The 72089-nt window shown below is 35.9% G+C and overlaps 1 protein-coding gene and 1 non-coding gene across 2 annotated transcripts; one reads left to right on the top strand and one right to left on the bottom strand.

Annotated features, from left to right (window-relative positions):
- Positions 1–18807: 18807 nt before the first annotated feature.
- On the bottom strand, positions 18808–19218 carry LOC102912194 (histone H3.3A-like). The gene has a single exon (XM_006972675.4). The coding sequence runs from the start codon at positions 19216–19218 to the stop codon at positions 18808–18810; it is 411 nt and encodes a 136-aa protein (XP_006972737.1).
- Positions 19219–27678: 8460 nt separating this feature from the next.
- Positions 27679–27866, top strand: LOC121830672 (U2 spliceosomal RNA). Its single transcript, XR_006073882.1, has one exon. It is a non-coding gene; the product is annotated as a U2 spliceosomal RNA (small nuclear RNA).
- The last annotated feature ends 44223 nt before the right edge of the window (positions 27867–72089 follow it).

Raw genomic sequence — 72089 nt, 5'->3', positions numbered from 1 at the left:
GGATTTGTTCCAGATTAAGATACATCAGGTTTCAACAGCCAAGACCCCCTAAAAGGTCTCCGATGACACCATGGCCCAGATGATCCAACATCCAGAGCGGTTTCAAGGCAACTGGTTCAAACAATACAGCCTCACGGACTACCCCATAGGTCTAAAATTTTCTTTGCATCCCCATAAGATACAGCGCCCCCCTCCAGCAGGAAATAGTAAGAGATGCTACGCCCAAATTCCCAAATATACCAAGCTGGCTTTAGAGGTGGAATTGGCTCACTCCCCCTCTAAACCCAGACATATTGCTTTAAAAAAAAAATGGTTAGGCAATTCTTGTGTCCCAAATCAGAAGAGCCCTCTGGTGTGGGACAGAGAAAACCAATATTTTTATTTAAAACAGATTGATTATAAATGTGATCTCTTTCTAAAAAAGAAAAGGGGATATAATATAGATATATAGGAGGATATAGAGATGATAAGATAAAAGGATAGATTAATTAACCTACTTTTAAAAAACAACTTGTTTAAAATGTTTTACATTGGTATAGATTTTAGTTTATGTTTAAAATGTTTTACATTGGTATGGATTTTAGTTTATTGATACAAACTTGAAGTTAATATTGTTATACTGTGTATATATATATTTCTATTCTTGTTTGAGGTATTATGTTTATGTAACTCATTTAAAATTGTAATAGATAATTAAAAATAGATTAATAATTAGTCATCTATGATAATCATATCTGTAGCCATGTTAGTTAAGTTTTCTAGGTATACATAGATATATTTCAGATAGATAGGTAATCTTCAAACACTTCATAGACCTAGAGAATATGGCATTTAAATAACTTAGAATTCTGTTGACATGAGACACAATTGCTCCTGGCTGCACCAATTTGATCCCGAGAGAATGTTGGGCTTCTAAGACATTTCCATTTGGAAGTTTGTCTTCTTGGCACAAAATGGCCTACTGGGCAAAGAACTGCCCTTGCCTTGATGGCTGACAGTACAAATGCAATGCTGTCCTTTCTGGACAAGCGGGACACAAGGAAAGTGACCACTGTACTCTGCCAAGACAGGGTAAGATGGTCTCTCAAAATTCCTGCTTCTGAAAATGGTCTGTCAGATATTCTAGGCCTGTAGCCAATCTGAATGCACCAACAATGCTGAGAAACATTAGGTGACTGTCCAGGCTGCCAGCTGTCTTGGTCTACTCTTGCAAGATTCCCAAAAGTTGCTTACATCCATCTACCATTTCTCAGGTACCATTATGTTCCTTCTCAGGTCTTTGATGTGGTTGAAAACTAGATAGTTATAATTTCCTCAGTTATGATAAAAGATAAGTTAGATATAAAACCTTAAACTCACAAATATAAGATAGATAGGACATCTTCTTTAATATTGTAACTATAATTCTTCCTCGGTAATTGTTTTGTTATATATAATTTTACCATGTTAAAGTTAAAACCTTCCTTTTTAAAAAAAAAAAAAAAGAAAAAAGGGCAAGTGCTGTGGATATTGTTCTATGTAAATAAAACACTGGTGGCCAGTGACGAGGCAGGAAGTAGGTGGGACAAGGAGAGAGGAGAATTCTGGGAAGCGGAAGGCTGAGGGGAGAGACACTGCAGCCACGGCCAGGAGAGGCAACCTGTAAAGACGCCGGTAAGCCACCAGCCACGTGGCAAGGTATAGATTTATAAAAATGGGTTAATTTAAGATAAAAGAACAGTTAGCAGAAAGCCTGCCACGGCCATACAGTTTATAAGTGATATAAGCGTCTGAGTGATTATTTTATATGTGGATTGTGGGACTGCGGGGCTTGGGGAACCTGGAGAGAAGCCCTCCAGCTACAACTTATCTTTGGTTCTGTCGGTTCATGTCCAGTGCCAGTTTGTTGTGTAACATTTTAAATTGACATAATTAATGTTTAAGTACTAGAAATATATCATTAACATAAGAATAAAGAAATGATTTTTACCTCAATTCAGCAAGGAGAATTAGTGAGAATAGCCATGGTTATTTACAAAATCATGGACAAAGAGTCACTTAAGGAGCATTGATGATTCAAAGCTTTCTGTAGAATTGAAAAGCCACCAGATCAGGTATGATGACTATAGAAAATACTATGACTGAAGTTCCCTGAAAAACTTGCAGGTAACTCTGTGAAATATTTCTTCTTACACCGCAAATGCTAATGGTGTTCTAAACCTCAAGGAGTTGAGGATTATGTATTGTTATGCATGTCAATTATAAGATATTTTGCATTTTAGAGACACTTACTAAATGCACACTGTAATTTGAGCTATAATTTTTAAAAGGCCAAGAATAAGACAAAATAAAAATTGTAAAAGGAAGAAAAAAGACAATCATAAAAATAAAATTAGAACTTCAAATAGATTTCTGAATTTCCTTCCTAAAAAATTTATAAACTGTGTACACAGAAAAATAAATAAATTATGAATGAGTCATTTTTATTAACAACAAAGCGTATAACTTTGTCTATAATGTCACTATAACTATAGAATATATGCTTAAACTTTTAATAATATCATTATGCTAAATGTTGAATCTGAGTCATGTAACTGTAGTGGTTTGAATGAAAAATTTCCCACGTAGGGACATTTATTTGATGAGGTTGGTCCTCTGTTGGTGGAGCTGTTTCATGAGGTTATGGAAACTTTATGAGGTATTGGCTTGCTAGTGAAACCTGCTTGTTTTATTCCCCCTCTCTGCCCTGTGTGTGTGTGTGTGTGTGTGTGTGTGTGTGTGTGTGTGTGTGTGTATGAGACATGATATCCCAGCATCCTGTTTCTACCACTATGCCTTCCCCAGTTTTGGTACACCTGGTCCTCCAGATCCATAAGACAAAACAAACAAACAAACAAAACTTTTTCCTTTCTTCTTTAAGCTGTTTTGGTTTGGATATTTTATCACAACAACAACCAAGTAAGTAATGCAGCAACTGTTTTCAAGTCACATTATTTGGTAGAAGAGAAAAGGATGGTTCCTCAGCAATTATTTGGTATGTATGTGTTTCAGTGAGACACATGATCACATTTTCACACATTAAGATTGGCGAAACACCTTCACCATCACCTTCAGTAAGGTATAGAGCTGAATTTAAGGTCCAATATTGGTGAATGATAAAAAAATTCCCACTTCATTAGACTGTTTGCTGTCTGTATGTACTGATATTTTCCTAACTGTTATGTGAGAAATTAAAGGTAAAATATCCTAGTGTGAATAATATTTCATATATGTATTAAAATTTACAACTATTAAGAAATATTCATGAAACCAATATATTTAGAGTACTCAAATCAGAAAGAGATGAAGTTTCATTTAACATGATTTTGTGTAACACTCGATTGTTTGATACAGTAAAGCATGATTACTCTTAGTTTTAACACAGAGACTATTTCATAAAGTTAACTATCTCCTTGATTGGCGTAGTGGATTATGCCTTTAACCCCAGACTTGGGGAGCTGAGGGCAGAACACAGCTTTTGTTAGAGCTGCTTGGATCACAGACTGAGGTACTTTCTAAAAAATTGCAAGCAAGCAAACAAAACCCATAAATACTTATTTATTGAATTAAAAAGAATAGTGTGATGCCAGATTTCTTACATACCATGTTGTCATTTGGAAAATAAAGGCAAAGTTATTAAAATTTTCCTATTTTAAAAGAAATGTCAGGGACTGGAATGAGAGCTCAGTGGTGAAAAACACATATTGCTCTTGCAGGGAAGTTAAGCTTGGTTCCCAGCACCCATGCTAAATAGCTTGTAACTGCCTGTGACGATTGTTCCAGAGGCTCCAACAATATTTTCTGAACTCCATTGGCACCTTCACACAGGTTTACACACACACACACACACACACACACACACACACATGCACACGCACACGCACACACACACGCACACGCACATGCACACACACTCACTTAAAAGTAATAAATATAAAATATAAAAAAAATATGCAATTTAAGTTGGTACATTGATGTAACATGGCAGCTTCATACTGAAATATCAAATACTGAGAAACATGGCAAATTGTGGCAATCTGTACTAGTAATATCTTAGCAGTATCTAAATTTATTTTAGTTTTTGCCTTAATCTATATTTCTCAGTCTCCTTTAATGTTCTATAAAATCCACAGGTGCCTATCCTAAAACTTATGATTGATTAAAATATGTTGCATTTGAATTTGTCAAATATGAAATAATAATTATTATCGTCATATTAATATGCAAAAGGCAGTGTGTATATAAAATTTTATTCATAAAATTATTTAATATTCATCTGCTATTTTAGGTATACCATATTTGTAAAATTCTGTTTGGAATATTATTCACCTTCTACCCTAGAAATGAAGGTATAGGCAGATTCTAAGTTTTACCTACCAAACACATCCAACAAGAAATATTTATACAGACACTGGACAGCTGATGAGATGCAGGAGTAGAACCAGTCAGTCAGAAGTCATTGTCATTCTCATCTCCACAGTTGGTTCTAGGCCAGTCTGAGCTACAGATGATTCTGTCTCCATGTACAAAAATTACCACCTCCAAAAACTGTAAATGCTATATATTGCTAACAGATATCTAAGGCAAACAAGAGAAATTTTCTAGGAGATATGCACATGTAAAACAAGCATGACATTATTTTATTATGGAAATAAAATCTTAGTATTCAGAGAAACATTGTCAGGTGGCTTTTCAGAACTGTGAAATTTCACTTCCCTCTTCAAGTGATGTATTTGTTGGGTGTAACGCTGATAGAAACAAGCACTGTCACTTTCCTGATGCCTTGGACGTTGCCTGGCTGGAGTCTGACTTTGTATCAGGGAATCCATCCTTACACCGGAGAAACAGGGACACTTCCTTCTCCTGTCTCTTGACACATGACTCCTTGTCTACACTTTTTATTGTGACAATGATCATTAATGGTCTCCATAGACTGGCAAGCTCTTTTCTTGGTACTGCCTTCAATTACACTTATCAATATTCATATCTAATCTCTAAAGTAACAAAATATTAATAAGAGGCAAAATCTGGTGCATTTCAGTTCAACTTTGGAAAAAGTTATCAAGACATGATCTACCAAACACAAAGGCACACCTGCTGTTCTCACACCTTTGAGATTAGCAATCAGCAAGTACACAGCTGGTGTTCACTCTGACAGCAGAACACAGAAGTAGTATTTGAACATGTATAAAAATATTACCCCATTACCTGCTTGCAAGTAGGGTCCTCTGAGGAACATCAGATGATGATTTGATTCTTATTCTAATTTAAGTGATGAGATTTTATTTTTTTAGTGTTACACAATACAGTCTTTTCCTTATGTTATTCTTCATAAAAATCTCAGGAAATATGGGCATATGTAGAACATTCCTATCACACACAGTGTTGATAAATTTCATATAAAAATGAATATATTACTTTTTCCTTAATCTACCCTTTTAAGTATACACACACACACATACATACATACATACACACACATACACTCACACACACCCATACACAGACATATGTACAGTATGTGTTTTATTGGTTTTTATTTTTAAGATATTATTCCTCAATTATTTTCAAATTATTTTTCCTCATCTCATTATAATGAAAAACTGTATACATTTTATTATAATCATGATTACACTCCTGGACTTCATTGATAAAAGTATGAATTCTTATCCTTTTCCTTTTAATTCTCTATGATCTCTAAATTCAAGTGCATGTGTTATAAGCAGAATATAGCTTGACCAATTTTAAAAATTTAATCCGCATTGCCAGTATAATTGTTCAGACTGAAGTATTCAGATAATTTTCATTCAAATTATTTACTTATAAAATACTATGTGGTGCATCCTCTTTATTTTTGTTTTTCTTTGTGTTTCTTTTGAAACTCATTGCTATTATGCTTTTCTTGTCTTTGTTAAAAAATTCAATATTGTTATAATAACACATTATGAATTTAAGATTTATAGAAACCACTTTATAAAGGTTTATGATGGTGTCTCTGGATGACATAATTTTTATATATTTATTTTATAAAGTTGAATCATTGATTCAAAATGACTTTCATTTGATTGCTGAGGCATTTCAATGATGTCTACTTTAAAATACACATACATTGTCTCAGAACAGTGCATACATTAAAATTTTGTGTTAACATTCCCTATGGTGGGTTACCTTGCTCAGCCTTTACACAGGGGTGGGAGTGGGGTTATTGGTCCTGTCTCTACTTAGAATGCCGGACTTTGTTGACTCCCCAAGGGAGGCCTTACCCTCTCTGAGGAGTGAATGGGGGTGAGATGAGGGGAGGTGGGGAGGCAGGCCTCTTTAGGGTCTGTCTCATATCCTCCATTACTAGGAGTCCTCACTAGGGTTGACCTCATTGGTTCCAGGAAACCTCTACGGCACTAGTTTTCCACATTGCCCTCAAATGCCCTCCAGTTCCAGGCCTCTCTCCCCGTATTCTCTTTCGTGTCCTTTCTTCCCCAATTGATCTCTCTTGTTCTTATCTCCACCTGCCTCCATTCTACCTGAAAAATTTACTTTATTTTCCCTTCCCAGGGAGGTTCGTGTGTCCCCCCAAAATGCTGGCAAGGTAGAACTCTGAATCTGAAAAGGGTAGTTCAGATCACCAACACACACACAAAAGTCTATTTGGTGCTGTGTGCCTATAATTCCTATACTGGGGAAAGCAGAGGCAAAATAGATTTTGGGACTTTGCTTCCCATACAGCCTTATTCAATCTGTTATTTTCAGGTTTAGTGAATGAACTTGTATCAAAAAAATAAGGTGGAAACTTCTCTGCTATTGGCTAAGTGAAGCACTGTTCATGGAATTCAGCTTAAACATACATTTTTGCATATAAATATGCATGCATCTACATATATATCTACACACATATATGTATATACACACACACATATATATACATTTACAAATCTAAAATCACAACCTTATTTGTTTAATATGCATTTAAAATTGCATATGTATTTACATATGAATGTGAATAACATAACATATATCTATAATTAGCACAATTAGGCACCATAAATAAATCCAGAGTGCAACAAAATCTAACAAAGGAGAAACTCACTTCTAAAAATTATAAAAACCATGTACCACTCCAGACTTAGCACCTGGAAATAAATGAGATAGAAAATATCTGATATTTTTTAGAAGTAGTATATAGATTGTAAATAAGGATTTTGAGTTCTCTGTCGTCAGAAACATATTTTAATGTCATCATTCCTGTGTACAACCTAACTAATGTTATTATGTGGAAGAAATAAGCATGATGTTATTACTGATATCAAATGATACAATATTAGTTATTTGCATGGAGTATATTAAAATATTGCCATCAAAATTAATTTATTGATATCTCTCAAAATGAATTCCTGTATTTCCCAAAGAATTTTTAAAAAATATGTTTAATCTATCTTATATGAAAAAATTATTAGACACTCAAATCTTCAGTTTTGAGTTTGTGCAAAATTTTAGCTTACAATTATGTAACATAAAGATAATTTTTGTTAGTGTTATGAGAATGTTGCAAGATTTAATTCCTCAAAAACACTAAATAATTATATATGTCATTTGAGAATTTCTCTTTTAATTTTCAATTTTTTTTCAGAATATTTTTCTTGATTATTTGGGAATTTCACATAAGGTACCTCAATCACTCCTACTTCCTAGCCCTCCCAACTATTCCCCCAAAACTTATGGCCTCCTCCAAAGATAAAGAAAACATGTCCAGTTTGTGTTGTTCATATAATCAGTGAAGCATGGTCAAACTCCTGGCGGATAGCTCCTTAAAGAAAAGTGAGTCCTCCACCCTTGTGTGTAGCCAGCTGTTGTAGAGAACTCACTTCAGTATTCCCACCACTAATTTTAAGACTTCTCTTTGATGAGTTGTCACTTTTTCAAAGTGTGGGGTGGGGATGTGGGTTGTTACAGAAGGTATCTCTCTCTCTCTCTCTCTCTCTCTCTCTCTCTCTCTCTCTCTCTCTCTCTCTCTCTCTCTCTGTGTGTGTGTGTGTCTCTCAACTGTGAGTCTGCAGTCATTAATACTACTGCAGAGGAAGCTTCCTTGTCCTTTAGAGTCAGCAGGAACCCAGGTCGTGGACTTCCACATGGTGACTGCATAGACCAAAGACATCAACCTGGTCTCCTGCATCTGCAAGTTCCATGGACCTTAGCATGGTATTGAGTGGCACCACAGGACTTGGACACAAACACAGTCCTTGGTGGTAGCCCTGCTCTAAGCCCCCAAGTTGGCTTCAGGTGGCCAGCATAGACCTCAGACAGCCCTCTGTGGCAACACAGGCTATGAACACCAACCCTGCCCCTGATAGCAAGAGGACTATGGACTTCAACATGGTCCTCAGTGGCAGCATGGACCATAGGCATTAGCATGCCCCTTTCCTGGCAGTGTGGCCTATGGATATCAACAAGGCTTCCAGTGACAGAACAGATCATGAATATCCCCATGTCCTTCAGTAGTAACATGGGCCAGGGACATCCACACAGCCCCTCATTGTAGCAGGATTACAGACCCATGGAGGGCCCTTGTTGGCAGCATGAACAGACATCAATATGTCCTCAAATGACAACACAGGCCACTAACACTCACATTTACATGGCCCCCAGCAGCATCAAGGCCCACAGACATCAACATGGCCTCCAGTGTCAGTACCTGCCATGGACTTCATCATGTTCTTAGGTGGCAGTACAGACCACCAGATCATGGACATAATACAACAACCTTCTGCTGCAGCACAGGCCTCAGACATAAATAGACTAGCAGGACCACAGACCCAGACATGGCCTCCAGCAGGAACATAGACCATGGACATCAAAATAGCCTCAATTGGCAGCATACATAATGGACATCAACATGGCTGTGGTGGTAGCTCAGGCCTTGGACATTGACATGGTTCTATCTCCACTGCATATGCATCATTTCTTTCATCCATCTTTCCTACCTCTCCACTGCAAATCATTTATCATAGTGGCATTAGAGACTTCAGTGTGTTACTCAGTATAGTTTTTACTCAAACAGCTTTACATGCAAATAGTCATTGCCACAAGCCATTAGTCTGGTTCAAGTTTACTGGTTTCTGAAGCACCATAAATACTGGACCATCAGTGAGACTTGTAGATGTAACCAATCGTATTATTAAAATAAGAAACACAGAGCCAAGGTAAAAGAGAAAAGCCGAGAGGTCAGAGCTCAGAGATAAAATCTTACCTCCTGCAGTGCTCCTAGCTTCCCCGAGAGAGGGAGGTACTTCCTGTGTCCCTGTTTAAATAATCTTTCTGTTCTGCCTTCTCATTGGTTGTAAACCCAACCACATGACTGCCTCATCACTGCCTGTAAATACCGCCCTCCAGGTCTTAAAGGCGTATGTCTCCAATACTGGCTGTATCCCTGAACACACAGAAATCTACCTTGCTCTTCTAACCACCACGCTCTTGCTATGGCTCTAATAGCTCTGACCCCAGGGCAACTTTATTTATTAACATAAAATTAAAATAACATTTCAGTACAAATAAAATATCACCACATTTCCCCTTTTCTATTTTAATAAAAAGAAAAAAGGCAAAAGGTTATAACTAACAAAAGAAAAACTATATACAAAAGTACAATAACTATATACAATATATACAAGTAACAAATACCTAAACGATGTCTAGTCCATTTGTATTTGAGAAATCAGAGAAAATAATTCCCTTATCTATCCTATTTTAGTAAGTCCAAAATGTATCTAATTCACTTTCTATCCTAATTAATCTTCAACTATAACTAACTAATCTTCAACTCCCTCAGAGACCCAAGAAGGAAATAATATTAGCTAACAAAAATAAAAACAGGAAGTGCACAAAAGCAACTTCCAAAAATTTTGTGAGTTGACAGAAACAGCCAGCTGCCTGGACAGTCACCTGAGGTTTCTCTGCAGTGTTGGGGCATCATCTTCAGCCTATAGGCTTAGGTATCTGACAGACTCATTTGTGAAGTAGGTTGTACACAAGGTCAACAGTTCAACCTCACATTGGGTGAGAGCAGTCCATGTACCAGAAACACCTGAATTCCACTAGTGTCATGTCATGATTCAGGATTTTAAATTCTGGAAATTGTTGATGGTTTTTGAATTCAGCTGTCCATTCTTCTTGGCTGTGTATATATGGCTTCATCTAAGCATGCCCTTCTCCACATCCCTCTATTAAATGCCAGTCTACTATTGAGAGGCGTGAGCTTTCAGTTGCTGTTCCATTGCACAACAGAAGCCATCGGCCCACTGCCTGTTCAGCTGCCTTCAAAGAAAAGGGCACTGTACCTTTTCCAGATTGTGAAGGTCACTTCAGGGATGGTGCCATATTGTCCTGGCCTCAGAAGATGCCGTCTGATAAAGCCATAACCACACTTGTTTTGGCAGGAATCGGTAGTCCTTTGTTTCGTGTTCTGTCTGTCCATTTTTTCTGTTGATTTGAGGATACTTTGTTGTCCAGTGGCTAACTTTTGCCACAATGAAAATTAACTCCATATGCAGTTTCTTCAATGCCCATATTTTCTCTGAAGTAGATTGGTACTGCCAGGAGCCGACATGTCTCAAAAAAGAAAAATTTCTAAGTTATTAAAACATTTTAAATGCCATATTCTGTAGATCTCTGAAGGGTTTGAAGATGACCTGTCTAAAATACATCTGCTCAATTTTTAAAACATATCTAATATGACTACAATTTCTATTGTAATGTCTAACTACTAACTTTCATTTCTTTATATCCTAATAGTTGGTAATAATGTAAAGTATTTAAAACTAGTAATTGTCTTTTTCTTTTCTTTTCTTTCTTTCTTTTTTTCTTTTTTTTAAAAAAAACAAGAACCTTAAATCTAATCTCCTTTGCTTAGCCTTTTTCCTAACCCTTGACAACTTGTAACCAACCCCCCTAAACAATGAAAATTATCCCAGACCCAAAACCCATTAAAAGAACCAAAAAACCACCCGCCCCACAGCACCTCTTTGGGAATGTGGGCGTCATTCTTAAAATTGCTTCCTGCTGGGTATGGGCGAAGTTATCTTTATCCTGAAAGAAAAATTTAGGTTAATTGTCAAATTCTAGGAACGGTAACTATATCCTTCATTATTATCCAGTCTGTGTATAATGCCAAAGTTCAGTGTTTATCTCAAGTCCTTATTCAAGTAGTCTTTGAGACTGGATCATCTCAGCTAGTCATCTCAAAATTGCTCTGAGCACCTTGTAGTTCAAAGCTGATCTGTAGATGATGTTTGTCAGTTTAGTGATATTATTATTGTCCACGTGGAATTGTTGTTGTTGTTGTTGTTGTTGTGGGGCCCCATCTTCTTTCCGGAGACTTCAGTTGATGTTAGGCCTGGCCATGATTTCCTGCAGAAAACTGATAAGAGACTCGAACACAAAGACATATATATGCAGCTAATTGAAGCCTTTTTTCTAGAATTAGTTAGTACTCTATATGACCATTCATATCTTAACAAAGTTTAAAATGTATATATATATATATATATATATATATATATATATCAATCTTGTAAATTTTGATATAAAATTTATACTTTAAGAAAAGTTTAAAGAATCAGAATAGAATCAAAGAGTTGAGATTAGTAATAGAATAGTCCCTTAATTAATTTGGCTTTTGTCCTGTCCCATAGCAGAAAATGGCTCTTTTATTCTGTCATGATACAGGGAGTTTGTATTTTCATTTTAACAACATGCTTGAGTTTAAAGAAGGAGAGAGCCATTCTCCAACTCCAAAGTCAGCTTTAAATTTTAATTGAACTGGGACTATTAGAAAACCAATAGTGTTAAATCTTTAGAGAAAAGCAGAAACAAACATTTAAGAAGACATAAAATTTTTTAGATAATATATACCCATATGCCATATACTCCCATATACTCTGTTTCCTGGGATAGATGATTTGTCCCTTTTCTTCAGTTGTCTCATTTGTCTTGTGTCCTTCAGATTCCTTAACCTTCATTCTCCTAAAAGACAAAAACAAAAACCTTCCCCCAAGACTAATTTTGGGGATGTTCCTTTTTGGCAAGTTATTATCTGATTAAATGAAAAGACATGTGTTACTGTACAAGTTAGTTTAAATTGGATGTTCATGCTGGTTGATGAACTATCATCTCCTCTAATTAAGAGGTTTCTCTTGTTCAAATCGAACCTTTATCAATTTTGATGGTACCCACAGCTTATCTTCTCCTGTAGAAACAAAAGCAAAACCTCGTCCCCAACGTAATACATACCCTGGCTTCCATTCTGAGGTCAGCACATCCTTAAAGTATATAGGCTGATTTAATTCTGTAGTTTTTTCTATTACCCAATGTCTCTCTGCAGCTGTTGTTCCTTTCTCATTGGCATTCAGAAAATTCAAAGTTAATAGAGCATTATGCAGTCTATTTCTGGGGGTTTTTGTTACTCCTTTCTGTTTATTTAGCATATCCTTTAGAGTTCTGTTTGACCTTTCTATAACTGCTTGACCTGTAGGATTATGTGGTATACCTGTAATATGCTTTATATTGTAATAAGCAAAAAACTGTTTCATTTTAACAGAGACATATGATGGAGCATTGTCAGTTTTAATTTGTGCAGGTATACCCATGATGGCCATAACTTCTAGCAAATGAGTGATTACAGAATCAGCTTTTTCAGAACTCAAAGCAGTTGCCCATTGAAATCCTGAATAAGTATCAATGGTGTGGTGTACATATTTCAATTTTCCAAATTCTGCAAAGTGAAACACATCCATCTGCCAGATTTCATTCCTCTGAGTACCCTTTGGGTTACATCCTGCTGGTAATGGTGTTTGATTATAGAAGGAACAAGTAGGACATTTCTTTACTATTTCTTTGGCTTGTTGCCAGGTTATGGGAAAATCCTTTTTTAAACCTTTACTATTGACGTGATGTTTTTTATGAAAGTCTGAGGCCTCCAGCACATTTCCTATCAATAATTTATCAATCTCATCATTGCCTTGTGCTAGAGGGCCTGGCAGACCAGTATGAGATCGGATGTGAGTTATATATAAAGGATGACTCCTTTTCCTGATTGTATCTTGTAATTGAATAAATAGTGAAGTTAATTCTGAAGCATCAGGGATAAATTCTGCAGTCTCAATATGTAATACCACTCTTTCAGCATACTGAGAGTCAGTTACTATGTTGAGAGGTTCTGAAAAATCCATTAATACCAACAGAATAGCATACAATTCTGATTTTTGCACTGAATTATAAGGACTTTGTACCACTTTACTTAAATTTTCTGATTTGTAACCTGCCTTTCCTTGTTTGTTGGCATCTGTATAAAATGTACGAACTCCAGATATGGGTTTTTGCCGTACAATTCGAGGCAAGATCCAATCAGCTCTCTTTATAAAATCAATTCTGTTGCTTTTGGGATATTTGCTGTTAATTTCTCCCAAAAAATTACTGCAAGCTCTTTGCCAAGGTTCACTTTCTGTCCATAATTTTTCAATGTCCTCCTTAGTTAAAGGTACGACAATTTCTGCTGGGTCTATTGCTGCTAATTGACGAAGTCTCAATTTTCCTTTCCAAATCAAGTCGGAGATTTTTTCCCCATAAGTTTTTAATTTTTTATTTGGTTTATTTGGTAAAAATATCCATTCCAATATAATATCTTCCCTCTGCATTAATATTCCAGTAGGGGAATGCCTAGAAGGTAAAATAACCAAAATGCAATCCAGCTTTGGATCAATACGATCCACATGCCCTTCATGTATTTTCTTTTCTACCAAGGCCAATTCTTTCTCAGCTTCAGGTGATAATTCTCTTGGACTATTTAAGTCCTTGTCACCTTCTAAGGTTTTGAACAAATTAGTCAGTTCATCATTTTTTACCCCAACAATAGTTCGTAGATGAGAAATATCTCCAAATAATCTTTGAAAGTCATTAAGAGTCTGTAGTCTATCTCTCCTAATTTGCACCTTTTGGGGTCTAATTTTTTGTAGCTCTATTTTATATCCTAAATAATTAATAGAATCTCCTCTTTGTATTTTTTCAGGAGCAATTTGTAATCCCCAGCAAGGCAAAATTTTCTTTACTTCTTCAAACATTCTTTCTAAAGTATCTGCATTTGAGTCAGCTAGTAAAATATCATCCATATAATGATAAATTATAGATTTAGGAAATTTTTTACGTATCACTTCCAATGGCTGTTGTACAAAATATTGGCACAGAGTTGGGCTATTTAACATTCCCTGTGGGAGGACCCTCCATTGAAATCTTTTAACCGGTTGAGAATTATTATAAGTAGGCACCGTGAAAGCAAATCTTTCTTTGTCTTTTTCTTGTAAGGGTATTGAAAAGAAACAGTCTTTTAAATCAATAACTATGAGAGGCCATTCTTTTGGTAACAGAGTAGGCAAAGGAATTCCAGATTGTAGAGAGCCCATCGGCTGAATTACTTTGTTAATTGCTCTAAGGTCTGTTACCATTCTCCATTTACCAGATTTCTTTTTAATAACAAATACAGGAGAATTCCAAGGGCTGGTTGATTCTTCAATATGCTGAGCATTTAACTGTTCTTCTACCAGCTCTTCTAAAGCCTGGAGTTTCTCTGTTGTTAAAGGCCATTGCTGAACCCATACAGGCTTGTCTGTTAACCATTTTAAAGGTAGAGCTGTTGGTATTTTTGGAGGATTATCAGTTGTTGTGCCCTGTTCTTGTATAATATGGATGGCTGGTGACCACTCAAAATAATGCCTTCTAATATTTCTCTCAGAAACATGTGCTAGTTTATGATTTGTTTCTGAGATTGGAGGGATTTTAATCTGAGTATTCCATTGTTGCAACAAGTCTCGACCCCACAGGTTCATAGCTATGTTAGCGACATATGGTTTTAATTTTCCTCTCTGTCCTTCTGAACCTATACATTCGAGCCATCTTGCACTCTGTTTCACTCCAGATAATGTCCCTATTCCTAACAGTTGAACGTTTACCTCCTGAAGAGGCCAAGCTGGATGCCAAAATTCTGGTGCAATTATGGTAATGTCCGCACCTGTGTCTACCAGACCAGACAACAAAACACCATTTATTTTTATCGTTAATTTTGGTCTCTGTTCATTAACAGAAGTTTGCCAAAAAATTTTCTTTATGTTTTCTCCTGAATTTTCTATTCTCTCTTTTTCATCATCCTGACCAGCATGATTTATTCCAATAGTCATTTGGTTATTTAATCGCTCAGAGCAGGGATTTCCTCTACAGCTGCAGGAAAGGTTTGAACTGGTTTTGCTATGGGGGCCTGCATGAGGCCCCTCCAGGAGTTTCCCGAAAACTGAGGCAAAGGATTACCCTGTCTGTCCTTTGTTGATCTACATTCATTGGTCCAGTGTTTTCCCTTACCACACCTTCTGCATACTCCAGAAGGAAGGGGCCTTCTGTTGCCATTGTTCCTTGAAGAAACATTGCTTCTAGGAATGACCTGTTTACAGTCCCTTTTAAAATGTCCTTGCTGTCCACACCCAAAACATCTAACACTCCTCAAACCTTTTGAAATTACTTCTCCTACCCACGTATCATGCTCATCAACCTCAACATTAATTGTTTCTCTAATCCAATCTTCCAAAGGTGCAGATCTTGCCCTTAACGGCCTGATTATTCTTTTGCATGCTGCATTCGCATTCTCAAATGCCAAAGCTTCAATTATTGCCTTACTAGCTTCTGATCCTGAGACCATTCTGTTTACTGCTGAAGCCAGTCTTTCTAAAAAATCTGTGAAAGATTCTTTTGGGCCTTGCATAACCTTTGTGAATGACTCAGGTTTTTTTCCTGGTTCATCAACTCTGTCCCATGCATTCAAGGCTGCCATTCGACATAAAATTACGGTTTGAACATCATATAAACATTGCGTTTGTATTGAAGCATATTGGCCTTCTCCAATAAGCTGATCCTGACAAACTTGTATTCCTTTATCCCTCCATTGTGTTTCTACATTTCTAGCTTCCTCCTTAAACCACGTTAGAAATTGAATTCTCTGGCTGGGTTCTAGAACAGCTTGTGCAAGGTCCCGCCAGTCCTGTGGTATAATCCTATTATATGTTGACCAAGAGTTTAACATTTGCTTTACATATGGGGAATGCATGCCATAAGATACTATTGCCTCCTTAAACCTTTTAAAATCCATCAGTTCAATTGGAGCCCAGATATTTTGTGTAGCCATTTGATCAGGCATCTGCTGTACAGTTACAGGATAAATTAAGGATGACTGTGTGAAAACAGGCTTTCTTTTTGTAACCTTATGATTCAAACTTGAACCAACTTCACTGTTAAAATTAACAGGTTTTTCTAAAGCTGTTATCCTGGCACTTAAATCGACTATCTTTTTAAATAGTAAAATGAGAATAAGCATGGTGATAAACTGCATAATTCCCATAATACTAATCTTTTCATATAGTTGTTCCATTGTCAGACTGCCTAAAATTTCAAAAACCCAATTTTCTTCCAATGTACACAGAAAACCCATTTTTTCCTTTATGACTTACCAAATCTGCGTAGAACAGTAGAAATCCGAGCGAATTTCAAAAGAGCCACCTAGTGTCCTAGGTGTGAATCCAGAGAGAGAGAGAGAAAGAGAGAGAGAGAGAGAGAGAGAGAGAGAGAGAGAGAGAGAGAAACAGAGACAGAGAGAAAGCAAGAGAGAAAGCAAAAGCGAAAGCGAAAGGGAAAGTGAAAGTGAAAGTGAAAGCAAAGGGGTAGCCGGCTAAAGCTTAAAGCCAGCCACTTGTTCCCTCTTGAGCCGAGTCAAGGCCAGGGGCCCTGTTTAGCAGGGCAGGCCTGAGCTGTTTGTAGCACTGGCTTTAAGCAAGCAGCTCACAGTCCAGCCTGAGTCCAGACCTAGGCCGGGGCTAGGGAGCCGGCTGCTCCGGCTAGGGAGCCGGCCCCAAGCAGTTTTTAATGGATTCTTGTCACGTTGGGCGCCAGATGTAGATGTAACCAATCGTATTATTAAAATAAGAAACACAGAGCCAAGGTAAAAGAGAAAAGCCGAGAGGTCAGAGCTCAGAGATAAAATCTTACCTCCTGCAGTGCTCCTAGCTTCCCCGAGAGAGGGAGGTACTTCCTGTGTCCCTGTTTAAATAATCTTTCTGTTCTGCCTTCTCATTGGTTGTAAACCCAACCACATGACTGCCTCATCACTGCCTGTAAATACCGCCCTCCAGGTCTTAAAGGCGTATGTCTCCAATACTGGCTGTATCCCTGAACACACAGAAATCTACCTTGCTCTTCTAACCACCACGCTCTTGCTATGGCTCTAATAGCTCTGACCCCAGGGCAACTTTATTTATTAACATAAAATTAAAATAACATTTCAGTACAAATAAAATATCACCACAGAGACTCATCTCAGATATCCTGTTGTTGACCAGAGTCTGGGTGGTCTTGCTGCTAGGCAGGGCATCTTGGAGCAGGATCAAAGGAAACTCTAGACCACCACACTACTCCTTATACTCCTCCCATGCTCTTGACACTGGCCACCATGGCCCACTTGATACTGGGCATAACCATTGTACTTGTAGCTTAAGGCAGTGCCCCAGGCCTGGACTCTCTTCCTCAAAGCACAGAGAGCAATAGTGGCTACTTTAAGCTGTCAGCAGGCCCACAAGCATTGGGCCAGTTCTACTCAGTAAACTCATGTTCCTTGTCCGCAGTGGCTGTGCTCCCAAATTACTTTGCAGCCCCGCTCCTGCATTACTCCCATACCCTCCTTCACCACTTATATTGTTTCATGTTTTGCTCACCCATTGTTTGAGAGTCTCCATCTTTCTTTCCAATATCATGCGTCCACTTTTTAAAAGCATCTTCCCATAGGACCTGCCTTTTTTCAGTTGCTCCAGAGATACTGTGGGCTCTGCAAGGCCTCCATGGGTCCCCCAGGCTCCCCATGGTTGCTCCATGGCATGTGTCAGTTGCTGCCATCACCATCTATCACGGCCATGCTTCAGGTCTTCAGTGGCAATGACTCACTGCCTGATCCGGTTCTGTAGCACTGGCTCCTCCTTGAGGTCCAGCAGCTCATAGATGGAGTAGGTGTTGAATTTGACCTACTCAAAGCAATAGATCTAGGAGTGGATGGCAGCTGAGTTGGTCTCCAGGCAGTTGCCCCTTGAGGCAGGCTCCTCTGAGCCAATAATTTGTTTATAAATAGAAGTTAAGTAATGAAATACTCCTTTCAATACATTTTATTGATTAATTACCCTGCTGTAATACTGAGGTTATATTAATGGATTTTATGTACAATTACCCTTGATGATATTTTTTTTATAGTTTAATGTATTTTAATAGCAAACTTACAGGAACAGCACAGAAGACAGACATTAAAAACATGTACTTGCATGTAGGATAACTCAGTTAGAAAAGTATAGTGAATGAATGGAATCTACTGTATGATAAAAATGCTACAAACACCATTTAGTTGCCGTCAATAAGAAATTTACTTATTTTAAAAAAAAATCCAAATGCTGGCATTGTCCAGAAAATTTTAACAGGTTTATTTATAATTGTTATAAAGTTGAACTGTTGAAATGTGTTCACTGAAACATTTTGCTTGCATTAATATTAAAAATTCACACACAAATGAAAATGGAAAAACTGCCAATACCTGATTTCTGTCCCTTATTTTTCCACTCGCAATCATATACTTAGGTACCTTTTGACAACATGGAAAAAAATATCTAACATTCAGAACTACTGATAACAGGAAGAAGAGGGAAAAAAAATTTGAGAATGAAATGTTTCCCCTCATAGTGGACTCTTAAGCATGCGGGGTGCTAGCTGCATATCTTTTGGCAAAATTGTTACACGTTTGGCATGGATAGCACACAGGTTGGTATCTTCAAAAAGGCCAACCAGATAGGCCTCACTTGCCTCCTGCAAAGCACCAATAGCTGCACTCTGGAAGCACAGATCTGTTTTGAAGTCCTGAGCAATTTCTCTCACCAGACGCTGGAAGGGGAGCTTGTGAATCAGAAGTTCAGTGGACTTCTGATAACGTCTGATTTCACCGAGTGCCACAGTACCAGGCCTGTAACGATGAGGTTTCTTCACCCCTCCTGTAGAGGGCGCACTCTTGCGAGTGGCTTTAGTAGCCAGTTGTTTCCTGTGTGCTTTACCACCAGTGGATTTGCGGGCAGTCTGCTTTGTACGAGCCATGGTATGGGCACCTCCTTACTTACCCGCTTTCTCCTATTGCATATTTAAATTAATATCTATGTGTTGCTCCTAATATCATGGACATAATTATTTGATGTTTGCTTTTTATAAATCTAGCCCTGACCTATGGGATACTAAGGATTTCCCCAAGAAAGATCAGTTCGTATTGAGTCAAGAAACTTCAGTGGGCTTTTTTTTTCAATTTCTTATGGCTATTGAGTGGAACATTATACCCTTCAAGTTGTTGATCAGACAAGTCCAAGAGACTCCAAAAACAATACAGGCTATTTTTGGTACTCTTTGTTGCCTCAAAAAATGGAATGTAAGACCTATTGGGGGCATTAACAGTACTAGAAGTTGCTACACAAGTTCATGAGGAGAAATGCAATAGAAGTCCGACCCAGCCTATGAACCACAATAATGACCAGCAGAGCAAGACCTGCCCAAGGGAGCAGCAGTGGCAATTCTATCTTGGGTGCACCAACAGTCATCTATTGGACTTAATGCCCATTCGACAGGAGTAAATTCATCCTTGGTGCTGAAAACATAGTCCACTTCCTGTGGCTGGTGTAATCATGGACCCTAGAAGAAGAGAACCTATTACTGCCACTTTCCTAATCTGGAGCACTTTCTAACTCCATTCTAGACACCTATCATTATATTACAGAGAAGTGAAGCTCTCTCTCCCCATCACAATTTCTCTGTTCTTTTCTTTTTTCTTCCTTCCTTCCTTCCTTCCTTCCTTCCTTCCTTCCTTCCTTCCTTCCTTCCTTCCTTCCTTTCTTTCTTTCCTTCTTTCTTTTTGCAGCAGATAGAGATCATCACAGAAATTCATAACTGGTCAAAATGCAGAGAACAGCTAGCTGCCTGTGGCATGTCTATGCCCAGTTGATATACCTACAACAGAATCCTTACACTTAAGGACCAGAGAATATCAAGGGAAAGAAGGCAGAAAGATTTTAAAAACCACTAAACTAGGACATTCACTATGAAATAGTGTCTTCTATATAAATCAGGGATTTGCACCCATGAAATTTTAACAATATAGTTATCTGCACATTGACAACTCCAGTCTACATCCCAATGTGGAAGGGGGAAATCTTGAAAGATGAAACATTACAGGCTAGTGGCTGCTGGGAGATAATCTGGTTTCTCCAGAGATGAAGCCAGTGATCAGTTATCCAATCTACAGTGGTAAGCATATGTATAACACTAAATGGACTCTGTGTGTGTGTGTGTGTGTGTGTGTGTGTGTGTGTGCGCACGCGCGCATTCATAATAATTTTAAAATGTCATGAATTTAAGAATGAAGTAGGGGGGACATGAGAATAGTTAGAGTGGAGAGAGTAGAAATAATGTAAATAGAATAGTCATGTATGAAATCCAAAAATAAAAATGAAAAATAAAACTTTAGTGCAACAATGCCATTGAATGTTAAGTTTCTGTGGAGTTCCTTAATACGGCTCATATAGATTTGCCTTTCATAAATAGTCATGTCTCTAGAAAAGAGATTATCATAAGTCATAAAAGTGGCTTAAACATATATAGCATGGAATTATAAATATAATGCCAACTCCAAATCCCAAAGTTCTGAGAAAAATTATTGCCTTGTATAAGTATGGTGGCTCTGCGGCATTAGCTAAGGGCAAAGAAATCACATGAAAAAGTAGCAGATATCTTCAACAATAATAGTTACTCCTTTATAAACCTGTCATCATTTATATTATATGCCCTCTAAAAATGCCTTCCCTAGTTGGAATGAAATTCCTTTCAGACACTCAGAAAAAAAAAAAAAAAAAAAAACAACAACAACAACAAAAAAGAAACTCAAAAATGAGTCTTCATTTGTCTGAAGTTAAGATTGATTTGGATTTCATAAGAATATCCTCTATCAGCCTCAAACATAAAGAATTATCTGTTTTCCAATGTGTTCATGACTGCAATTCCTTTTATCAAAGTAAGTATTTTAAAGGTATATTTCATCCTTTGATAGCAAATGTATATGATTACATTGACTTTCTGACATTTATATTTTAAAGAATAATACAAAAACGTCTCAAGTGCAAAAATTTGAAACTTCTATTTTGGGTAGAGAAAAGTCTTCAAGAGGGTAGGTATCATTTTGAGTCTGAAAAAGCAATTTGTTGCCTCAGGCTAAAACAAGTAGTGAAAAGTTCTAGGAAACGGAGTCTCAAAACGAGTGATTTTCACAGATTTCAATTTTTTTTTAATAGACAGCCGGGTTTATTTTCACCAGAGTAGGAATAAAGAACCGTTTCAAGGTAGAGAATCATGTCAAAGCACCTGATTCATGAGTTATGTCTGCCATGTCTTTCTCCATTAAAAGTGTCATACAGGAATTCCATCCCAGGATTGCAGGATTCACGTGTATAGGCACAAAGATATGTGAGACATTAACTCTCAAGTTTGTGTATATAATAAAAATAGCCTAATGGGGATATTTGCAAATAGTTTTCAATTTCCACTCTGAGTTTTCAGTCATTCAGTGGAGAAGAGTAGCACTGTAGAGAGGTATGGGCAGTTCACATAGCCTACACTCTGAAAAAAATGTGAGAGGATAACAGTCTTTGGGAAGCAAATGTTCTTTCCCTGGCTTGAGTGCATACATTTGATTTTGCATTGGCATGGCTTCACTAACAATAACATTTTCTTTGGTGCATATTCATTGTACATAGTGTGAGGTTTCATAAGGACCTTTTCATATAAGCATATAACATAAACATATAATGTACCTTGATCATATTAATCACTTATTCTATTACCTTCTCCTTTTTTTTACCCTCACCTCTTTGTCCTATTTTGACCTGCAACAGTCTTATTTATTTGTTTTTGCTTCTATGTTCATGCCGTACACACACACAGTTTTATGGTTTAATACAAATCTATAATTAACAAGTGAAAAATATTTGTCTTTCTTAGACTGAAATAATTTGCTTTATAATCTCCAGTTGCATCAACTTTCCATTAACAGCATGATTTCATATTTTACAATTGAATAAAATTATAATGAGCTTATTTTTTTCGTGTGTATAGATGTTTATAGATGTGTTCATGTACCTATTGTGTGGGCATGCCCACATACACATGTATGTATGGAAGCCAGAGGTCATTCTCTGAAATCATTTATCAGCTGTCATCTATCTTGTTTTCTGAGACAGTGAGCTCATAAATCAGGTTATCCAAGGAGCCAGACTTGTTTCTCCCTTTCCAACATTGGGATTTTAAGTATGCATCTTTCTACTTAGCATTTTTTATGTTGGTTCTACAGATGCAACTCATCTTTCTAATTTCATCACCTGAGGGATCTCTGGGATCCCCACATCTTGTTTTTATTTTTAATAACATTTTAAAATGATAGGTAGACAATTTTCAAATATGTATACAATATGTTTTGCTTATGTCTACCCACCCCATAACCTCTCTCCAGATCCTCCCAGGAACCACCAATACATCTGCTTCACAACTTTGTTTCTTCATTTTTTAGTCAATACATCACTAAGTTTTATTAGTGCTGCCTATAAATGTACAGGTGTTCACTGTCTTGTGGGATATATACCAACCTCAGTACCCAAAAGAAAAATGTTCCTTTTTTCCCCAGTAGCCATCATCTGTCCATAATTCCTCACCTAGTGGTGGGAACAATGAAGTCTTAACCTTGTTCATCCTAGAATTTTGACTGGTGGGATCTTGTGTATGTCTAGTGTAGATAAACACAGATGCTGTAAATTCATGTATGTGAAAGTCATATCATGCGTTTCAGATCTCCCCTCCCTCTCCTCTGGCCTTTGGATTCATTCATCCCCCTAGTCTATGGTGTTGTGTGAAGTATTTGGTGGCTTGGGGAATGGTATAGAACATTCATCTATAGTTGAGCACTCTGACTATACTATCCCCCAAGCCACCAATGAACCATTGCATTAACCATTAATCATATTCAAAAGAGGTCTCACTGCCTAAGTTTGGGAGTAGCACAAATCTATGAGTAGAGACAAAAATGTTTGGAAGGGAGAATGAGAGCATGAGTATTTAACAAAGCTTTCTATGTCCATTCCTCTGTTGATGAATGCCTAAGTAGCTTCTGTAACATAGCTAACAGTAGTACTATAAATATAAGTACAAATACTACATTATAGAGATATTCTCTTCATCAATTCAAGTAATATAATCCTAGGCAAAATTATTAATTAAATAGTAAATGTGTGTCTATGTATATGAATAGTAATTTCTAGATGGTTAGCAGACTTTGGTTAGTCAAATACAGTTATTTTTATATAATGAAGTTTGTGATAAAGAAGGAAAATAATCATGAGTATATAAAATGTAAATAAATTTGGTAGCCAGAAAGGCCTAACTGAAAAATCCCTTTTCTGTGTGACCTGAATTACTAAGAAAGAATTCAGCTTTGAAAGGAGGTGAACAGATCATTCTAGGAAGGATGAAGCAGCAAGAATAGAAAGGCTCAAGGCATCTACAATGAAAGCTACAATTGTAACTCTTTGAGTTGAATTCTCTTTTATACCTGGCTACTGTTGTTTCTTCCTCAAATGGGCATGTACACCTGGAGTGGTACATAGTATGTTTACATTAGAAAAATAGTCTCCTGCTAATTGTTAAGTATTATACAGTCTTGGTGCAGATGAATAGAGCTTTCTTTAATTGGGTGACTGTGAAGCTGTTTATGTCAGTGACTCTAACCCCTATCAAGTGCCTCTGGATTTAGCCACTGTTCATTTATTTGTATGATAATGTTATCTGAAACAAGTTATTGGTAATGATAAAGAAAGTCAATTCTTTGAGTATGGAGAAGTGGAGCAGTTACAGAAGACGGAAATTTTTGGTTCCTAAATTAAAGTTGGTTAACTCTGACACTGAGAGAAAAAAAAAAAATCTTGTAATTGTAACAAGTGAAAGACAGCTCCTAAGTATTTTGTAGCTAGAGTTTTCCTACCTTGCCCACAGTCAGGACAAATCTTTGTCACCCTCCAGTCCCACAGCCGCTCAGACACAACCAAGTAAACACAGAGACTTATATTGCTTACAAACTATATGGCCGTGGCAGGCTTCTTGCTAACTGTTCTTATAGCTTAAATTAATCCATTTCCATAAATCTATACCTTGCCACGTGGCTTGTGGCTTACCGGTGTCTTCACATGCTTCTTGTCATGATGGCAGCTGGCAGTGACTCCCTCTGCCTTCCTGTTCTCTCAATTCTCCTCTCTGTTAGTCCTGCCTATACTTCCTGCCTGGCCACTGGCCAATCAGTGTTTTATTTATTGACCAATCAGAGCAACAGATTTGACATACAGACCATCCCACAGCACTTCCCCTATTTTTTTTTTCAAAAAGGAAGGTTTTAACTTTTACACATCTACAAAGCCAGCTTGGTATATTAAAGGCGTGTGCTATCACTGCCTAACTAGTGGTTTTTCTGTTCTCTGACCCCAGATAAGTTTATTAAGGTACACAATATTTTGGAGAACACAATACCACCACATTTCCTCTCTTTTTGTCTAAAATTAAAGAAAGCTTATAACTAATACAAGAAAAACTATCCAATAAGTATATACAATATATACAGCCAAAAATTACATTAATGATGTCTAGTCCATTAACATTTGACAGATTCAGATAAAAACTCCATTATATATATATATATATATATATATATATATATATATATATATATATATATATATAAACTCCATTATATATATATTTATGTCCAGTCCAGTAACATCTGATAAACTCAGACCAAAAAATTTTCATTACTTATCTTATTTGAAACAAGTAGTTCCTTTTAGAAAGTAGATTCCATAATCTCCCTTTTTATCTTATTATATCCATATTCTCTTTTTTCTTTTCATAATACATTCAGTACTCTACCTTTTGTCATTTTTATGTCTTCCCCTTTTTCTTCAGTGTAGATTCAATGAGCTACCTATTTATCCTATTATTTCTTTATCTTTTTTCTCAGAGTAGATTCAGTGATCTATCTCATATCTTATTCTCTTTTTCTTTTTGCTTTCTAGGGGTGAAGATATCTTTAGGGAATCTTGAAAAGAAAAAAAATTAGGTTAATTGTCAAGTCCTGTATCATTTGTCCAGTCTCTGCATAAAAGGAAAGTTCAGGGCTTGTTTCAAGTCCTTGTTCAAGTAGTTTGTCAGGCTGGATCATCTCAGCTAGCCATCTCAAAATTGTCCTAAGCAGTTTGTAGTCCAAAGCAGATCTTTCCGTGGTGTTAAACAGCTTAATGGCTTTACCATAGTCCTTTTGAAGATTTCAAAGTTGCTGTTAGGTGTGGTCATGGTTCCATGCAGACTTTTTTTTTTTTTGTTGTTGTTGTCTCCTCTGTGGTTTGCAGCAATCACAGAATCACAGTCTGATAAATATCTGTCTCTTGGAACCATGAACATTCTTCCCTAGAACAGAAAATCTTCACAGCAATTTCTCCCCACCATTTGTATTGCCAAACTTTTCCAAACTGACCTTTGCAGATACTTTCTTATAATACCATGGTCCTGGCAATTCTTCTCTGAACCAGCAGCAGTAAACCCTTCGTCCCAGGTAGCAGCATCACCGCAGTCACCAACATGATGAGAAGGAGCTGACAATGTGGAGCAGTAGCCACTGCTTCCATGGTCCCACCACTGTTTGTGGTTCAGTCCAGGCCAAAGCTTCTCCCAAGCCTCCTAGGCCAGCCTCAAACTCGGGATCTTCCTGCCTCTGTCTCCTTCAGCAAATTCTACCGGCGTGCACCACCACAACCGGCTGAGTGTAGCTTGGGCCTAAGCTGGGGCTCACAAGGCCATAGGCAAACAGCTTTTTCATGAATTCATAACACAAACGTTGGACACCAGATGTATCAGGAATCTTAAAAGTTCTTATTAATAAAATCAAACCCGAGGCCAGTTATTGGGGTGAATACTGGAAGGTCAGAGAGACAGAACAAGCCACAGCTATCTCACCTCACCAGATCCTCAGCTGGTCCTGTTTCCTCAGACTGGAAGCTTCTGTGTCCTCATCCCAATGGCTCTCAGCTGAACTGCTGCTTAAAAGCCTGAATGCTTAACCAGCCAAATGCTTCTAGTTTCTGGTCCTCACGCCTTATATATCTTTCTGCTTTCAACCACCACTATCTGGGATTAAAGGCTGGCTTTCTAGGATTAAAGGTGTGTGTCACCATGCTTGGCTGTTTCCAATGTGGCCTTGAACTCAAAGAGATCCTAGATGGATTTCTGCATCTGGAATGCTAAGATTAAAGGCGTGTGCTATCACTGCCTAACTAGTGGTTTTTCTGTTCTCTGACCCCAGGTAAGTTTATTAAGGTACACAATATTTTGGGGAACACAATACCACCACAGTATTTTCTTATTTAATTTGTTTGAAGAATCTGAAGTTAAATAATACTATTTTTTTTTCCAGAACAAAAACTGAGATGACTACTTACTGCTGCTGGGATCAGAGGAGAATTGGGAGGAAGTATCTTTCCCTACTCCAACACATCGAAAGAAACAAGGCAGAAATGCTACCTTAAAATCACTGGAGTGAAGATATAGTAAGATATTGTTAAAAATAAGTCAAGTACATATAACAATATGTAAAATTCAATGAAGATATGGATCTTCAAAAGATTACAAAATATACAGAAATTCTTAGCTAGACTATGAAAAAGAGAGTGGGCTCATATTAGTAAAATCAGAAATGAAAATAAACACAGTAAAACTGACACTATGCACATAGCAGGCCTCATGAGAAGTTATTATAAAAAGTTATGGTAACCTTGAAGAAATGTGCAAATTACTTGATAAAACTATACACAAAAGTTTTCCATAAGACAAGAAGTATCCTTACATCAAAACCACACGAGGAAGCAGGAACTGAAAGGAAAACCACAGGAACACTTCTTTATTGATCATGGATCCAAATAATATCCTCAACAAAATTCTAGGAAAATAAATTCAACTATATACTGATAAAAACCTATTCAACAGGAAGGAAGGCATTAACCTTAGCAATGCAACAATATTTAATATGCAGAAATTGATAAACACAATGCTTCAACTGAATAAATGTAAAGAGACAGAAAGCCATTTCTATAGGTGTGTAAAAGGCATTCAATAAATTTCTATATTTTTTTTATCAATATGGGATGGAGTTGGAATATAAGGTCCATACATCAGTGTACTGAAGGTCATTTACCAGCCAAAAGCTAACATTACACCAAAGTGGAAATTCTGAAAACTTTCTGCTAAGAACACGAATAACACAAGTAGAACCATTCTTGCTTTTGTTCACATAGTGTTCCATTCCTGCATAGAGCAGATTTAAACAGAAAGAACACATTGCAATATAATGTGGGGAGATGACAGATTTTATATATAGAAAATTCCAAAGGTGCCACAAAAATCTATTAGATCTAATAAATACTTCTCACAATTTTATCTATTTCAGCCGTTGATATAAGAACAAATGTCCTGTCTGTTTTTATCAGTGTAATTTATGATATGTCCTCTCTCTAAGGATGATACATTAAGTGGATTTTAGGAACAGAGAATTGAAATAGCTGCTTTGTGTACTACACATATTGATCTGGTATTTTAGTATCTTCAGTCACAGTGACCCTTACTTTATAATAAAATAGAGTAATTTTCTGTCTTCCAGAATATACAACCAACCTATAAAAACTATAAAATCTGTATCATGTTATAAATCAATAGCATACTTTTCCAAGATAAAAGTGTCATAATTACAATAGTAATAAAATTACATATAAATAAATATAAACAAATGGATGAAATATAATTGTACCATGAAGGTCATAAAATACTGATGGAAGAAATGAAGAGTAAGTAAAATAGAATAGCATCGCGTTTTCTCAGACTAGATCCCTATTGTTAAACATACAAACTGCTCAATGCAATCTGCAGATTTATTGCAATCACTGTAAAAAAAAATATGACATTTTCACAGAACCAGAAAAAAAAAACTGTCTTTTAAATGGAATCATGAATCCCTAGAAACCAAAACAATCTTGCATCAAATGACAGGTTAGAAGTCACTGTACTGCATAATTCCAAAATTTGTGAGAAATTTGCAGTCATTAAAACTCTTTGGCATTGGGCTCCTGATTTGTCCCAATTTGTTAGACACGTGCCTAGCATTTATCAAACTCTGTGTTTAATTCCCAGTACACATAACAAAGGGTATTAAGTGTGCATGCCTTTAATGACAGCATTTAGGAAGTGGATACCAAAGGATGAAAAGTTCAAAGGCATCTTTGACTAGCCAGCATGTGTGAAAGTTATTATTTTTTTTGTGATCGTTGTTGTTGTTGTTTTCCTTGCATCTAGTAAGAAGGCAGCTTAAAGGAGGAAAGACTTCTTTTAGCTCATAGTTGGAGAATTCAGTCCATCAAGGCAAGAAAGTCACTGAAGAATGTGTTGTCAGGAGATGATCGGGATGAAACTCATCCTAAATTGATTTTCATTTTTTAATGAACTCCATAACCCAATTCAAGGAAATAGTCCGTTGGATTATATCTTTCACTTTGCATAACAGCCAAGATCATTTTTCACAGCAGTAATTTAGATTTTGCCATCTAGGTGATTATAAACAGTGTCAGGTTGACAGTCAACACTAGTCATTGCAAAAAGTTCTAGGTCAGTATCAGCCAAATTAGATACTGTCTAAAAGGCAGTATGATGTTAATAACTAAAGAAAGCCAAAGTAACAGAAGAAAGGCTATAGGCAAATCATGCATTTTAGGCAATTGGTCTTTTATTTATTTTTTCTTTTTACAATCCTGAGAACAAACACCATAGTCTTTTTAATGGTTCTGGAAAGATTTATTATCCACATGTACAAGATTGAGCTCTTAACTTTAAATTTTTTTTATTTTATAATTAATTTAATTTTACATGTCAGCCACAGATTCCCCTGTCCTCCCTCCTCCCATCCCCCAGCCTTTCTCCCCAATCACCACCCCCCATTCACACCTCCTCCAATGCAAGGTCTCTCCTGGTAAGTCAGCCCAGCCTGGTAGATTCAGTTGAGGTAGGTCCAGTCCCCCTCCTCCCTGCACCAAGGCTGATCAAAGTGTTTCAGCATAGGCCCTAGGATCCCAAAAGCCAGCTCATGCACCAAGGACAGGTCCTGATCCCACTGCCTAGGGGCCTCCTCAACAGTTTAAGCTAATCAACTGTCTCCCTTATCCAGAAGGCCTGGTCCAGTTCCATAGGGGCTCCTCAACTATTGGTTCACAGTTCATGTGTTTCTGATAGTTTGTCTATTTGTCCCTGTGCTTTTTCCAATTGTGGTCTCAAAATCTCTTGCTCTTATAATCCCTCCTCTCTCTAGTCCATTGGATTCCTAGAGCTCCACCTGGGGCTTGGCTGTGGATCTCTGCATCTGCTTCCATCAGTCATTGGATGAGAGTTCTATCATGACAGTTAGGGTATTCAGCCATCTGATCACCAGAGTAGGTCAGCTCGGGCACTTTCGACCATTGCCAGTAATCTATAGTGGAGGTATCTTTGTGGATTTCTGGGGACCTCTCTAGTTCTCTTCTTCTTCCTATCATGAGGTTTGCAGGCAAATGGATGGAACTAAAAAATATCACCCTGAGTGAGGAAACCCAGACTCAGAAAGACAAGCATGATATGTACTCACTCATAAGTAGCTACTAGATGTAAAGCAAAGGATAACCAGACTGCAACTCACAACTCCAGGGGAGGCTACCTAGTAAAGAGGACCCTAAGAAAGACACAGGGATCATCTAGCGACAGAGAAATGGATGAGATCTACATGAGTAAACTAGGGGTGGGGTGGGGTAATAGAGGGCAAAGGTTAGGGGAAAGAGAGCTTAGGGGATCGGGAGGTCCCAGCTGGATCAGGAACAGAGTGGAGAATCAGGAAAGAGATACCATGATAAATGAAGACTCCATGGGAATAGGAAGAGCTCTTAACTTCTTATGAGTAACAAAAGCAAAATTCCATATAGATTAAAAAGTTAAATCATAGAAATGAAACTACCAGAAGGAAAATAGAAGAAAAATTTCAATGGGATTATCAATAATATCTAGAATCTCCAAATGTTTAGGGAACCGATACAATGTCACACAAATTAGATTACTTGAAATCAAAAAGTTTCTTAACAGCAAAGAAGAAGATCTACACATGCAGATACAACCTAGAAAATATGAAATTAGACTCAGAGGCTATATAACAACAGATACCTCAGTATTCTGAATAACCTCTATAACTAAATACCAAAAAGAAAAAAAATTCAATTAAAAACAAGCAGTTGCTCATCAAAACAGACATTGTTCAAAGCAAAAATGACCAACATGTATACGGAAAGATGACCAAGAATATTAGTCTTCCAGAAAATACAAGCAAATAAAAACTAATGAGACATCATGCCATGTTAACAGGATGGTCATTATAAAAGATTAAAAATATTCAGTACTAGATAGAATGTGAACAGGGAAACATTACACACAATGAATGGTAATGTACATTCATGTTGCTGATGTGAGAAATGATCTGTTTTGTTTGTTTGTTTTTTATTTATTTTTATTTTTATATTTTTAAACTAATCACAGAACTGATATAGAATCAAGTGATACTAAACTACGAATATAACCAAATCAGTCTGTACTCCTGTGTGGTGGTACAACATGACATTAGTAAACAAAATATTATACATATTCCATAACAAATAAATGCATGAGCTAAATGGTGTTACAATTCACAAAATGGTACTATTCAGCCACTTGAAAGAACAGAATCTTGTCATTTTCAACAACATGAATTTAACATGATAAATGGAATCAGATAAACAGAGGACAAACATTTGGACAGAGGTTCAAAACAGCTTGAATGTACAAATGTTGATTTTATAGAATTTAAAATGAACTGATGGTGACCAGTAGTGAGTAGACAAAGCATGGAGAAGTTTGACAATGTGTGCTCTTACAGTGAGGTTCATGGCATGCTATACCTTATGCTATAAACCCAATGTAATCTCAAATAATCTTATTTGTTTGTTGCTAAACAAAGTACTCAGTAATACCCCAAAACAATGTCTCTCTCTACCCTGGGGACTAAAATAGCCATTAGAACTTTTGCTCATAGATGGAAACAAATTTCCAGAGAAAAATTGGGAATATAGATGTCAGGGTTAAATTACATTGTTTTCATCTTTAAAATATCCCCATTATAAAACAGAACTATTGAAACAGTTATGATTGAGTCATCATTGTACCACCTATTAAATGTTACATGCAGTGTATTTAAAAAGTAGTCATATTGAACCTTTCTCAAATCCTTTCTTTCTGCTTGCTTCTGAGTTATTGAGTTAATACATCACCAGGACACATTTGTTCTACTTATATAACAGTGTGATTCATCAACACAAATATGCTAGCACACTGATAATGAATTACTCAATAAAATCTGAACAGCTGGCAAGAATATGTAGAATTAGGTAATGTATAAGTTTAATGTGTTTCATTGTTTAATTTATTCAGTTCAGAATAAGAGGAGACAACATATTTAAAACTTCAAGAGAAAGTTGAAACTCCATAAATTGCCTTTTCTATTTCATATTGGAAAAAAAGCATAAATCAAATAGCATTCATTTGCAAACTTATAATAGCTTTTCAAACTTATATCACTTATGAGAGTGTCTCTCTGCCAGGATTCACTTGAATATCTCTTCTATTTTAAATGTATACTTCTGTTATATTTAAATGCTTAATTATTTTCAATTTATTAAATATATTAAATAATATTCTTCTTTAAAATACAAGCTAGTTACAAAAGAGAATTAAATTGCCTTTATATTCCTTGTTGTTCTTATTTTTCAAAAAAAAGAAAATGCATGTCAGACTTGTGACTAGCTAAGAATTCTTAAGGATTTGATTTCCACAAAGTTCTGGTAAGCTTGTGAATAACATATCTATTCTGATTATTACACAAATGAACATTCCTGAGAGGCTTTTTTGCATAATAATAGGAACATTCATGTTAGCCTTTCCCACTTCACAAATATGCAACAAAAAGTTCGACAGCCTCTTCAAGGCATCTTCACTTGCACATTACCTCTGTTTCATTCCTAAAATATGTATGTTTAAGCACAGTTCTTGAGAGTTTCACTATAAGCTTATCCAATCTTCAGGCTGACCATAAGGAAGAGCAGAATTTAATAAGGTTCATTCTTTTATCATATTGATGGCCGCTTCTTCTCTGTCCCACAGTGTTAAAATGTTTTTGACCATTTTTTTTGCTTCATCAGAAACTTAAGAATAAAATGATTCTAGATCAATATTTAATACCCGATCTTTGCTACTATTCTTATCAAGATTTTCTTGTGTCTGGCTGTCAAAAAACATGATTTTTTCACCTGAGTCCTCATCAGGGTTGCAGTAAAAGAAGATAACTAGTATCCCAGCTCTTACATTTACTGTCCATATGTTCACTTATTTTCTACTTGCTGCAAATGACATTTTGTCTACTTTAACTGCATAGACTCTGTGCCATTTTCATAGCATAGATTAGTGTCATACAAAGTTTTGATTCAAATCTATGATAAGAATATAAAGGATTCTTTGGAAACTGAATGTGAGATATTCAAAGTAAAGTTATCATGGTAAGACGTGAGTTTGAAAAGTGACTCTATAAAGAACAACTGCAAATGTTATAAGGATACCTGTAAAACAGAATCTACTATTAATTTACTGTTCATCCTACTGCTAAATATGGCATTTGAACTCATTTAATTGAGTTAGAGAAAAAGTTGGTAAACTGGTCTTTTAAACATCTAACTATAGCAAATCAATTGGCTAGAAGACACAAGCTGTTTTACTCTGAAATCCATCACTGTCAAGAATGCTGAAGTTAAGTTTTGGAGTAAATCATGAATTCCAGTGATGTTGGTGTTTAGATTGCTAGATCTAGTTGCCCTTTGCTTAGACATTGAGATGGTCTATTTCCTTTCCAAGGAAAAAACTTGCAGAATGGTTGATAATTCTCTCAGGCTTTCCCCACATTATCATTTATCCCACATATGGTATCTTACTACATTTAGACTTTCTAAACAAATTTATCACAACTTAGCTTGTTAATAAGCTAAATACATCAATTTCTTACAGTTCTGGATGTGAGGAAGCCCAAGAACATTATTACCATCATATCTGGTGTCCGGAGAGGAATAATTCATTATAAAAATCATCTTTATGATTGGGACGACCAAAAAATCTCTCTAATCCTAATGATAAAATATAATATTGGTGTTCACAGGCCTTGCCATCACAAGATAATATAACAAAAATGCCACACTTATCCACATTATTATAATAAGTACTAAGTCTCAATGTATGACTTTTGAAGTGAACTAACATTCAGGTCATCCCACAGGGTCTTATTAATAATGTACTTTCATATTTAATCCTATCTTGGTGTCAGTTTTCCAAAGAGCCCAACTAATGAAAAAGTATAATCAGGAACACTCCTGAAGTGTTCTAACTGATTCTAAGTAGACTTTTAGAAAATCCACTAACACAACTAAATATGTCTATATTAATCATCATCATTATCAATAAAAGAATAGAAAGTATTTCTTGACGCATAGGAAAGCCTTCAAAGTACTATGTTAAATTTCAGTATTTTCATATGTGATAAAATCATGACAGCAAGTGCTTACAGACATATCATAACAGACTACAAGCAAGGGTTTAATCTGCCTGCTGTACGAGTGGAGCTTCTGAGAGTCTGCTGTCTTACCATTGACAACTGAGCCACTTAATTTAACTTTTTTAGTGATGGTTTTATCCTTTTCTCTCAGCCCGTCCATAGTTCTATCTAACTTCTGTTCCTAACAGTAATGAAACTTTAAAAGTTCTAGAAACTCATTATCATTTCAATGAATATGCATCAGTTTATAAATATGTAGACAATGGATGATTTGACCTCCTAGAATTTACACACATAAACTGCAATACCCTATTCTTATTCAGCTTAGATGTTTATAACAAGTATTTTTCTTATTTAAATGCTTGACAAAACATTTCTCAATTTTGAAGACAGTTGAATGAAATTTATTGTAAGAGTTAAAGTGAATTCCTGGAGTTCATTTTTTCCTAATAAAAAAATTAACTTGTTAGAATAAAACATGTCAAACATGTGTCTCCCAGATTTCTGAATATTGTTTTGTTTATTGCTGGGTAAATTATTGCTTGCCAAATTGTACCCTACGATGTGAATGAATCAAAAAAAAAGCACAAATGCATTCAAAGCACAAGAAAACCTGAAGCTTAAAATTCTCATTCAAATGAAAATCTGAATCTATTGTTGGCAATGCAAGAAAAATGCTATTAGGGACTGTTTTTATGCATCAAAAAGAAAAGTTAATACATTTTTCAGTTCAATGAAAGTGAAATATGGTTTCTTGAACATCCTGTCAGGCTAAATTTGAACTATAATCTTAGGACTAGTACCCAAAGCAAAAACTTGAGCTCATTGATTATACTTGTTCCTTTCTTCCAATACTTTCTACTGAACATCTAGTGTGTGCTTAACATGTAGGAACTTTGCTTTCAATATGTTTTTTGTCAGGTACGAATAAGATATACATGTAAAAAAAAAACACACAATTTAAAATCATGACCAAATCATTAAATGAAGACTCTTGGTGAATTTTTATTTTCCAAAGCTTATTCAATATTTGAAAACAAATAAAAATATAATGGTATTTCCTTGTCAATGGATATATATATATATATATATATATATATATATATATATATATGTGTGTGTGTGTGTGTCTGTGTGTGTGTGTGTATTAGTGACATTAATGTATCTTATTGACATCTATGAGCTAAGTCTAGTTCTTGGTCATTTGCCTGTGCATTGTCAAAAATTCCTAGGATTACAAGAAGAACATTTGATAACAACAGAAGTAAAGAATTCCGTGAAGTCTATGTCAGTACCCTTCTATATATATGTAGGTTAATAATATTAAGGTTCCACCAAATATTATTGTCCAGATAAGTTATTCATCTTCATTTGGTTCTGGGTATCAAACCCAGAACCTCATGAATGCTAAGAATATGCTTTAGTGCTTATCGTGGGTGCACCTAACTTCCTTAAGTTGGCTTTTTCCTTCTAGTGCTTTCTGTAGGGCTGGATTTGTGGCTAGGTATTGTTTAAATCTGGTTTTATCATGAACTATCTTGTTTACTCCATCTGCGGTGATGGAGAGTTTTTCTAGGTATAATAGTCTAGGCTGGCATCTGTGATCTCTTAGTGCCTGCACAATATCTGACCAGAACCTTGTGGCTTTCATAGTCTGCATTGAGAAGTCAGATGTTATTCTGAAGGGTCTGCCTTTATATGTTACTTGGCCTTTTTTCTTTCAGCTCTTAATATTCTTTCTTTGTTCTGTATTTTTACTGGTTTGATTATTATGTTGAAAGGGTATATGTATAGTGATTTGATTATTATGTAGAGAGGGGACTTTTGGGGGGTTTCAGTTTATTAGTGTTCTGTAAGCTTCTTGTATCTTCATAGGCATTTCCTTCTTTAGAAGGAAGTTTCCTTCTATGGTTTTGTTGAGTGTATTTTCTGTTTCTTTGAGCTGGTATTTTTCTCCTTATCTCCCTATTAATCTTAGCCTTGGTATTTTTATGGTGTTCCCGATTTTCTGGACATTTTGTGTTGGCTTTAATGTTTTATTTGACGAATGAATCTATTTCCTCTATTGTATTTTCAGTGCCAGAGATTCTTTCCTCATCTCTTGCATTCTGTTGATTATGCTTGCATCTGTAGTTCTTGTCTGTTTACTCAGATTTTCCATTTTCAGCATTCCATCAGTTTGTGTCTTCTTTATTGCCTCTATTTCAATTTTCAAGTCTTGAACTGTTTCCTTCACCTGTTTGATCACTTTTTCTTGTTTTTCTTGACTTTCTTTAAGAGATTTATTGATTTCTCCCATTTTTTTTTTTGTCTTTTCCTTGATTTCGTTAAGGGGATTTTTCATTTCCTCTTTAAAGACCTGTATTATTTTTATAAAGTCATTTTAAAGGTCATTTTCTTCTGCTTCTTCTATGTTGGGATATTCAGGTCTTGCTGTAGTAGATCTGCTAGGTTCTGATGGTGCCATATTGTTCTTCATGTTGTTGAATATATTCTTGTACTGGAGTTGACCTTTCTTTTCCTCCAATTGGTGGAAATGGTGTTTGTGTCTCAGGAAGCTGCTGGAGTCTCTGGGGGATGGGTGGGTTTTGGGGGAGAGTGGGACTTTTAGATTGCAGGGTCCAATATGAGGTGGTGGTGGGAAGGACTGACTGCCCACAGGAGTCTTGCCTGCTGCCCTGCAACTGGGGCACAATGGGTGGGGTTCGGGGAGCATGGGTTGACCCCTAGATCTAGGGCCTAGAGTCTAGGTTAGGGAGGATAGTAACTCATCTCTTGGTACAATAGGCAGTAGTCAAGCCTGCCTGCAGGAGTCTGCCTGCTGGCCTGCAACTGGGACTGTAATGGGGGGCGGGGGAGTATGTGGGCATGGTTTGTGCCCTTGAGACTAAGACCTAGAGGCTGGGTTGACCAGCTAGGAGAACAGCCACTTACCTCTTTAATAAATTACTCTTAATGAAAAGTGCTATAGATGTCTAAATGTAAGTTACAAATTTATTAAAAAGAAAAAAAAAACTCCATGTTGTTAAAATTTTACTTGTTAATTTAATGTCCTGAAAAGAAAGTGATTACAAATCAGAATGAAACTTTAAAGGATTTCTCATGCTACAAATAGCTGGAAATGAGAAAAAGAAGCACTATATCTCCAACAAAGTTAGTTGCTTTCTCATATGCTGAGAATATACTGAGAAGTATACAATATAATAAACAATTATTTATGATGGTTAGTATTCATTACCATGGGTAAGGAAGCCTTAGAATATTTTCAGAACAACTCAATTCATTATTTGTACAGGTAAATGCCAAAACAAAGGCAGAGTGGTAGCTCAACTCACAAGATTTAATAGAAAAACAGGATTTTATTGAGAACTGAACTTGAGGTCATTTGTGTTACACTCTGTCAAAATATTGACTTTCATTCTACCAGGGTCCTGAATTTTTACTGAGAAGGAATTCAAAATTATAGTGTAATCTCAAAATTAATGATAAAAAGGCAGTGGGCTAATTTTTGTGGCAGAGCACATTGGAGGAAGCTTACGGTTCAATCTGAGGCCTGTGTGCTGCTTCTTGCTATGTGCAGATCTGCAGTGACAGAGATTAGAGAAATGAACACTGAAAGAACAGTGGTCTGCACGGATTTAGACTTTTGGAGGCGTAACATGGAGATAAGCTAATTTTTCAAGTGATCAGTGACATGAAAAAGAAACTTCACATTCAATGGGAAAAGTATGTTAAAACTCATGAAGAAACACATCAAAGGCTCTAACTGGTGAGATACAAATATATTTGAGATGGGAAAGCTTGAAATGAGAATACCACCACAGCAGTTTCTGCTGTAAATAGCCACCAAGGAACATGTTTTTCGTGAACTAGTCTTAAAGGTACAATGCAAGCACTAAAAGAACGATCTAGAGGACAAGACCACAGCCTGAGCAGAGAGCAAAAATAGTCATTATTGTCTATCTAGAGGTGCAGTCCAGATACATAAATGTAAGGAAAGAATGGATTTTTACCCATGTTTCACGATTAAGAAAGCCATTGAGGCCAGGTAATGTGTGGAAAAGTTGACCAGCTTTAGGGTGGCTGAAGAGCCCACGATGAAGGAAAAAAAAAAAAGTAAAGCCAAAGTTAAAGGGAATCCTAAAGATGCAGGAGATGTCAAGACCTCCTGTAGCAGTTTATGTCTAATCGAATATCTTAACTTTTTTTATCTCATTTATTTCAGCAATCACAGAAAACATCCCTTCTTGACTTCTTCTTTCTCTTTGCCTTCTTTGTCCTCATATACCTTTTCTTTCTTGTGTCAATTCATTTCTTCTTTAGTCCCAATATCATCCATCCATTTGTGAATAATCTTTTGAGTTTTAATTTTGAAAGCAAAATTTTAAATCTGAAGAAATTAGACAGTTGCCTAATATATCAATATTTCTGTCTAACAAAGAAAATTTCATACAGTAATACTATTATTCATTTTATAAGATGTACAAATGTATTCAGGCATTACTTGCAATGGGACACCTGAAATATTGCGTGTTTGTGCTTAATTCATATGATGTTGGACTTAATGTGGTAGTTTGAGTGATATGTTCCCTGTATAGTTGTGTGCATTTAATAATTGATATCTTGTTGATATCCCTGTTCAGTGAAACTTAGGAGATATGGACTTGCTGAAGGAAGTATTTCACTGAATCTGGGCTTTGCAAATTTAATGACTCCTTCCTGCAGGTTTGAATTTTCACTCTGTGTTTTATATTTGATATTTGAGATGAGGTTTCTCACCATTGCCTGATCCCAGATTTCCAGATTCCCTGATATGGTGGAAGCCCAAACAAACTTCTTCTTCTATAAGTAGAGTTGGACCTATATGCCCATATATATATATATATATATATATATATATATATATATATATATATATATATATAATGTGTGTGTGTGTGTGTGTGTGTGTGTGTGTTCCTATAGAGGACAATGACTAACATAAATTGTGATACCTTCTAGGAAAACACTATTATAAGGATGAATTTATTAGGAATCTGTAGTAGGCTTGGGGAATCACCAACACCCAAGGTTACTGAAGACTGTCCTATTGGTATGAGGGACACTGAAAGCTCCTGGTTGGAAATATTTGAAAGGCTTGCTGCATGTAATAAGGAATTCAGTGACTGTTTATATAGACCTTTTAAAAATGATGCTGGCTAGTTGCTTCTAGCATTTCTGGATAAACTGACAAGAGAATAGAATTAATTTAGGGATAAAATCAAGCAATGACTATCAGGATACAGTGCAAAGGAAAATAACTAAGTGAAACAATTAATGAACTCCAGATGTAAGTAAATAGTCTAAACGTTTTTAAGTGAGACCTGTGTTAGGTTCCAAAGAAATCCAGGACCAATGGCTTACTGTAGTGCCTATTAGCATACATAAGACCATACTGGTCTAAATACTCACTCAGTAACTATGGCCCCTCTTAACTTTTCTCACCCCATCCTTTCCCTAAATCTCTCCATCCCAGGCCTTCACTCCTTTCCCTCAGCTTATCTTTCCTATATAATCCTGCCATCCATTTTGAACATACACTCTCTTGGTTCACTTGGCTCTTTTTTCTCTTTCTTGATTCTGTCTCTCCCCTATTGCTATATAGTTCTGCCCCCTCATCTCATGACCCAGTTCAGTTTGTTGGCCATGTATAATCTTCCATTCCCCCCCCCCTGCTCTGAACTCTCCCAGATGCCTATGGCAGGAGTCTCTCATATATACAACAAAACGTTCTCTTCAATCAAACCTTGGAATCGTCATATCATTCACCCTGATAGAGGAGCTTCGCTCCAACAGCCAGGTTGTTGAAAACCAAACCAAAGCCCTCATCACAAGACTGGCTAAATTACAACAAAAATTCATGTCCAAGACTTGGACGGTGTCAGCTATTAAAGTACAGGCAGGTATTGTATTATTAAAGAATGGGATCCTGTAAGATGGGATATAGATGTGTGGGAGAATCCTATGGAGATTGTGTACTTTGAACCCTCAGAGTCTGAAGGATTTATGTCTTTAGAAGTAGTGTTCTCTCCACCCCTAACAGAGAATGTATATAAACCTCCACATCCTGAAGAAATTAATCCTTCATTGTCTGCCAAACCAGCAGTAACTTTCCATTAAGAGGACACCAGGGAAGAAAATACTGATGTCCCTCAAGGCCTCTAGACCTATACCCAGAGTTGAGATAAGCAGATTCCTTGAGGGAAGATAGTTTAGTTCATGAGGACATAGAGTATACCACTAAAGATATTAATGAGTTTGTTAATTTGTTCTAGCTGAAATATGGTGAATACATGTGGCAATGTATTTTAAGTGTGTGAGATAATAATGGAAGGGATATAAAACTGGATTAGGCCTACTTTATTGATATGGGCAACTAATAGAGACACTAGGTTTAATATTGAAGCTTAAACTGTTAAATGGATGCTAAACGTTTGTTTGACTGGTTTCCTGAAGCATTTGTCAAATGATGACCAAGTAAAAAGGCGCTGAAGATGTTTGATTTTCCTTCACATATTGTTGGTGAATGGATTTTAAAGATCAGGGAAATAATTGTAATTCTAGAGTGGGTATGATGTATAAAATCTTCACTAATGCTATAAGACACAAAATAGTAAAGGGGGCACCAGCACATTTGAAGAGCTTTGTTGTATTCCTGTTCCTTGTGCCAGATCTTATGGTCAGAAATGCTACTGTCCAGTTTGATGAATTAAATATAATGAGTTTAATTGGGTCCCAGGATACCAGGGGCCAGGTGGCAGTACTTAATTGCCAGAGACAAGGTAATTATAGTTATCATAATGGGCAGCATAGAAAAAGGAATGTCCACAGTGGCTTGACCAGGAGCTCATATAGGTCAGGTGATTAACAGAATTTTGGCTGAAGTCTGGTTCACAGTTAAGTCCACCGAGTCTCAGATTTCATCTGGTTATTTCCCCAGTTTAAGATTATATAATTGGAAATGGTACCCTTGGAAGCTGACATAATTCCTACATGGGTTCCCTGACCTGTAGAATAAGGTCTTTTATAAGTAGAAATGATAAAGAGACATCTTTAGAATTGTTTCTAAAGAAAATAGTAAACCAAAACCAGTATTGAATCCATGGAGGAACCACAGAAGTTACTGACACCATCAAGGACTTGAAAAATGCAGAGATAGTCGTTCCCACTACATCTCACATTACCTATCCAATTTGGCTTGTGCCAAAGTGAGAAGGAGCATGGAGAATGAAAGTTATATACAACAAACTTAAGTAATGACTCCTATTGCAGTTGCTGTACCAGATATGATATATACACTTGAGCATTTTAATGCATTTTCTGGTACAAAATATGCAGAGAAAGAAATACGAAATGGGTAGCAGAGGAAGACGGTTATAAACACCAAGTAAGACTTTGAGACCAGTTGCAAAAAAAGAAGATTATAATTGAAAAACAGTATTTCTGTTTTATTCTAAACTGTTAAATGGATGCTAAATGTTTGTTTGACTGGTTTCAAAGACTCTTACTATAATATTTCATTATTTTTGTTACTGACATCTAAAGAATACTACTAAAAATACTTAAGAAAATTATTTTATACTCTCTCTAAAATTTCTGTTTACATTGTGTCTCCATGGCTGGAATTTCGCTGTTTCTATGTGCCTCTCCTTCATACCTGCTTGCCCCCCCCAATTGTTTTCCTTTTCCTTCTCTGTGTTTTTCTCTCTCCTTCACTCTGATTATAAAAACGCAGTAAGAATTACACAGGATGTCACATGTTTATCTAGAAGGAACAGAATTCAGTCTCAGATGTAAAGTAGGTGAGCTGTTAACATATGCACTAGATCATTAGAGATGATGGTTTAATAAGATCATCAGGAGCAGGGTACAACTCTAATCCTAAGGTTTGATTAAGCACAAGAATTATCAGATCCTAAGTTGAGACCCAAATTTTAATCAAAATTTGTGGGGTCAAGTGTATCACAGAAAGGTATATATAACTTCTTACTGAAATTTAAGGCCGAGTTTGGAGTGCTTTATGTATGCACTTAATCAGTATCTAAGGAAAGATGAAACATAGAGGAGATAGATATGAGGTTTTGGGAATGGGAGATTCACATAGAATAATAGAAACAGGGGCATGAAATCCTTTAATACACTTTCCCTACATAGTCTATATTTTGAGTATGTGTCAAAAAATTATTCAAGATCAGAACTTAAATATGCCCCCCCCGCCCATGATCCAATTTCTTTTATTGAAAAATAAAGCACATAAAAAGAATTCAGAATTTTATTTATTTTATTTTACAATACCATTCAGTTCTACATATCAGCCACGGGTTCCCCTATTCTCCCCCCTCCCACCCCCTCCCCTTACCCCCCAGCCCACCCCCCATTCCCACCTCCTCCAGGGCAAATCCTCCCCCCAGGACTGCGATCAACCTGGTAGGCTCAGTCCAGGCAGGTCCAGTCCCTTCCTCCCAGACTGAGCCAAGTGTCCCTGCATAAGCTCCAGGTTTCAAACAGCCAACTCATGCAATGAGCACAGGACTTGGTCCCACTGCCTAGTTGCCTCCCAAACTGATCAAGCCAATCAACTGTCACACCTATTCAGAGGGCCTGATCCAGCTGGGGGCCCCTCAGCCTTTGGTTCATAGTTCATGTGTTTCCATTCATTTGGCTATTTATTTTTCAATAATTGAGTAAAACCGAAATTTATTATAAGCCACAGTCGTCCTAGGGACCTCCATGCTATATATACAGCCTCCATGGTTCTATGGGTTGTGGTCTGATTGTTCTTTATTTTATATCTAGAATCCACTTTTGAGTGAGTACATACCATGACTGTCTTTCTGGGTTTGGGTTACCTCACTCAGGATGATTTTTTCTAGTTCCATTCATTTGCCTGCAAATTTCATGCTTTCATTGTTTTTCTCTGCAGAGTAGTACTCCATTGTGTATATGTACCACATTTTTTTCATCCATTCTTCCATTGACGGGCATCTAGGTTGTTTCCAGGTTCTGGCTATTACAAATAGTGCTGCTATGAACATAGCTGAGCAAATATCTTTATGGTATGAATCAGCATTCCTTGGGTATATGCCCAAGAGTGGGATGGCTGGGTCTTGAAGTAGTTCGATTCCTAATTTTCTGAGAAACCGCCATACTGATTTCCACAGTGGTTGTACAAGTTTACATTCCCACCAACAGTGGAGCAGTGTTCCCTTTGCTCCACATCCTCTCCAACATTGACTGTCAAGCACATAAAAGAATTCAGTAAGAAGATGAATATTTAAATTAAACAAAGATGAATATGAAATTGTTTATGTAAGGGAAAATTTTTAAAAATATAGCAAACTAAGTATAAATGCTATTGACTATCAAAATGAGGAAGGGATTTGTAAACAAATGCTATTGTTTTTTCTTTTCACCTTCCAGTCCATGAAAAACATTGATGAAACAGACAAGTATTTAACAAAAGACTTTTGAAAGATGAACAAAACAAAACAGAATAATAACAGCATGAAAACTGTTGTCTTTAATGAGCACATACTAACCAAATCTGAAGTTACATTCCACTCTGATCATATGTTAGCATATCCTCCTTGAAGATATCATCAGTTCCTCAGATAAAACATTTTAATTTTGCTTCTCTGGATTACTGCACAGGGAATCAGAAAAAAAACCAAAACAAAAAATAAAAACAAACAAACCATTTATCCAGGTTCTTGTAATTTAAACTTCTATTTGGTTATTATTGGGCCAAGACTTGGACAAGTCTAAAGTTTAAATATGCTTGACAATTGGAGAACAAGAAAATCACAAGGCTAACATTAAAGCAATCATTTTTTTCTATTGTATACTTTCAAGAGCAACTTACAAACACTTTTTAAAAAGTTTTCTTTCATTCCATCTATCATGTGTGTTCCCAGACACAGAAGTAATATGTCTTTGGCTTTTCATGATTTGGATTCCCAAAGTCAGCACTGCTATGAGAATATTAATATAAATATTCCCCAAAATAACAACTGACACTGTTCAGTTGCATCACATTCTGAATATTTTAATGGTATCTGCTGTTGCACTGCACTATGGCTAGGAAGTGAGTCATCCCTTTGTCCTGTATGTGTATAATACATACTTTATCTTCCTGTCAACTCTCTCAGTTACCAGCCTGAGTGTCATGTGATTGTAATACTGGCAGTTGAGCAAACCCTCCTTTATTTAATATTGGCCCAAAGGCTGAAGAAAGAAAGTGAGATCATTTTCCAAAAACTCTGTGTTTAAGTCAAAACCATATATGATCTGATTCCTTAATAAGCTTACAAACTTTTAGAAAATCAGATTATCCTACTATGGATTGATAGTTTCAATTCAAGGCTGTATGTGTTAGAATTTCTTAAAATAAGGACCAGAAAAGAAACTCCCTCCCAAGTTGAACAACCTGAGTTCAATCCTAGGGACTCATATAGTAGAAGGGAAGCATGTTCTACAAGCTGTTCTCTGACCTCCATTTGCACACAATCAGACACACACACACACACACACATGCACACGCACACGCACACACACACACACACACACACACACACACACACGATATAATAAAAATGAAACAACAAATTTGAGAATGGTTTATATTATCACCCTAAATAAACTATATTTCTTTTTTGAAATTACCTAGTTAAATTGACTCCTCCTCCCCATTAAGGTTCTGAAGGAAATGTTCTCTACAATAACCTGATAACCTATTTTAAAATCAATTATTCATGTGTAATTCTTTATAACTTCTCTATCTCAGTTAGTGTTGCTTAACATCGCACATAGTTATCCAGGGAGACTAATGACATGAAATAGCTCCAAGGAACACTCCCATTCTAACACTGAAAGGCCATCTCTCACAGTCCAATACTTTCTCCCTAGGTTGGTTATTTATCAAATGAATTATATTCATTTTTATCTGGTCAGTGTGGGATGACTTGTGTTAATTATGAAACTGTTCAGGAAAATATATCCTATATTAATGGTTTAAAGAGAAATTTATTAAAATAACAACTAAACGTGACTTAAATAATAAATATTTTTAAATACCATATATTGAAACTTGAAAAAAGCAGCTGTAGAATCTTGAAAATTACGTAAATAATTTTTATTAAAATAATTTAATTTATTCATTCATTAGAGGAATATTTTAAGATCTCAGTACTATTCTAAGCAATCTGTTGGTGAATTCTCAATAAAAATTCTAATGATTTTTTTCCATATACATAAGAAGTCACCATAAAATTTCAAGTGATTCTTAATAAACCAAACATGTTAAATGTGAGAAACAAAGCTGGAGAACTGATGCCTCTTGCTTTCAAACATCACTTCAAATATACAATAACCAAAACAGTATGGCACTAACATAAAGACAGACAGAAAGGTGTATAAACCAAAGAAATAGACTAGAAGAAAGCTCTGGCTGTCAAAGGCACTGAAACTTATTTGTTTTTAACAAGGGATCCAAGACCATGCAATAGGAGAAAAGGAAAAAAAAAGAAAGAAAGAATTCCATCTGTATTTACATTTAAATCAGAAATGTTGAATGGCTACCTAATGCTTTTTTTTTTAAATTACGTCTTTAATTTTTGAGATTATAGTGTGACTGTATTATCTCCCTCTTCCTTTTTATCCCTCAGAGATCTTCCATATAGCATTCCCTGGGCTCTTTTAAGTTCATGGCCTCTTTTTTTCTCATCAATTGTTGTTGTATGCATATATGCATGTTCACATACACACAAATTCCTGAATACAACCTGCAGAGTCTGTTTGTGTATTTCCAGGGTGACCATTTAGTATTGCATAAGAAAGTGGTCTAATCATTCGATGCCTATTTCTTTCACTGGCAGCATTCCTTAGCTGTCTGTAATTGTTTTTATAGGGTAGATCTCTTGTGGGCTTGCCATTTGTATCCTTTAGCAGTCAATTGTTATTGTCCTTGTTCAGTTCATACTTGACAGTCATGGTAGTGAAAATTTATAGGTGTAGCTTCTGACATTTCTAGGAGACACAATCGTGCACAAAACTCATGGTTTGCCTGGGTGTTACAATTTTTACACCCCTCATCTGCAGTGCTAGAGTTTTGGAGGCCTCCTTTTAAAGACTTGTTTGTGTGCCCATGATCACAGCAGCACTGCTTACAATGGTTAAGGTGTGAAAGTAATCCAACTATCTAATGACAGGTGAAAAGATAAGCAATATTGCAGTATGCAGATGCAAAATGTTAACAATTCTCTAATGTTAACCACTTTATATTTTTTTGGTATCATATATTTACTTACAATCCTATCTGCCCAATTGTCATGAAAAAGACCACACATTAAATTTGTATATATGTTATTACCAACCTATCATGTCTGAATATATTTAATAATAGTTTTGTGAATTATATAAGACTTAACTTTTCTTTGAAGAAGAATTAATTTATTAAACAGTAAATTAAAACATCACTGCAAAAGTGAACTGAGCACCATCTACTCATGCATTAGAGCACACATGCTAGATCTGAATATATGTTGTATTATTAAATATGTATGAAAACACAAACTAATTTGTGCAATTATGAGTTCAAGAGTCACACAGGTAAGGAATTTCATTAAATGAACACAAAAACCCTATGAATCAGAATTAGTTTCCTTCATTTTGTAATTACGAGTCACAAGCAGAAAAGATAGGACTCTTCAGCACTGTAACTTTGATACGTTAAAGCCAATATTCAAATTCAAGCCATTGTCAGATAGTTTGGACTTTCTATACATTGTAGTTTAGAATTCTTTATTATTAGCATGCCAAAATCCTTCTATTCAGAAATCACATAGGCTTAGCTCTGGCTTATATAATGCATGAAATGAAAATCTTAGAGAAAAAAGTCAGTGTAATACCAGACGAAAAAAAAAATGCTTTCAACATTACTTTTTCAGGTAGAAGACCACACACCCTGCACAGTAATAATATTCAATTACAATAAATTACAAATATTTCTCCTCTAGTTATCATCTTCCTGTTCTCCATCCCTTCCTTGGTTACTCATAGTTGACCATTAATTTGAGGGACCTCTGTCTCTCAATCTGTGATTACTAATTTGGTTTTTATGTTCATTATATCTGTAATTAAAACCAAAGCTCCTGGGCACATTTCTGATGGATTCTCTTAATGAAAATTCTGATTGTTCCTTTTATTTTTGAGATTATAATCACATAATTTCCGGCTTCCCCTTCCTCTCTGCTTCCCCTTCATATAACCATCCTAGTTCTCATTCAAATTATTTGAGGTGAAAAGACCCACCCTAAATCCCTTTACTCTCTGACAAGTTTATCTATCCTGTTGCTGAGACATTCTGTCAATGTAATTAGAGCAGGCTTATTCTGGATTCCAAAGGAATGACAACCAACACCTCTTTATAAACCCAGAGCTCCATCACCAGATTAGGAGTGCTGAGACACCCAACCTCCTGGGATGAACAATCTCCATATTCTTGGCTTTTCCATCAGAGGATAGACATTGCTGCACAATCTGAACCACAGTCTATAGTTGAATAAGTAGTTAAATATCACACACACACACACACACACACACACACACACACACACACACACACATAAATGGTTCTGTTCTTTTAGAGGACCCTGATTTGCACACAAGCCCAACATGTGTATTGGACAATGATTTATATCGTGAAAAACTGTGTTAACTAGAGTCTCTTTCTGAAACTTAAAAATAGAAGCCTAATATTTTTAGTGAATCGCCGAAGTCATGGAACGATAGTCATGTAAAAGGGAGTAAGAGCTCAGGTTTGTAAAAAACATTCAGGTTAAATGGGAGGAGAAGGAGATAAAATGAAAGCAGCAGAAATCAGAACAATATTAACTCTTGAAGAAATGGAATATACAAAGAGGAGAGGTGAACAATATGAGGGGAGAAAAGAGGAAGGAGAATGAGACAAGGGATTGGAGGGAGGGAGTGTGGGAGTGAGGGCGGGAGAGAGAGGGAGAGAGAGAGAGAGAGAGAGAGAGAGAGAGAGAGAGAGAGAGAGAGAGAGAGAGAGAGAGAGAGAGAGAGAATGCCAACAGGACTAACACAGAGAATATAATACACTAATATATTTGCTTCCTCATAGGTTCAGTATTTATGGTTGAAAAAATTACTATAATTATGGTTTGAGGTCTAATGAGATATATCCACACCACTTCAGTGAAGCTCTTGTGAGAATTTCAGTAAGTTGCTTTGCCATCCTTCTTGGAGCTGAAGGAGCCTCACATGAAAAGGAAGAAATACAGCAAAATCTTAATTCAGTTTTCAAGCATGAGACGATGAATGAGATTTATGATTTTTATATACACACTTGTTTATATCTATGAGTACACAAGCTACATTTTTCAACAAATAATTTGAAATGTCCTTTCTCCTGCATGCATTATTTTTACTTTGTAGTTTCAATTGACATGGGGAAATGTGCATGGAACTGCAGGCACCTCACGTGTAATCTGGTAATTATAACACCTTCACACAGAATCCAAAATAAATTATACAAAGCAATTTCCACAATAATTGGAAAAATGCTCATGCATATTTATTGTTCTTGCATTCTCCAAAGATTATTCTTTTAACTTTCCCCCCATTTCTTGGAAACAGTAAAACATGAAGAATAACAAGAGAAAGCCATGTGCACTGCAGCATGTAGTAATGATACAAACCTCCTCCTTTCTCCTCACACATCATTTGCAATCTATTTCCCAAGAAGCGATGAACTGACACATAGAATATTCCAGTACATTTTACACATTGAAATACTGGCATATTTGGTACTCGACTGTGTCAAGTTATCATGAGCATCCAGATTTTTAAATACCTCATTGACAGACGATTTCCCGAACATCTCCACTTGCAGAAATTTTATTAGTTTAATGGGACAAAGTTAGTTGATGGAGCAGATTTTTGATTTGTAGAAATTACCAGGTGTATTTTAAGAAGGTATATTGTCTAATTTTTTAGTTTCAAAGCTGTATAATGATAAGTGATGAGGATGATACAAAAAGGTTAAGATGAACGTTCACCTGGGTGAACCAGAGCATGTAGACCCTTATCACCAAGCCTCATTTTTGAGTTCAGTCTCAGAGTCTGACGTGGTGTAAGCAAAGAAAGGACTCTAGTAAGTTGCCCTTTGCCTTTTACATCTGTGGTGTGGCATATACACAATTTTGTCCCCCGATCTAGGAAACAAATGCTGTTTAAAATTAATATAAAGAAAGAGTGAGACTTACTATCAGGTTATTGAATTCTTTTAAAAAATACCTGTCTACTTGAGAAATCAAAGCCATATAAATATACATACATATATAATTCATGTTTAAATTAAATTATGAAATTTAATTTTGAAATAAATTATATATATTTTCATAGGATGGTATGTTATTAAATATTCCATTAATTCAGCAAGGCAGCTAACACCCTTTCTGGTAGCAACTGTCTATTCAGGATAATTGTTTGCTACTCTATGTCTAAAACTGTGTCGGAATGCCAGGTAAATAAAACTACTGAGTTCTGCATACATAGAGAATGCTTTTTCATAACTCATGCTTCAGTTCATACTGGTGTCTCAGGATGTTAATACACAAGTCTTTTTTTAACCCATCTCCCAGTATCTAGCAAACATTTTGAGTAATACATTTCTTTTTGTTATCCTCAAATTCTGTGTACTTAAATTTGTCAATTCATGTAAAACTGTAACAATAATCTTTATGTGTGTGTCTGAGAGATCTTTGAAGGCATGGATATTTTTCACAAATGTCTGGGATTCTAAATACTCCAGTTTATGTATAATAGCCAATAATTGGATCTTCACTTTTTGTCTACATGACTTCTATCTAGAAAGTAACCTCTACTGTCCACTGATACCAACTAGAAGAGATGAAAGGGAGGCTTGTTATTACAGCTGACATGAATCATGACTGAAAACCTTCCTTCTCAAGGACCCTTTCCTCTTAACAAGATCTGTCCGCAAAGTGAACTGAGGCACATTTTGAGTGTGCTCTCTGACATTGAAAATGTTACTCAATGACCCTTGTCTCAAGACGCCAAAGAAGACACCATAACTATTGCCCTCACAGTTAATTGGTGACTCCATTATGATTTAAAGTTTTGAGTCATACATACTGATGAATATTACCAGAAAAGCTTACTATTTCATGTTTATAATTACACATTGTTGATGGAGCAAAAAGATTTCATACATAGTAATAACTAAAGTAGGTAGAATCAAAGCTTTCTAAAATTAGACCAAAACATGCTAGAGGCTTGTTTTATGTTTTAAAAAAAAATCATCAATATGTTCTGGAAGCGCATATTCAATCTAGACTAAAGACCTTTGTAAATAGATCATGAGTTTAAAACTTTACAATTTACACAAGGTCAGAGTTGTAGGTGTCTAACCAAGGTTATCTACACAAAGCACCCTAAGAAAAGCATGCCAGTTCTACATTAGTCAAATCTGCTGATAAAGAGCTATGTCTCAATGTTTGACACACTGGGCACTGTGTCCCCTACCTCTGGTCAGTCTTACTCTTGAAACCTTGAAACCTGGTGTTGCCATGGTAAATGGCTAGTCTCCTAATCACTTACCCTAGGAATGTGCTTTTGACCAATAAGAAGTAACTCTTGTAAGCAACAGCCCTCCATGGTCTCTGCTTCATTTATTGTCTCTACTATTCTACCTTGAGTTCCTTCCCTGAATTCTTTCAGTGATAAACTGTTACCTGTAAATGCAAGATAAATAAATCCTTTCTAATTCAAGTTGCTTTTGCACAGATTTCTGTCACTGCAACAGAAAGTGAATAAGAATATATGTAAAAATGAGAAAAGCTACACCGATTCATTGTTTTGTATAAACTACTGAAAGCTAGTATACTAGTTATTTCCAATATCAAAAATTTCCCAGAAATCTTTACAAAATCATTGGAATTACAGTTCATTATACACCAGGGATCTCAGAGCAAACTTTATTAAATCCTACAGGAAAGCAAGTACATAGGTTATTTTATATTATTTATAACAAAGTTGATATATTCATTAAAGATTAATTAAAAGCCTGGACTACCAAGTGAGTCCCAGGAAAGGCGCAAAGCTACACAGAGAAACCCTGTCTTGAAAAACCAAAAAAAAAAAAAAAAAAAAAAAAAAAAGATTAATTAAAAAAACAATTTTGAATAATTTAGATCTGGTTGTAAGGTATACTTTGACTGAGATATGTATTCAGCAGGAAAGACATGCATAGATGCTATTTGTGCCATACAAAACTAAAACTACTCATCAAATCAAAAATTCCCACAATTTATTATAGTTCCTTCAATCTCATTTCTTTGACTGCTAATCACATTCTAAAACATTTTCATTCAACTGTTTTGACATTTTTAGAAATTTCTATAAATACACCATTGAATTTGCAACCTTCCTGGTGTGGATGTCTGAGTCGCAGAAGCTGAGACCATAGTTAAATCATCTGTTCTTTTAACTTAAAGAAAGAACCCAAATAAATGAATAATGGGTGTGGAAGCCTGCCTGTCATTCCCGTGCTCCGAAGGTAGATGCCAGTGATCCCAGAAATAAGCTGGTGACCTTGAATAGTTCTATCAACCATCTATGGTACAACTGAGAAACTCTGTCTCTGGGAATAGAGAGTAGGAATGGAAAAGAGTCCTCACCTCAAAATCAGGCATAAGTTCACGTGCAAACATATATGGAGTACCTACATGTATCATGAGCTCACATACACTTGAACATGCATTCACACATGCACAAACACCACACAATAAACATAAAAAATAAGAAAATATAATTACTATATTTTATGGATCAATAATTTATACTATTTGTTCCTTAGCTATACTTTTTTTATACTTTATCTATTTATTTTGGTTTATGAGAAAGAGTTTCTCTGTGTAGCCTTGGCTATCCTGGAACTCACTCTGTAGACCAGACTGACCTTGAACTCACAGAGATCTGCCTGTCTCTGCTCCCCAAGGAATGGGATTAAAGTTGTGCTCCACCACCACCTGGCTATACTTCACTTTTAAAATTATATTTATCCAGCTTATTTTAATTCCTGGCTTATGGAGAACATTAATTGTTACTGGATGTCATATGATTTCTCTGCATTTGCTCAGATATCTAATCATAAGACTTAAAGTAATCATAAGACTTAAAGTAGATTTATAATATGATGAATTATTAGTTGATTCAGATGGTTAACTAACATTCTTAGAGTTGATCATCCTTTTCTTTTCTTTTTCTCTTTTTCTTTCTTTCTTTCTTTCTTTCTTTCTTTCTTTCTTTCTTTCTTTCTTTCTTTCTTTCTTTCTTTCTTTCTTTCTTTCCTTCTTCCTTCTTTCTTTCCTTCCCTCCCTCCCTTCCTCTCTTTCTTCCTTCCTTCCTTCTTTCTTTCTTTTTTTTACTGCTAAGTGGAATAACTTCATTTCATTTTTTAAACATATTTTCTTTGTGAATTTCACATCACACATTCCAATTTCACTCAACTCTCAAGTCTCTCCATACCCTCCCTTCACTCTTGCAGCTTCTTCTCCCTAAGGGAAAAAAAATATTAAAACTAAAGAAAACCAAACAAACAGACAAAACCACTTTGCTCCTCTCTTTCCTGCCTCTCCAGCACCGCTTCCTTTGTCTGAGTAGCACTGGGAGCCAAGGTGTGTCATGCAGCATACCCTTTTGTGCTTTACTTGTATCTTTATTTACAAATATTCATTGCAATGGGTCGGTGGTCTAATTCAAGGCCTCTGACTTTCGGTATACTATTATGACTTACGCTCTCAGAAACTCCTCTAGGATATCACGAGTCCACTGGAGTCATGGATGTCTTACAGGTATTTTCCCTCAGGACCAGTCTCATTATGTGCTCCAGTAGGACATAGATAGGTTAGATGCTAGAGTGTACCAACCTAAGGCCCTGGATGCATGCCTGGGTGGTAGTTTAGTTGGTCAGACCTGGCCACTGGGGCTGCCCCCTCAAGTACTGGGCATGACTTGCTCTTTTATATCCATACCATCAAGGTTAACTCTCACAAGCCCATGGTGAAGGGTGGGGCCCTCTCTCCAGAGCGCATGGCTGGGGCTGGGGTAGGCAGCTCTCCTGTGCCAGGGTCATTGAGGCAAGCTCTCCTCAATGTTCACTTTTTTGATATTTAGTTAAGGTTTATTTTATTTATGCTCATTAGAGACATTTATTTGAAGAGGTTTTATTTTTTTTAATGATTCCTTTGTCTAATTTTGATAGAAGGGAAATGATAGCCTTGCTGAATGAGTTATAGAACATTTTCTGCTTTTCAAAGGACCTAATGTGTAATTTGTGTTATTTCTTCTTTTAATTTCTTCTCTCTGGTACAATTGCCAGTGAGACCATATGGGCACATAGGCTTTTAAGAAGATTTTAAGCTCCTTTAGTAGATGCAAGGCTGTTCAGTCTGTCTACTGCTTCTTGAATGCATTTTTGTGCTTTGTGTCTTTGAGGAAATTTGTTCATCTAAGTTAAATTTTCAAATATATGGGCTTAGAGTTGCTAATAGTAATTGCTTGGCACTATTTTTATGTCTGTAGTTAGTGTGTTATGGCATTCTTGATATCTTTTCAATTGCAGTGTGTTTGTGTTCTGTTGAGGTCATTGCTAACAACTAATGAAGTGGGTAGCCATTCCAGCTTTCATCTGGAAGTTCCAACCCCCCATTGAGACTTTGGTAACTGTCATGCCTACAAGGCGGGCCAAAGGAGGAACCTGAAGACCCAAGATCCAGATGTGCTGGCTGTCTTGGTTCCTGGACCCTGGACTCTGGAGGTAGACCAAGCATAGTTCTCCAGAGAACATCGCTGGACTACGCGATGTCTTTCTCAGACCCTGTTACTTTTTCCTTCACTTGTAAGTTACCCCACAAAATAAACCTCCCTTTTAACTACATGGAGTGGCCTTAATAATTTCACCAATAAACTAATATAGAAGTGTTTAAAAAAAACACAAAACCACATCTCACATGGTAAATACTTTGGTATGTCAGAGCTGAGTCTCTGATTAGGATCTATGAGACTATAATAAAATTGCCACAAACTGAATTCTCATTTGATTATCCACTTGGGCAAGAATCCCCTTCCACCTTTATATAAGCTATTGGTAGAATGTATTGTCCTGGGTTTGTGTCTCTGAATCTCTGAAATCCTTACAGGCATGGAGCTGATGCAGCAACTGCAACCAAAATTCTTCTATACTTCCTGAACAATGCCTTCAGGATACTACTGTGTGGGGTCCTCAGCATACTTTATTTTATTAGGAAAGCAAGGGATGTTGCCATTAGCCAGACAGCAAACTGTAAAACAATATAACCATGGGACTGCCATTGTACGATGCTAACAAATATTGTACAATATTAAAAAATGTACACTCCATCTTAGAATTCTATTTGTTTCTTGTCACTCACCAACTTGGACTAACACCTATTTGTTAGGTCCTTTATAAAATGAGCTTCCACAAGATCCATTCCTATAAAAATGTGTTTTTTTCCAACACAGTTTTGCTAAATTAATCACATAAAATGGTGAACTTTCCTAAAGATACCATTTCCTTACTGTTATAAGTGCCAAACTTTAGTATCAATCAACAAATTGTTCTTGGAATAATATGGTATCTGAGTGTCAAAAATATTAGAAAAAGCTATGGAACATTAGCATGAAACAAAATAAACAGTCCAAGGGCTAGATAAAATCTTGAATTTCTGATATTACTGAATTGAGAGATGTAACTCCATTCTGTGTATCTGTTGTAAACACTGTACTAAAATATTAGATGTTTAAGCAAAACATTTTAACAACTACATCAAATACTATGAATTAAAATGCTAAATATTAAGAAATTATTGACAATAGGCCGGGTGGTGGTGGCACATGCCTTTAATCCCAGCACTGGGGAGGCAGAGGCAGCTGATTTCTGTGAGTTCGAGGCCAGCCTGGGCTAAAGAGTGAGTTCCAGGAAAGGGGCAAAGCTACACAGAGAAACACTGTCTCAAAAAACCAAAAAAAAAAAAAAAAGAAGAAAGAAAGAAAGAAAAATTATAAAGATTTTATATGATCTAGAAGAAAGAATATGGTAAGTTACAATTTTTAAATAAGTATAATGAAATTTAATTTTCAAGATAAATTCTGATGAACATCATCCCAAGTACACAATGATATATTGGCCTTCTACTTCTAATTAGCATATAAGGAAGAATATTGTTTCTCATGTGAGTCTACAGGGGCCCTATGGTGAGTGTTTTTCCATTTACTATCTCACTTGATTTCTTATTCAAAATGAGACTGTTAGCTTTCCTAGAAGTGTTAATTGCTTTCATTGGTGAACCCCTAGACTTTATTCTCATCTACAGTATAGCATACATTTTGTCTAACACATTCAAAATTAGGATAATTTTCTCCAGATTTATATTACCTTTAAAATATTAATGTCAGTCACCTCAGATATTATTTGGTGCACAAGAATAGACTTTGTCTATTAAACTAATAACGCAGTAAAGGTATACTGTTAATGATCTTAAAGAATAAATGTGTCTCCTTGAGAGTAGAACTTTGCTTACAGCTAAAGACATATATTATGAAAAAAAGATGGTTTATTAATGTTTAATGATCACCTACATAATCAAACAATCCAGAGGCTTTTTAGGCAGTTGCCAGATATTAATATATTTAACACTCTACTTAAATATTGATAAGTTACATCTTGTCAGCTAGCTAAAACAGAGTTTTCACTACATAAGTTTAAAAAACAGCCAATTTCCAATGCACATATGCCAACTGATTAGCTCTGGGACTTGTTTACTTGCATTGTGTTTAATTAAAGTTCTATTTAATGTGGATGGAAAAAGTTTAGTTGGTTAGAATTAACTTCCTTTTATATTACTAGCCACCTTAAAATATCTACGTAAAAAGTAATTAATTTGACTTGAAAAAATGTGCACAGTAACATATACATGCAGTTATGTGAATATACATTTAGACTTTGTAGGTGACATCTTCAAAGCTATTAAATATTAGTATTCTTTACTGAAGTTTAAGAGATTATTTATGATTTCACAATTAAGAAGCAAAGCTAGACTAATGAACTTGTAGTAATAAACATTCTTGGGGATTTTTATTTCATATTTAAATATTTATTTGAAATTATTATAAAATAAAAAAATATTTACTAAACAGTTCAGACTCATGTATCCCTACACTCAACTTTTCAAAAAAAAGATGACATATAACTTACATGTATTTTTAAAGTGATGAAATCCACATTTGCAGTTTTACATGTCAACAAAATAGTAAATGAATTTTTTCCTTTCACTATTTAATTTTATCTTTTTAAGGTTTTATTATCGTATCTGGGGGAAATTAGCACACATGCCATGGTCCACCCATGGAAATGAAGCTTTGGAAGACTTTTTCCAAACACATTGTTAAATTCATTTCCTTCTTGTTCTGAGCAAAACCCACATGATCTGAGTCTCAATTTGGATACACTGTAGTCAACACTATGAAGTAACCAGAGTCTTTTGACATGCACAGATGCTTATCAGAATCTTTTGCTTTATTTGGAGACTAAAAATGGAGCACCTCTCCTGATCCACCTTCTTTCACATACCTCATCTGATTAGATGGAATCTGCCTACTATAGGCTCCCTCTACTGTATTGTAGATCAAGTATTTACAGATATTTCACCATACTCCCACTCTGGTCAGGAGGTGATTTTTTTAAATGGCAAGTGCACTATGATATGTAAATCCTGGGAGACATCATCAAATTCTGCCTGAGATTACCACAAAGGAAACAGCTCCTAGAGGGAGATAAAAAGAAAGATGCAGTAAAAGAAAATAAAAATTAACTCAGCTGATCATTCTTTCCCATGGGAAGATAACATAGAATAAGAAGTCAAAGTGTGAGGCTGTGAGATGGGTCAGTAGGTAAGGGCACTTGCCTGTAAACATGAAAATTTGAGTTTAAAAAAAAAATGAAGGATATTTTTAAATTAAAATGTGATCATGATCATGTCATTTGTCCCATTCTTTCACCCATTCCATTCATTCCATATATCCCCTCCACATGATCCCTCTCAAATTCATGGCTTCTTATTCTTTAATCGTTAATATTAAATATGTGGATAAAAGCACAAGTACAAAAGTACAGATTTCTGTGTCTATATAGTGCTGCTTGTAAGTATATAATTTCCTGAATGACCACTTGGAATTTTATAATGCACTAGGGACCATGCCCAGGAGACACCAACTCTAACTCTCAGCAGACGTCAGTGGGTTTTAATTCTTTGTCTAGGACTGGGGTCCAGTGAAGCCTCTCCTTCTTATAATCACATGTCTATTGGTGTTGCCATTGCTCAGGTCCTCTTTAGCGAGCCATACTTTTGAGGTATCATGGCTGTAGCCTCTCTGAAAATTCAGGCAAACATGATCTCCTTACATCGTGCTTTCTAGTTATCTGTATCTTACGATCTTTCTTCTTCCTCATCTATGATGCTCACTGAGACCTAGGTACTAGTGTTGAGAATCTGTGTTTGATTGCCAGGAACCTAGTGATAGAAGTTATAACACTCTTTCAAGCTGTCCCTTGGTCTCCATTTATTTGCTATGGCACATTCATAAACCACCACCCCTATGCACACATGTGTACACACTGGATAAAAATACAAGAAAAATTGAAAATTTAATGATTGTTTATGATGCAAAGTCATCAGTAGAATATCATGCAGGTTTTAAATGCATGTTTTCAAGTAATATTTAAACACATGATAGTACACAGTACAGGTAGAAACAAAAATTACATAAAATATAGTTACGAGAAATAGAAATGGCGGAAGTGAGAATTTAAAATTTGTAAGTATACACCATTATTTTGTATGTTATTGTCTGGAAAGTTTCTGGAACATATAAAATATTGATAAGGAAAAAATAAGCATGGAAATAAAAGCACACGTTAACACTAACAGCCACTGTTTGGGAGATATATCACACAGGTAAATAGCTATCTGGTAGTAAAATTCATTAGAAATTTATGACAGAATGAAAATAAAGCATGGAGATTGCAGTACTCATCAGAAAGGTATTACAACTTATCCAACACCTAGAATTTAGTGTTTAAAATGCAGAGAAATGCAGTAACTATAAGCTTAAAAATAGAAATAAAACCAATATTTAATATTTGGGCATGGTAGAAGAATCAGTAGGTAAAGTGTTCCCTTTGCAAGCAAGAGTACTCAAGCTTAGATCCCCATCACACTTAAAAAAGCCACATATGGCTATGTATCATCAGCCCAGTGCTTAGGAGTGGATGAGAGATGAATGCCAGCAGCCAATTGGCAAACTGGCCAATCAGGAAAGCTGAATTTATGAGTTTCATACTCAGTGAGAAACCCTGCTTCACAGGATAAGGAAGACAACAACTGAGGTTTCTGTATCCTTTGACAAACCAACAAGAGGCCAAGAACTTCGCGGGGAAACAAAGATAAGTACATGCATATGTCTGATGGAACAGAAAGAATCTGAATGGGAATGTCCACAAAGCGTCACCACAGTTTCTGTGGTGTGAGGGAAACAATCTGTAATCAGATCACATCAGCATTTGTATAAACATGTAAGCATACTAAAATTATGTGGAAGTGAATGCTTGAAATGAAGAGTTTTATAATGCATGTATTGTATTTTGGTACAATTATTAAAATTTAACTTTGGATTGTTGAGTTTCCTAAATACTAAAATCGACAACAATATGCTTAGTTTCAATATTCACTAGACCTTTCTGAACGCTTGATACATGCTGTTCTTTATCCACTAGATCTCTGATAGTATGCATATGGATCATGTGGTAGTTGCACTCACACTGTCTGTCCCTGTCCATCCAGGTATATACTACAAGATACTGAGTTCATAATAGGACCTTGATGGAATACGTACAAATTTTGAGGAAATTCAGATCCAATTTTGTTACAACCACAGAAGGGAGTGACAGATATAAAATATGGAGATAACTGAAATGAATTCTAAGAGTAGTCCTGCCTAGTTTCAGTAGGAACAGCACCTCTGTCAAGCCTGTATGCATGTCAGTCTGCTCTGAGCATTCCTCCTGCAGCTGTCCAGATCATCACCACGCCCCATATTTCATGTTTACCCTACCAAGTTGCTTTGAATTTCACCCCTGTACTAAGTTGCTCCCTTGTACAATGGTGCTCACTGCTGTATTAGGGATCTGACGTTCTGTACTAGGCCTCTGCTATCCCTGACATACACATTCTGCTCACTTGACTTAGGGTCCAGCATCCCTTAAGGGACTCTGCCTTTCGCCTAATCTTATAGCCAGGAAACTTACTGCTGTTTAAGGATTTGTGCGCAATTGGAGACCATCAGTTTTTACTGAAAAGTTGGAAGCCCTATTTCTAGACATATTTAGCTTTATAAAGTGCATTTAATTTTTCTATGTCACTGTGACAATTTCAGAGGCCAGAAGTAAAACAAATAATGGTTGTGACAGTTTATAACACGTCATATGCTTAACCTCTGTAAGAAAGCCTGTTCAGAACTAGGAAAACAGTAAATACAGTGGAGGTCCAGTAGTAAACCTAAATGCATAAATGGTATGGAAGGAGCACTGCCTGTGTTTGTCCAGTGATATTTAGTTAACAGCTTTGAAAGCTCGTGATTGTGGCTGGTAATGAGAAAATGATATGAGTAAGAGTGTTGTCACTGCTAACGACAATGGACATTGTCAGTGACAAAACTAACATAAAAGGAGGTTTCTACATTTTCAATGGTTTTGTAAGGAAAACAAACAAAATGATATACTATCAATGGTTTTATGGGAATGCATTTGTACAGAATTTAAACTCTGTAGCTTAAATTCAAAGTTAAATCAGATGTGGTACATCAAGTTATTATCTTAGGTAAGATATTTTATTCTTGCCTCAATAATAAAGTTATTACTCAAAGAACTTTCCAAAGGGATTGCTCAAATATGATCTGAACAGAAACAATACCAATAGGCATACTGAAGCAGACAGAGATAAACCCCGGAGGCCTTACCTCTACACAATAGATTATAACAACAAAGCAAAGCAGGGAGAAGGAGATAGTCTTCTCCAAGGACAAGCACAGGGTGTCCAGGGCCAAACAGCTGGCCCTGGATACATAAATACAAGAAATATTATATAATTATACTTAAAATATATATGAATGTACATGTGCATAAATACATTCAATAATAACTAGTATAAAAAGAAGCCATGGATTTGAATGAGAGAAGGGAGTATATGGGAGGGCTTGGAGGAAGGAAAGGGAATGGAGAAACATTGTGATTATATTATAATCTCAAAAAAGAATGTTTAAAACATATCTTGTATTTTAATTAATCGTATAGTCCCAAAACAAACCACACATCAAGGACTCAGAAAAATACTCTCATCATCATGCAATTTATAATATTTGGTTGATTACTCTTTTGAACGCAATTTAGACATAATAAAAAGATATGTAAAACCTAATCTAGAATTATGTGAGTTGGAATTTATGTCTTTTAATGCTTGAGCCCACACTCATAATAAATAATATCATGCTGTTTAATTACTTAGGGTAAGTTCTATCTATTTAAAATAGATGTTTCATGACACTAATAATTATAAAGCAGCAAATACATTTAAGATAATTTAATTCAGTCATTTATTTAGCAAACAAAATTAATTTCATATATATATCATCTGTGTATATGTATGATTTTAGTTTAGGAGTAGATTTATTCTGCACTACGTAGGAGAGAGGGGTATCACATTCTGACAAAATTTGTTTTAAAAATTACTTCAACATACATAGAAATACATAAAGAGGCAATATAAATATTAGCATTTCAACATGAGGAAAATATACAGTGCTCAATTTGCCTTCTGAAAAGAGTATAAATGATATGATTCTATATAGGTATTTTATAAATATTTACTAACCTTCATCTTAAATATTCTATAGATAAATGCTGCTAAGAGCAATGTTTTATTTATTTTTTTTTTTAGTCACTTTCTACTGTGGACCACATTTGGGTCTGTGATCCTATAAGCAGTCAGAGTCTGTGTTGATGTTGGAGGCTCTTCTTGCCACCAAGGGCCATGTGGATGCCCAGGGTCTGGTCAGGCTCCTGACACCATGTTGGTATCCAAGGGCCATGCTGCAGCCAGGTTCATACATATCTGAATGTCCTGGCTGCTACCCAGTGTCGTGGTGATATCTGGACCATAGCTGTAGCTTAGGGCCATGTCTGGTTCTGTGGCCCTAATGCAGGTAGAGTCTGTGTTGATGTCCATGGCTCCTATTAGAATCAAAGCTCATACGGATGCCTGAAGTCTGTGCTGCCAGCTGGGCCAGGTTGGTGTCCAAGGATCATGTTGCCTCTAGGGCAATCCTGATCTGGGTGGCCTGTGCTATCTCCTGGGACAATGGTGACATCTAGGCACAGCTCAGCTCAGCTAACACTCAGGCCCACATCCAGGGACTTGGGTTGGCCCACCCTGTCATATATACCCAATCTATGACCTGCTGGAGAACATGAAGGTGAGCATCCAGTGATGATGGTGTACCAGAAATCAGAGGCCTTGAACCAGACCAATGATTCATTGGAATGAACATTTGCAAGCAAAGTTGAATGTTCAAAAGGCTCTATTGTATGACATATTGAGGCTACCAGTGCCACTAAGAAGAATGAAGAGATTTTGGAGAGTCAGGAAAGAAGGAGGAATGAAAAAGTTTGTTTGTTTCTTTTTCTGTTTTTTTTTTTTTTATTTTATTTTGGGGAGGTGCTGCAAGGATGAAGAGTGAATATTTTTCTTTTTTTGGTTGTTGATTTTGGGGAGGTGTTGCAAGGATGAAGAGTGAATACCGGGTATTGGAAAATCAGCGTAATTGGGGTACACTATGTGAAATTGCCAAAGAATCAATAAAGAAATTATGTTGCAAAGAAACAGTCAATTTCTACCTTCTTTTTTGGAATTACTAGAAATGAAACACATTAATAGTATTTTTTTTTTTTTTTTGGTTTTTCGAGACAGGGTTTCTCTGTGTAGCTTTGCGCCTTTCCTGGGACTCACTTGGTAGCCCAGGCTGGCCTCGAACTCACAGAGATCCTCCTGCCTCTGCCTCCCGAGTGCTGGGATTAAAGGCGTGCGCCACCACCGCCCGGCCATTAATAGTATTTTTGTAAGGCCACACATGGTTACCAGTTTTTGTTTGTGTCCAGAACTTGGAAATGTCATCCATATCCATGTTGTACTGACGTTGGAGTCAGAAAAGATTCAGGTTTAAGAGGGTCATGGACTTTTCATTGATAATTTCAGAAAAACACACTGAGGGCAGACAATGTATGTCAAGGTTGGCATCCTTGGAATTAGGCCCTAAGAGGTAATTCCATGAAGCTAACTTTCAAGGTAATGCTTTGGTCGTGGTGAAGAGCCCAAGATATTGAAAATGACAAAGCCCAGACAAATCTGCCAAGGAGAGCTGCATAGAAGAAGTAGACCCAGCCCAAGAGAGAAGAGTGTCTGTCATAGGAAGCAAACCTGAGGGAAGGAGGCACCCAAGACTTTTGACACTGAATCAAGCCACCAGACACACAACTAGAGGTTTTGTGTCGGCTCTGTTGAGTTTCCATCTTGTTTTGGCAAAATTTCCCTTGCTCTAGCCTCATTCCTCCCTTTTTATATGGGGATGTATCTTATATGTCATTTCATGTTGAAATTATGTCATAATTTGTCTTAGGATTTATTGTAGGATCACAGTTTAAGAATTGCCTTGAGCCTCAGAAGAGACAATGGACTTTTGAACTATGTTGGGAATGTTAAAGACTAGGAAGACGTGAAGTTGGATTAACTTCATTTTGCATCATAAAATGGCTTTGATCCTGTAAGGACCAGGGATGAAATGAGTAGTTTGAATGAAAAATGCCTCCCATAGCCTCATGTATGTGTATGTATGGTTCTCAGGTGGTGGCACTTTTTGGGAGGTTATGGGACTTTCAGAAGACAGCCTTTCTGGAGAAGATATGTCAGTATGGGTAAGCTTTAAAGGTTTATAACCTCTCCCCACTATCTATTTGCTCATTCTTTGCTTCTCTGTTTCCTCTATGTATTAAAATGTGATCTCTCTGCTTCCTGTTCATCCTGCCATGCCTTCTCCACCATTATGGATTCTATCCCTCTGGAACTGTATGCTACAATCAATGTTTTCTTCGAAAACAGCAACAAATAGCAAGTAAAATACAAAAGAAATCAGAAAAAAATCTTTTCTCATTTATATATCTATTGCTGTACACTTCTGGGCATGTGGAAATATTCATTGCATGGGTGATAGTCAACAGATATCTTATGAGAATTGTTTCTGTCCTTCCACCATGTGAGTTACAAGGACTGAAGTCAGGTCCTCAGTCTTGGTGTCATGTGTCTTTAATGTTGAACATCTCACTGGCCTAATAAATTTTTGTTACTCAGGAAAAATGAAATGTTCCCTTGTGGTGTTAAAATTAATATAAGGCAGCAATATCCTACCTGGCTGCACTGCTCTTGATGGGGAAACATCACCTCACAGACACATATACCAGGGCATTTTATGTACTTCAGGTTGACATTAAACTTCAATCTAAACTCTTTAAACTCTCTTTATTATTGTCAAATATTCTGGATAGCAGTATTTATTGGTTTGTTGAAATACAAATATCTCATATCTATTTGTAGCAGGCTTTAAATTTTAACAATGTCATTTTAGCTCAAGGCAATGTTATATTTTAATGTAGTAATAATTTAATATTGTCTCCTTTTCCATATTCTGGTAGACCATGAATTCTGATATATTGTCACTAACATATTCAATGACATGATATGTTTAATGACATAATAATATTCCCCACAAGAGCTTTATAGCTGAATAGGCTTACTAATTTGTTTTTTTTTTTTTTCTTCTTATTTTCTTTGGAAGCTTGACTACCAACTTTTGATGCTATGACGGCTTGTCCCTAAGAGGAAGCTTCCAGGTCAGTTCCAGATTCCTTCCCTCAGTTCCTATGTCTGAAGATTAGAGTATCTTCAACAGTGGAGGCTTAGCTTTTAGTTCCATACGGCAAGTGATGCAACATCAATAGCCTGTATTGTTCTGGCATTATCTCAGACTCTCCTAACCAACAACTCAAAAGGAAGTTTCCCATGTCCTAGCACTGTAGAGGAGACTACAAGGTGGGAGAATAACAGTAATCAGAATATACTTTGTACATGTATGAATTGTTAAACAACAAATTCAATAAAAGTTAAAGAAAATAAAAGTGGTTCAAAAAGTTTTGAAAAGATACCAAATCACACCTGAAATCAGAAAAAAATACAAATCATGTTTTACTTTTTTATATTTTTAATGTAAAACACTGAAAATATAGTACCTTTGTCATTAAATAGAACAATGAATGTGCAATAAATGAGAGAGATTATATATTTATGACTAATGGATAAATAACTAGAACTTTTCAAACAATTTTGATTATTGTTTTATGCTCATGGCATTTTTATATATTGGGAACTACATGATTGAAGGGCACCCTTTGATTTAAGTTGTGAAACAAAGAAACAAAGTAATTTAGATGGTCAGTTATATGTCATCATTTTATTATACACCATTTAATGATACATCATTTAAATGTTTTATTTCTAAACTAAATCTCCACAATATATATCAACATTACTAAAACTAAGAAATTATGAAAAAAGAAAGAAAGATCATTGTGCAAAACAGTCCAATGTGCTCTTAGGAATCCACATATAAGAACAAACACTAAAGAAGCATTCACACAAATGTTGAACTTTAGAACTGCAGCTATTATCAGAATAAAGGGAGAATGGCATTATATGGGGCTTTTATACAACATCTAATTGCTTCTAAAGAAAAGCACAGTAAATATGAATATAAACACAGTCCATGTTCAGTTTCTTTACTCTCAGAGTGGATATTTAAATGGTAAATATAGCAGTCATTCTGAACTGAAATGTTCCAAAATTAGTTAATCTTTTAAAAATAAATATAGGGGTTCATGGAGCAAGCTCTTTCTTTAATGTTACATGACTTAGATCCATGGAAAGGTTTTCCTTTCTATGTGAAGTTTCAGGAAGTCGCTATTTGTGTGGCATCAAAGCTCGATGTGGCATCTAGCATGTGACAGAAGAGCAACTTTCTTGATTATAACTAGTAAAATCTGTGCAGGATGACTACATATAAAATTTATTTTTGATCATCTTTGGCCCAATTAAAATGGGCTATATTAAAATTTAAGGATAGCTCCACCATGTACATACCATTAAATTTGCAGAAATAATGAAGCCAAACAATTTGATTCCTCTTTAATAATGCATCCTTATATCTGCTCTTAAGGTAAGGTTAGCATTTATTTATTGATCATGATGCATTATCTGCATATGGGAAGCTACTAAGCACTTTTCATCTCCTGTGATATTTTTAAATAATTCAGAAACTAATTTTTGTTTTCTTTTCCTCATTAAAGTTTGTCTCTTTTAAATGTACCAAATTAAAGTGACCTATGGCTTCATTTGTTTCTGCATTTCCCAGATTGTATAATTTATATAAAGTAGCTGAGTAGAATTTGCAGACAGGAGAATCTCCAGTAGTTTGGTGGTTTTCTATATTAGTGCATTTCCTCTCCAGATGCTGAGGAGCAAACACAAGGAGTAACAAAATCTACTTTTTCACATTTTTTCCCAGTCCAAACTCTGTGGCGATGGCAGACTTAAATGCCTGCATTTTCTCACTTTTCATGAACTGCTATAAATTGGAAACCGCATTTCTTTCACCATTTATCCATTAAAACTGAAATTCTAAAACCAACAGTCAATTCTCGATATCTTATTTGATTTTTCTGTCGAGGACAAGAGATTGATTTTTTCCCCATGTAAAGGGTACATTGACTTAAAACTCAGATTCAAAGTTGAGGATAAAGTATTCTTTGACATGGAAAAATAACAGGGATTCTGAAAAGTGAAAATAATTCTGAATGTTCTTCTCTGTTAATTCTATATTTGTTTTCTTTAAATAAATTTTTTATTAAGAGATTTTTCTGTTCATTTTACATATCAACCACAGATTCCCCCTGTCCTCCCTCCTCCCATTCCCCAGCTTTCCCCCCAACACACACCCCATTCTCACCTCCTCCAAAGCCAGGTCTTCCATGGGGAGTCAGCAGAGCATGGTACATTCAGTTGAGGCAAGTCCAAGTCCCTCCTTCCTGTACCAAGGCTGCACAAAGTGTCTCACCATAGGCACTAGATTTCAAAAAGCCAGCTTATGCACTAGGGACAGGTCCTAGCCCCACTGCTTGGGGACCCCCTAAACAGTTCAAGCTAAACAACTGTTTCTCTTATCCAGAGGGCCTAGTCCAGTCCATGGGGGCTCCTCAGCTATGGGTCCACAGTTCATGCATTTCCAGTAGTTTGACTAGCAGTCTCTGTAATTTCATATTTCATAGCTCATCTTATAGAAATGACTTGTAAAACTGAGTTTTGTTTTCCATGCAGTAATTTCTCTAATGTATTCCTCTTTCATTTCAACTTACATGCCAGCTTGTTTATTATTTATTTAGTATATTTACCAGAACTTGTACCATTAGATTTGGTATTAGCTAAACAATGACTTTTGGAAAGTTAATTTCCATCTCAGTCATTCAGCTTTTATAAGTAAGATGTAAATAATAAACACAAATTTATTATGTTGTAGTGAGAATTAATCTACTTCATATTCATACCAAAATTAATATGATGCATTTTACTCAGTACAAAATAGAGATCCCCCCAAAAAAGTAACTTATATTTTACTAAATTATTTATTAGACTGGCAATAAAGAAATCATTTGCAAAATCTTTTGAATAAAGTATGTGAGTGTTTGGATAATTGGATAATTATATCTAATCTACAAAACTATAATTTCAAAATTAATCATATTTTCAATGAACATGAAAAGCAAATTAATAGAACTTTTAAAATAAGATAAAAGAGAATATCTTTCTAACTTTGGAGTAGTTCAAGACTTTTTAATATACGTAAAATATAATCAAACATGAAATAATAGAAAGTAAATCAGTTTTGCTAGAATACAAAAATCAGAATCACAAAAATAAGTCAATGGAGTGCACCATAGGATGAGCAGTAATACTTAAAATAAACATACTAATCATGGGAGCCTCATTCCAAGATTATAGAGGATTAATTCAGAGTCATATCATTGATGACATAATAAAAACTGACCCAAAGCTCAAGCGTATGTTAAACAAAACATATGAAACTCCTTTTAAACATTGCCTATTAGTAGCTTACTTTAAAAAGTAGACTAGTAAGGGAAGAGCATGGTGGAAGAAGGGACAAAGAGAATTATTAAGTTGTGGGTTAAATAACAAATATTCATTTTTTTATTATATATTTTTACATAACTGTCAACAGTTGTTATTAAACAAGTGGCCAAGTCTATCTTTTTATGTGCATGATAAATGGTTTTCTGTTAGTTTAGAAAGTAGTTTTGACAAGTTTTCCTTCAAATACTTTTTCAGGGTAATACTCTACTGTTCCTTATGGTGCAGAATTTTTATAGACCTCATGTTGACTTTTTTGCTGTTTTCTCATCCCTGAACAAAGGAACATCTGTTATGCTGAGCACTTGCCAACAGCAGGGTTTGCTGACTGCACTTGACCTCCACTAACTGTCCACATGAACTCTTGTAGACTCTCCCCCATGGATGTAAAACAGAGAGCAGGTCGAAACAGCTCCTGGTTTAATTTTCGGAGTCTTACAGCAATGCATGTTGTGCCTTCCTATCTAAGTGAAGGGCTTCTTTTCCTGCTGCACAACCATATTCTCTCAAACACAAGAAAAGGAATACATACATATATATATATATATATATATATATATATATATATATATATATATATATATATATATATCACTTTAAAGGTTTTGCAATGTGTGTTCCCCAGAGACAAATTGAAATGTTCACTCAGAAGAGACACCCTCGAAACACACCATGGAAATCACAGTTCTGCACACCGTGTGGTTTGAAAACTCTTTAATTTACTTAAAGACTTTAAGTTCTGGAAAAGAAAATGGCTTCAAATGAGCAATTGGTAGGTGATATAAATTCTCTTTGACCATTTAAACTACATGAAAACTGGAAAATATATCCATAACTCCCCATATACAAACTCAAAGGGATAAGTGCTGCATTTTACAAACTAACACTTTAGTGAACCAGTGTGCTTATCACATCATAATTGCTTTTTTTGAAGAATTCAATACATAGCAGACTTGAAGCAGCCCTGGGAGGGAAAGTGATGATGTAGTTGAGGGAGTAGCAATTGCCTGGATGTCTCAAAAGGCAACATAATGGCATTAGTCTGGTCGCTGCCTGTTTCTGTGCGTGTGTGGACGTTGTTTTTTGAAATGCAAAGTAAAGAGAAGAAGATGAGAGCAGTGTACCACAGAGTGGAAAAGGAAAGGGATAACGGGGATGGGGATTCACACATTCAGAGTAATTTTACTCTTTCTTTGAAAACCATGCATTTGATCTTAAGCTGAGCCTGGAAAACACTGTTAAGAAGGTTGTCATTTTCCTTTTTACACAAAGGACAACAGAACATTAAAATGAATATGATTTCTCCAAACAGTATTCTCCTCTCTCATATATATATATATATATATATATATATATATATATATATATATATATATATATATACTAATATAGAAAAGAGATTACACATCAAGTTTAAATAGTAGTCAGGCAAATGCCTATATTTTATGAGCTCTGTTATGATGCTCTAAAAAGTGGATTGTAATATTCATAATGTATATGCTATGCATTCTCACCAAATAAGGCAATATTAAAAGTAATATTCTCATCATATGAAGATAAATGTCTCTAAAATAGTCTCAATATTTGCAACCTGATTGTAGAGAGCAAAGAGCCTTGTGTACACAGTTAAGCGCTGGAGAAGTCAGGGGAGTTAAACACACAGCTTACCTCTTCAAAGGAATGAGGTTTGAAACCGCTCTTTTTGGAACACCAGGAATGATGTAGTTTAAACCCGGGGATCCTTTGTTGTCTGATGTGACAGGCTCTCCCCTCATTCTCTAGAATTTATGTTTTTACTTATCCATGACCTTTTTCCCTAAATCTTGAACATTTTTTTTTTAGACCATAAAACCAACTCTTATGGGTGAGATCACTTGTGGTTTACAACAGCCTAAGTGACTTCTATGTTATCTTAGAATCAGACGTATCCCAATATTCATAGGCCTTATATTTACCTCAGTCAAGCTCCCTGGACCCCAAATCTTGGGCACTATCTCTGAGTCAACAGTACCCATTCTTGTGAAAGAAGCCAGATGAACTTTCTAAGGAATCTCAATATAAGCTTGTCTTAAATTGTTGTGCACTTGGGACTGAGCTAATTGTTATCTGAATAATTTTATTTTCAAAAATGTGCTATGCATAAATACGACTGAGGTAAAATGATCTGGGTCAGACTTGAGAAGGATTGGCCCAGCACCGATTAGAATAAAATTGGAGTGAGCTTATTTCATTCTTGTCTTTTCATAGATTGTTTCTTCCCCTGCCTGCTGTAAAGCCTGCAGGAGAATCACCACACATGGATTTATGTTATATACTTTAAATATAATCATGATTGGTAAAGAAAGTGATGATAATTCATTTATTTTTACCTGGGAGTAAGGTGAAAGCAAAGGTCTCAAATCGAATGTCTCATTTCTCTATACACACTGTTAATATTGTGCTTATTTGAAATGTAGGAAAACAGAATACTGATAAAACTACTATCAAATGTTTAATTTATTTTCAGCTTTCAGTTTATTCTTATCCTTTAGATTCCTGCTTTCTGATGGGAGACAGAAGTGGTTTGAATTACCGTGGATTTGGATGAAAGGAGTAATGGGGAGGATCTTCAAAGCATTGGGGAAGGGGAAACTGTAAACAAAAGATACTATATTAAAAATCTATTTTCATGTTGGGGATTTAGCTCAGTGGTACAGCGCTTTCCTAGCAAGCGCAAGGCCCTGGGTTGGGTCCTCAGCTCTGGAAAAAAAATCTATTTTCAATAAAAAAAAATAAGAAAAAGTGTACCACTTTTTACAAAGTTTACAAAGAAGATTGGTATATTAAATCCATGGAAATTCAGATGAAGCACATGAGACATGTTCAGTAACAATCTCCCCCTTGTGGTTTCCTGTGTCTAGAAATTTTCCTCTCAATAAATTTACCCCTCTGAATGTATTGTTCTTCTAATTGAGCAATACTACCAAGGATGTTCAGTAAGTTAGGTATAATAAATTCTTGTATTTTCTTGTACAATCTAGACAACCTTAGTCAAAAAGTTGGTTAAGGTCAGAAACACATTGTTGTTATGTATCATGGCTTGCCCTCTCCATGTCAAATTTGTTTCTTCACCCATCTTCTAATTCTGCAATATAATACTCCTAGGATATTTCAACATGAAGTCCCTGCTTTGGTTATAAGTGGGCATGCATTCTTGTTACTGTTTTTCTGTACTCTTGTTTTCAATCCCTGGTTTACTTGTCTTTTGGGATCTTCTTTACATCTGTGAAAAGTAAACTCTCTGCCCTGTCATTCCTTGCCAAGGGCATCCTAACGAAGGCTCTGTTCAGACAGTGTCCAGTTACTGCTTCCTTTTTTACCTGAAAAAAAAATATCAGTGCTCTTTTTCACTCTGTAACTACACCAAAGGAAAGTGTATGTAAGTTATATAAATCTTCAATGCTGTAATGGTCAGAAGAGGAAATCCAGACCCCATTCCTTGACGATAAAGAATTGTTACACTCTAGCCTAAAAGCTTTTATCTCATTTCTACTCATCCTGTACTTACTTTCCTGATATAATCTATTTTCATTGACTTCCTGAGCTCTATTATTTTCTAGATGTAAGATTTTATACAAAAATATTTCAGTGTTCTACTATGGCCAAGCTTTCTTCCAGAAACCCTTGCTTCTTTACATAAGCATTGTACTTAAGGGGATATTCACATGACATTGGTTTCAATGCTACTTTCTTGATTTCAGTGTATTTTCTTAAATTTATTTTTCAATGACATTTAATGTAGAATAAAAACAACATATGTCTTCCTTCAAAAGCAAAATCAGCGTACAATATAAGTAGCTATATATCATCTACCTATTGTTCAAATAACGTAATGTCTGATAAGAATATATTCTCAGTCATTGTTGGGTTCATTTTCCACAGAAATGCCACCTGTTGAATTCCAGACTTTACATCTGAATCTGTGTACTCAGGGTTTATATTCTCTTTCTGAATCTATTTCCATAGAAAATTTTGAAAGTGATGATTTGTTTATGATGTTTCTTTCAAAGTCTTTCATGAATGATTTAATAACTTAGTAACTCTAAATGATTAAATAAAACTATTCAATATTAGGTCTGTGATACTGTGATAATGTGAACAGATTTTTTACTTCCAATGTTTACATTATGTCTGAATAACACTTTTTTGGTTATCACATTCTCCTAAAACATTCTTCTTTTTTTCTTTATTTGCTGCTTTAGTTCCAAAGGGAAGGCATTTCTAAAGTTTTTATGTAGCTAGTCCAACCATTTCAAATTAATTCAGAAAATAAAGGTCTGCCATTTTCTCTTCATTATAATAGCAAATACAGACTTTATTTTTCTTAAGAAGAGGGGAAGCAGTGGTGGCTCACGCCTTTAATCCCAGCACTTGGGAGGCAGAGGCAGGCAGATCTCTGTGAGTTTGAGGCAAGACTGGGCTAGAGAGTGAGTTCCAGGACAGGCTCCAAAGCTACACAGAAAAACCCTGTCTTGAAAAACCAAAACAACAACAACCACAAAAATAGGTTATAATTCAAAAGTCCGGGGTTATTGGGGTTAGGGATTTAGCTCAGTGGTAAATGAGTGCAAGTGCAAGGCCCTGGGTTCAATCCTCAT

The sequence above is a fragment of the Peromyscus maniculatus genome, chromosome 6, assembly GCF_049852395.1.
Source record: "Peromyscus maniculatus bairdii isolate BWxNUB_F1_BW_parent chromosome 6, HU_Pman_BW_mat_3.1, whole genome shotgun sequence".
Classification (NCBI taxonomy): domain Eukaryota; kingdom Metazoa; phylum Chordata; class Mammalia; order Rodentia; family Cricetidae; genus Peromyscus; species Peromyscus maniculatus.
The sequence above is the reverse complement of the archived record's forward strand: the minus strand, read 5'-3'. Positions and strand labels throughout refer to the sequence as shown.

What these genes read in the sequence shown, in the direction of transcription:
- LOC102912194 (XM_006972675.4), bottom strand. Translation starts at nt 19,218, where the DNA reads ATGGCTCGTACAAAGCAGACTGCCCGCAAATCCACTGGTGGTAAAGCA.